The 60,948-nt window shown below is 44.2% G+C and overlaps 1 protein-coding gene and 1 non-coding gene across 2 annotated transcripts; one reads left to right on the top strand and one right to left on the bottom strand.

Annotated features, from left to right (window-relative positions):
* Positions 1–1,082: 1,082 nt before the first annotated feature.
* Trnat-ugu (transfer RNA threonine (anticodon UGU)) lies at positions 1,083–1,156 on the bottom strand. Its single transcript has one exon. It is a non-coding gene; the product is annotated as a tRNA-Thr (tRNA).
* Positions 1,157–7,972: 6,816 nt separating this feature from the next.
* LOC126481583 (UDP-glycosyltransferase UGT5-like) lies at positions 7,973–46,541 on the top strand. Its single transcript, XM_050105442.1, has 5 exons — positions 7,973–8,044; positions 9,081–9,896; positions 31,615–31,837; positions 39,779–39,998; positions 45,272–46,541. The coding sequence occupies exons 2-5, from the start codon at positions 9,081–9,083 to the stop codon at positions 45,573–45,575; spliced, it is 1,563 nt and encodes a 520-aa protein (XP_049961399.1). The 5' UTR covers positions 7,973–8,044; the 3' UTR covers positions 45,576–46,541.
* Positions 46,542–60,948: the final 14,407 nt, after the last annotated feature.

Raw genomic sequence — 60,948 nt, 5'->3', positions numbered from 1 at the left:
AACTTACTACACTTTGTCTCCTCAATGATGGTTTCCCTACACACTTCAGTGCCGCTCATGGCACCTTTACTTACATCAATCTCACGATCTCCTGCCCTGCATCATCCCATGATAATCTTTTAACAGTGGCCACTGTCCGGTGATTCTATCATTCCCCAAATTTGACATCCTGCAGGGGCCAAGTGGCCTTTATGTATTTCAGCTGTGCACTTAAACCTCTCTCTCTCTCTCTCTCTCTCTCTCTCTCTCTCTCTCTCTCTCGAATTCCATTGATGCGGTCGTGCAAAACGTCTCTGCCACTATTACTCATGCTGCTGGCACTCCTGCCCCCTATCCACTAGTCCCCCTCGTCATAGACTGGTACCATGGAGGACCAAGGATATAGCAGTCGCCGTCTAAGACTGCTGACAGGAACTGCAGGGATGTAAACGACACCCATCACAGACCAACTTCACGGCTCCATGCTTAGGCTCATAGAAACTAATGCTAGGAGCGCTATGTCTCCTCCCTGACGACGAATGCCTCTTCATCGCAGGTTTTGTCCGAGCTCTGTAGCCTTCTAGGCCACCAGCGACTGTAGACTGTCGAGGGTCTTAACTTCCTAATGCTCTGTGCACTGATCGACCAGCTTGCAGCACACCTTGTAGCACATTTAGCGATGGCATTGGCGTCCTCTTCATATCCCATTACCATTCTCTGGCACACACGGAGTTGCACATACCCACTCTTTCAGCTATCATCACGTTGAATCCTGTAATTAAGCCTTCTGTGAATGGGAATTCTTGCAGGCTCTTACCTCTTCATGGGACACAGCCCCAGGCCTGGACTCCGTCCACAACCAGATGATCAAACACTGGACATTACTGAGAGGCAACATCTCTTCAGGGTCTTCAACCACGATTTGCCCCCCAGGGGGTCCACAAATCTTTTGTGGGTACATGCGTAGCGAGCACGGGACCCCGAGCTAACAGTTACTGTTGATGACCGTGCAGCTTTTCCCTGGAATAAATGATGACTAATTGACAACCTCAGCTGCCGACAGGTGTTGTTGATATACCTCGGTGTGGACAGCTGAAAATGTGTGCCCCGACCGGGACTCGAACCCGGGATCTCCTGCTTACATGGCAGACGCTCTATCCATCTGAGCCACCGAGGACACGATGAATAGCTCGACTGCAGGGACTTATCCCTCGCACGCTTCCAAACTCTTAGTGCAGTAGCTGATATAAGCCAAATGGTTGTTGATGGGTCTCTCAAGTTCTGGAAGGGACAGCTGTAGTTGACAATGACACAACTGAAGATGTGATCCTTTCAAGTAATATCGATGACACTGGCTTCTAGGAAGAGGGCAATGAAATTGCTGACGGTGAAACGTTATTCCATAGTCACGAACTTCAGCCTTCATTTTGTGGTGAGCCAATCAGAAGATTGGCCCAAGAAAAAGGCAGAGAACATAAGGTTGTAGTGAAAAACAGGGAGTTGTTGGAAAAAAGACTAGCTTTATACGTAAAAATGCGTTTAATACGAGAGCAATATAATCAAAAATATTTTTAGTTGAGACAGAGAAATAATGAAAGAAGAGAATTACCTCAAAATGGAAGTTACAAGTTCAGGAACGAAATGGAGCAAATTCCAGTACTTCAGGCAAAGCGCACGGGAAATTTAGGTTTTTGTTAATGAGAGTATGTTTTATACAGGTAAAACATTTTATTTGCTTGATTCTTTTTCGAATGGTGGAATGTTCCTTCTTGTCATTCGACCTTATATTTATTATTTCAGCAACAATACATGAAATTTTTCTAATTACCAAGGTCTAATATTAATTTGTAAGAACAGTATTATAAAAGTAGATACCTTGTTTTTCTTGAAAAATAAACAAAACATCTTTATTGTACAACTTTGTGTACTGAAGTAAAAAATAAAATGAAAATGTGAATCCCTAATGGAAAAAGAAAGGATAACGAAAACAGAACGTAACTATAGAATTATACATAAATAAAATGGTCACATTTCACCGCAGTAGTGAAGATCCAGTCAATCATTTATTCATTCGAGAAGGAAAGGTCTTTATACTAGTTTGTCATTTTACTAGCGACTTAGATTATTTTCATTAAAAGTATAATAGACCTAACAGCTTGGCCTGCAGCATATGCTTCTGGCTGAAATGCATAATGGTCGATGTCATTCACCTCCACAATATCAGGGTGAAACATATCTCTAACTTTTATTACAAAGTTGTGCAGAACTGCACGAGCCGCAATAACATTCCCACAATGGTTTTGTTTATCTCGCATTGTTTTAGTGAGAATCTGGAAACGTTTCTTGCGGAAACCGAATTTACTCTTTTACGCATCTGGTAGCAATAAGGGCTTTATTGCAACGTCTTACGTGGGATCGAAACATAGGAGTCGTAAGATGTTCAGAGGGATCGTATCCACTATTTCTAACAGGAACACACATTACCCATTCAAATTTTGCAACAACTCTACTATAGTCCCAAATGAGTGCATCATGGGTCGAATTCGGCCAACGGGAAACAACGTTCAAACTGTTTATATTGGCGTCACAGATGATTTTTCCATTGATATGAAATTTTTCCGGTTTCTGTAGAACTCTGGTTGTGCTCGAAAAGGACACAGTCCACATCTGTGGCCTCTGAAATTCGGGATTCCACCAGTTAGATAGTATTCTCTTTTGTTCTGTGACATACGAGTAATACATCGATTCTATAGCATGGACACATACAGTGGCTTCAACGCATCTAAACTGTTTAATACACTATTAAAAGCTCGTCCAGCAGTAGTGCGATGGATGTTATCTTCTGTGCTATGACTTGATTAATACCGGTGCGAAATATTCGCAGTCCACAAGGAAGTTGAAGCCTGGAACACAAAGCACGGTGCCTGTCAGAACTACTGCAGTAACAGGTAAAGCACACGAAGCACTGACTACTTTTTTTAGTCATTAGTCTTGTTCCGGCGTAACATCAAGCGCCGGCATGTCGGCCCAAAACGTAATAGCAGAGAACGCTGTGAGAAGACGACAACCGATAGTACGCTGACTAGGACCGCACCACGACGGGAGTGGCCTCTTTGCGAAGAGAATATAAGCGCCGCTCCAGCGAGCGTCGATTGTACTAGAAGATGGAACGAGTCGTCATCCTAACTGTTTAGCTGACACTCGTGCCTTGTATCACTTACTTGAATGGAAATTGTATATCGAAGGACATTATTTGCAGGTCGCCAATTGCTTGTGACTTTTCATTATGAAAAGGACAAGTCAGTGCAATTACTGTAATAAACTCCATTAATATAATGTGCTTGTATGTTGTACAGCTATGCGAGAAAACCGCTTCTTAGACGCTCTATATTAAACGAATGGGCAGGATGCCACAAGTTTTCTGACTGATTTGATGCGGCCTGCCACGAATTTCTCTTTTGTGCCAACCTCTTCATCTCAGAGCAGCACTCCGCCTGCAAGTCCAGGGGTTAGAATAGGCCCGAGGTATTAGTGCCTGTCATAAGAGGCTACTAAAAGGAGTCTCTCACGTTTGTCTATATACGATGGTCCCCTGTAGGGTTTGGCATCCATTATTAAAAATTTTCCCGAAGAGCGAACCAATTGGGGAAGGGCGCCTCACATGGTACATAGTGTCCATCATGCACTGACACCACATGCATCCTTCGTCGATGTGGATCTACACTTCTGCTCATTCTCCAACTGTTGGGTGAGGACACCCTCCTGGGTTTTTTATTCCTCCACCCTCTGTGCAGTACTGCTTTCTGCACTGTCGATGATAACGGACTTATTAGCTCGTTTGCGCCTGATATTCAGCATGGTAGCCAGTCCGTTGTGGTGGGACCGCTATGTACCCTGTTGGTTGTAGCCCCCTGACCACACAGGAATCCATGTGCTGATGCCTGCGCCGTTAACTCCCCACGCATGACAAGTAGATGCCAGTCACCCAGGGGCATTGGGACTCCTGGCAATGGCAATCCTGCTAGGTGGCCTTTGCTGTGGCTTGGTGGCGCTATGGGCACGGCCCCTGGTCGGAGTGGGTGGCATCAAGGTGGATGACACGAATGAAGCTTAGTCAATCATCTCTTGCTGGTTTAAGAGCTCAATTCGTCACACAGGAATACAACCCCAAATCGTTCCCCTCCCTGGCCACACCATGGGAGGAACGTTACGCTAAGGATGGCAGCGGATCTTATTCGCCCCAGTACCTTGTATGTTAGAGAGCTGATGGGACTTTTCATGACGATGAAGGTCAGTTTTTTGTTGAACATTTAGAGGACAAGTTTGGGGAGGTGGAGGGAATGTCCAAAATGAGATCAGGGTCAGTCTTGATCAAAACAGCGTACTCTGTCCATTCACGGACGTTACTCGCTTCTGGCAAGCTGGGGATGTTTCTGAAACCATCATACCAATAAAAGCTCAAATATGGTCCAGGGTATCATATTTCACAGGGACTTTCTTTTGCAGTCTGACGATAAGCTGCGCGCCAATTTAGAGCGGCGAGGTGTACATTTCGTCCGGCGTGTCCACTGGGGTCCAAGGGATAATCAGGTTGCCACCCCGGTGCCATCATCTTGGCATTCGAGGGTGATACATTGCCAACAAGGTCAAGGTGATGGTCTACCACTGTGATGTAAAGCCCTATATCTCCCGTCCGATGTGATGCATTAAGTGCTGGAAGTTCGACCGTATGTCTTCCTGCTCTACTTCCAGTGTCACATGTCGAGACTGCAGATAGTCATCACATCCCAACACATGTGCCCCACCTCCCAGCTCTGTTATCTGCGGAAAGCACCATTCGCCTTGCTCCCCAGAGGGCAGGATTCTCCAGAAAGAAAGGAAAATCATTGAGTACAAGACCCTGGACCGACTGACCTACACTGAGGCTAAGAGAAAATTTGAGCGCCTGCATGTTTTACATAGGACATTGTCTTACGCGCCGCTAAAACAATTCTGGCACCATCAGCTCCGCCAACCCAGGTCACCCCTCAGAGCTGGAAGACTACACCTGCCCTCTTGATGGTGGGGGGCATTTCCTTCACTGTTGCTACCACACCATCTACTTCTGGAGCAACATCCCCTCTCTCCCCCAACCATCGAGGACGCCTGTCCCCACTTCTAAGCCGGAGAAGCGTAAGTCTTCTTCGGCTTCTCTCGCTAGGAGGGGGTCCCTTGGGTCACACCCTTCCCAGGTTTCTGCTAATGGGAAAGAAGACACCTACCAGTGGCTAAAGAGCTCAAAAGCAGTTGGTCATAGGCCTTCATGCTCATCCTCAGTCCCAGAGACTGAGCCAGTGAAGTCCTCCCAACCAGGGAAACTCAAGGAGCAGCAAGAGAAATCAAAAACGAAGACCGCTAAGACCAAGGAAATTGCAGTGGCATCCACACCACCGCTAGCTACAAGCTCTGCGTCTGAGGATGGGGTGGAGATTCTGATGCCCGTTGAGGACCTAGCTCTGAAAGACAGGAGTGAGCACAACCCCTATGAAGTGCAGGAGCTGCCGTTACGCCCAGCTGAGGCCAGCTGGAATGTTGGTTCAAATTTTAGTTCAGGGTTCTCCAGTTGGATCATCGTAATTTTTTGGTAGTGGGGACTTCCTGCATGTGTGTACATGGAAGTCTACTGCATTTTCTGAAACATACTGGAGATTTTCTGCCTCTGTCTCCATGACAAAGGAGAAATATACTTCATTGGTGAACCATGAAAAATTCTTTAAGAGTAGGAAATCAAGCTTTTTCCATTAAATTATTATTGGTTGGAACTCAAGAGTTGTACTGCAGTTGGCCAATGAGATTCTAACACTGGCAGCATCAGCCAAATTTTGGTAGAGGAAAGTTAGACCATTTCTCCAGTGCATTCGTCGCTGTGTGGTCGTCACACAGCTGGAGGGACATCACTTTAGAAGATACTCACTCTTGGTCATTGTAGAGAGCGTTATGACAATATCGTCTCCTACTTGCTGTAGAAAGGAGGCTGTCCTGAACTTAGGATTAACAGCCACCACTAAAGCCCTCTTCCACCCTCACACACCTTCGGACTGGTAAGCATGGGACGTCTTTGCATCGACGAAGGTGAGGCATTCGTGAAGCCAGTTAATTTGCATCATGGTTTTGTTTTGCTGAACTGATTTGCGCAGCCAGGTAGTTGCATCCTCCATGCACTTATGCGAGAGTATTTGTGGTTGTTCATGCTTCTCTGGGACCTGTCTTGGACTGATTAACCTTTCTTGCGATCATTGGTCTAATTCGTGACACAGCTTTATATAATTTTCATGTATCCACCCACCTGTGGCATTGCTCTTTGCAGTACCTTGTCTCGATATTAATTGCTTGTATTCTTGATTCAGTGGATAAAACGAATTTGATGTCTCTTGGCAAAAAACAGGCTGACTTTGATATCGGTTTTAGTCCAACTGAGTCTAGTTGTTGACAAATGCAAATGTGGAAATAACATTTTTTGCTTCAGTACGAAGTTCCAACTATTTTCTTAACAAGCATTTTAAGCTGTAAGTTAGATTAGCTGTAATGTCGATGTGCCTTTCTTAATGTTATAGAACAGATCTTCGCCATGTTGGTTTCATTAGCATGTAGTATAGAGATCAAGCAAAGGTCATCGCCAAACCTGAAAGTGTTGTCAGTAGTGCAAATAAGTGAGCCATGTGTATTTTGATAAATAATAAGATTAAGATGCGGAAAGACTTCGTTTGATGTTCCACTGTGCCTTGCAAAGTGTGGTACAGATTGAGCTTTAGTGAAGTGCTGCTTTAACTTAAAAGTTTTATCAATAGCGCTGTTATGAAAGACATGTGCATTTTTTAAAAACCTTGTAAAGCACATAAAACGGCAGTGCCACGTGTGTTCTGTACTTGAAATCATTACATGTTTTGCCAAATAATTTGTTTAATGCAGAGATCATACTCTCGAGATACCAAAATTTCATCTGTGTAGAAACTTTTCCATTTTCTTAGACTGTGTTGTATGTTCACATTTCGGTTGGGAGATACACTAGCTAGCTAATTATGGAAAGGTAGGAGAGTAGTCTCTAAATTTCTTAGAAAGCCTTGGCACCATCGTTCTGATTGCTAAAGGTTGCGATCTTCCTTCAAAGTTTGCTTCTGCACGTAGCCTCATTTAGGCCTAAGAATAAAGTATCAACTGTCTGCTCAGGGTATTTTTAGCCGCATGTTGTGTACTGTTACAGAAATTAATCAGTACACAGAGATAAATATTTGTTGACGAGGCCATATTGTATTTGACATTATTTTGAGGTATAAAACAGATGAAATTTACAGGTAACGCAGAAGTTTAGGTGCTTACGTAGGTTTCACGTTGGAAGCACTGTTATACTCAGTACATATTACATATTCTTTTGAAGCTATATTCCCACATGTGATGTGACAGGCATATTTTTGTGTTTTTTAGGTATAATACAGGTTGCTCAGATACTTTGACGTGGAATCCTCTTGGGTTGTGACATCAGAAGGGGAAGGGAGGGGATGGGGCTGTTACAAAGTACATCTGGGCTAATTCACTCATCTCGGAATTTTATAAAGTCCTACCACTACCATCTGGGATTTTTTAATTTCCCATTAGCGCTATGTTGAATTTTTCAGCGAATGCAGCACCTAGTGTATTAAGATGTCAGCAAACCCATACGACATTAATCTTGTAATATTTGAGACCAATTTAGAGCTACTAGCATTCTTGTTTACCAAGCCATTCAAAAATACTTCATAAATATTTACCTTAATAAAACTATTGACTAGATTTTCGCTAGTTCGTCTCCATTAGGTCTAGATCATAAGCCCCCCTACATGGAAGGCAAAATATGTGTGGTACATTTTGACAGTATTACGCTTTTGAATTACTGCATGTGCGTCCACTAAGTGCTACAGTGGTCTAAATTTTGCACTCTCTTTTTAGCAATTTTCTACAGGTACAAAGCATGCATAAAGCGATGGAAGTCTAGAAACACTAGAAAACGGCAGATGCTAGACAACTGTAGCAACCAGCGGACATCTGTGCAGTAAGTAATGAATATAACATAGCTAAAAAATTTATGTAACAGCATTTCATTTCCTTTCATATAGGGAGAAACTTTCTCAAGATAATGAACATCATGGCAACTCAACAAAATAGCTCTAATCTGGTTAATGGTCTTGGTAATTGACTATGTAACTTTTTCCAGAATGAGATTTTCACTCTGCAGCGAAGTGTGCGCTGATATGAAACTTCCTAGCAGATTAAAACTGTATGCCGGACCGAGACTCTAACTCGGGACCTTTGCCTTTCGCGGCCAAAGCCATGTCTCCGCAATATCCTTTCTTCCAGGAGTGCTACTTCTGTAAGGTTCGCAGCCGAGCTTCTGTGAAGTTTGGAAGGTGGGAGACATGATACTGGCAGAAATAAAGCTGTGAGGACGGGGCGTGAGTGGTGCTTGGGTAGCTCAGATAGTAGAGCACTTGCCAGCGAAAGGCAAAGGATCCGAGTTCGAGTCTCGGTCCTGCACATAGTTTTAATTTGCTAGGAAGTTTTATGTAACTGTTGATAAGCAGAAGAGGCCAGAGATGATTCTCAGATCTATGACTAAAGTAACGAGCGATATTGTCGAATACCATTTCTGGAGTTGTGTGGGCCAACACCTTCCTTAAAGTTAACGAGCGGTGTGGCAGCTGTTAGCACGTAGCACTCACATTCGGAGGACACTGGTTCGAATCTGTGTCTGGCCGTCAAGGTTTATGTTTCCTGTGATTTCCCAAAATCACTACAGACAAATGCCAGAATGGTTCCTTTGAAAGAGCATGTTCGATTTTGTTTCCTGTCCTTGAAACAGTCTGAGTTCGTATTCCATCTCTAATGACTTAAATGTCGACATGAAGTAAAACTCCAACGTTCCTTTCTTCTTTCCTTCCAGTTCTTGGAAAGATATGAATTAGTGGATAGCGGAATCATTATTTTGAGCAAATTGCAATTAGGAATATCCTTCAGCACTAGTTAAATTTTTACCGATGATTTTTTTGTCAAACATGTTCTTAATATAGCCATCGATTTTTCTCTTGCAGATGCACACTTTCCAGGTGGTTCTAATGGTAGTACTGGCTGGAGAATCGAATGCAGCTCGTATTCTGGGTCTGTTCGATTATCCGGGAAAAAGTCACTTCGTAATGTTCGAGGAGGTGATGAAGGCGCTCGCTGCCAGGGGCCACGAGGTGTTTGTCTACAGCCACTTCCCTCAAGCTAAGCCCGTACCAAACTACACAGACATCAGCCTGGTCGGTTCTATGCCTTCCGTGGTGAATGGAATTCCAGTGGACGATAGGTTTGGTAGAGATGATCCTTCGGTAACATTTAAATTACTCAAGAGCCTCACAGTGAGCGCATGTGATACGCTGCTGCAGTTCCCCGCAATGCAACAACTAATGAAGTCAAATGAAAAATACGACCTCATCTTCACCGAGCCATTCACGACTGACTGTATGCTGCCCTTCGTGTACAAATTTCAGGCACGCAACATTGCACTCATTTCTTCTGTCATTATGCCATGGAATCTAGATCGCTTTGGTTTACCTGAAAATCCGTCTTATTTGCCTCACATGTTTCTACAGAGCAGTGACCACATGAGCTTCTTTGAGCGTCTGAGGAACACGTGGTATGTAACCTACAGCAAGTTATTCTTTTACGAGTATATAAACAAACCTACAAATACGGTCGTCAGGAAGTACTTCGGCGACTCTCTCCCTTCTTTAGAGGAAATCGCTGAAAATACTAGTATGCTATTCGTAAATTCAAATCCAACTCTGAATCCTCCGCGGCCATTTGTACCAGCTGTTGTGGAGGTCGGCGGAATACACATCAAGCCTGCGCAGAAGCTCCCAAAGGTAAGTGCTTCAGCTTATTGTAAGTAGTCGTAAGTTAAACCTGGTGTAAGAAAGCACCCACTAAGCAGCCCCAGCGATTGGTCATCGGGAGCAGTACACATGTACCAGGCGTTCTAACGCCACGTTCAAAGTTTCCTTTCATAAATTATTTTCATTGGATTTGTACTCGGTTTGGTTGGTTGTAACTTTGCTGTTGTTCAGATTGGGGCGACTTTGTGCATTTCCAACTGCGAGAGAAACCAAATCTGTCCGAGAAAATAAAACAAGAATTTGGTCCTGTTGTATAACATCTCTAGTAACATGTACAAACTGATTAAATCCTGAACTTAAAATTAATCGCTTCCATTCAAAAACGAGGTCCCTCAGCGTTAATTATCTGCCTAATAATTCTTTTGACGAAATGGCCCCAATGTATTGATAATTTTAGTAGCAAACTGATCCAGAAATGAAAATACATTACCTCGAATTGGAGTGCTGAGAAACGAGGTGCTTTCTACTATGTGCGCCAGCTGCGAATTTCTTGCTGAGAGTTTAGTACAATGCTCCAGATAACAAACTATTTTATACCCATCATTGAGACACGCTTCAAATAAAATTGACTTGGACCGAGGATGTGGACATTACTCTTAGGTGAAATATTCCTTTAACAAACTGTTTTTTAAACTATCTCGTGTATTATTAATTGTATGAAATTCAGGTTACAACACTCATTAACATTGACAAAGGGCAACATTGATATCAAACTCTTGCTATCACAAATGTTTGACAAATCACTGATAAACATGAAAAATATCTTAGTGAAAATTACTGTCTTTAATTAAGAATCTTAACGTCCCTGATACGGATGTGTGTCAACAATGATTCTAACTACTCGCGACTGCAGTGCCAATAAAAGACATGTTAGCTACATTTCCCTTCATACTCTTTCCATTCTAAATCACTAATCAAATCCTTCATCTCTGTTTCACTTGGCTGTACGTCTACATTGCCACGAGTCCTCTGCTCGGCGTTTCTCACTACTACACTTACGATAGAACTCCTGCTCTCCACGCTGCTAAGCAGCGATAACAAAACACAATCTTCCAGCGACACAGCTACTTTGATCAAAGGCTACGAGCGAATAATACGCGATTCAAAGTTGTCGCTTAGCGTCTGAGACATCCAAAGTATGTAAAACTTCCAGAAATGCAAATAACAAACTCCCAATAGACCTGTTTCAACAGGAAGTAGACCCTACTTAAGGATGTTATTTCGTTGTTACTATAGCGTGAATTACGCAGATACAAGCTCAAGTAACTACTCTTCCCTGTTTTCGCCAATCACCGCGTAAAATGTTACACCGATAGAAATCTTGTTTCAAATCTCACTAGACGGTAGATTCTTGCTTTATTAGTCGTGCTGTTGCAGTCGTTCGTATGCACTGCAAAACTTCAAAAAGTTGCTTGTATTCTGTAGTGAAACGCAAGTGCAAAAAAGTTCAAAAGTAGTGAGAAATGTGGAGAATGTCTTACACACATGCTAAGGAAAAATCCTCTACCGATGGGGCAAACATCAGAAGTGAGTTTGCTGGAATCTGCTCTGAATGTATTAGGTGTGCGGAAAGAGAAACAGACTAACTGCAACTTATCTACTTTTCGCAAGACAAGAGAAGTCGTGTTTTAAGAAAATGATTTCTTGGAAAGTGCTAAAAGGCTGAAGGAGACCCCTACCGTAATACCCGGAGGCGACTACTCAGCAGGGTGTGATTTGCGTTCCGCGGGGAGCAATCCAAAGCGCAATGTTAGCTCCCATGTTAGAATTAAGATGGAAAGTGAATTATTAACTGAATATGCCCTGAATGTTTACATGTAGTTAGATGAAACTGACAAGTGTCTATAGCTTCAAATATTTGAATTCCGCAGCGCTAATGTCTGAGATCCACCATTGGATATTCAGTAAGGGAAGCCATGATCCCAACGTTCTTCTAAGAATAGTTGTCTCGCAAGTAGCCTGACAGTGGCCTGTGGAAATGAGATTTTGAGGTGCCTGGCCAAGGGGCAGTGCCTGCGCTCAACAATCTCCTTGAAGTAGCTTGATATTTCTCCGCTATGGCGCTCAATAATCCAGATCTCCCTGCTCCTGTCACCATTGTTACACTACTCATCCATCACTGTTGGCCAGATTGAGGCTGGTGTAATCTGTAAATACACTGGTCACCCGAGCGACGCAAACACTTGTCCCTAGTAGTAAAATAGCAGTGGACGTCGATGCAAGCACTTGCATCCCGCCAGTCCAGTCTCCAGCAGTGCTGTAGTGTCGGGTCGGCAATGTGGAGAAGTTGTACAGTCACTAACAGTCGTTTGTACAACGCATTGTACTCACGCCGTCATCACATTGCGTGAGCAGGCTACACTCATCGCTATGTATGACCCCCCCTGCGGGTTCGGGGGTTAGAATAGGCCCACGGTATTCCTGCCTGTCGTAAGAGGCGACTAAAAGGAGTCTCAAACGTTTCGGCCTTATGTGATGGTCCTCTCTCGGGTTTGACCTCCATCTATCTAAATTATTCCGAAGAGCGAGCCATTTGGGGAAGGGCACCTTACATGGTGCACTGTATCCTTCGTGCAATTAGACCTATAGCCGTCTTTCTCGTCGTTGCAATGGTGTCCCGCTCGTTTTCGATCTCTTGGGCGATTACCACGCTGCACTCTGCAGTGTTTCTTTTAACTGTGACGACGACCTTGGCCATTTTTGCACCTAAGATCCAGCACGGTAGCCAGTCCGTTGTGGTGGGGTCGCCATGTACCCTCTTGGTTGTAGCCCCCTGACAACACAGGGATCGCTCTACTGATGCCTGCGCCGTTCACTCCCCACGTATGCCCAGGAGTAGATGCCCATCTCCCTGGGGCATCGGGACTCCCGGCAATGGCCATCCTGCCAGGTGGCCTTTGCTGTGGCTGGGTGGCGCCCGTGGGGAGGGCCCTTGGTCGGAGTAGGTGGCATCAGGGCGGATGACCCGCAATGAAGCGTGGTACATCATCTCTTGCTGGCGGCCAGCCGTCAGCAGTCTCTAAGCGTTCCAAAGCTCAATTCAAGGCTAATGTGTATGACCCCAAATCGTTCCCCTCCCTGGCCACACCATGGGAGGTACGAAGGGCTATGAATGAGAGCGAAAGATACTCGCCCAGGTATCTCGTCTGTACCAGAGCTGACGGGGAATCTTTTATGTCCGTGAAGCCTCAGTTCTTTGTAGAGCATTTAGAGGACAAGTTTGGGGAGGTGGAGGGCTTGTCCAAGATGCGGTCCGGATCGGTGTTGATCAAAACGGCATCCTCCGCCCAGTCGCGGGCCTTGCTCGCTTGTACTAAGCTGGGGGATGTCTCTGTCACTATCACGCCCCATAAGAGTCTGAACATGGTCCACGGCATTATCTTTCACAGGGATCTGCTTTTACAGTCCGACGACGAGCTGCGCGCCAACTTGGAGCGCCGAGGTGTCCATTTCGTCCGGCGCGTCCACCGGGGTCCGAGGGATCGTAAAGTTGCCACCGGTGCCTTCATCTTGGCCTTCGAGGGTGACACGTTACCTGAGAAGGTCAAGGTGATGGTGTACTGTTGTGATGTGAAGCCGTATATCCCTCCCCCGATGCGGTGCTTCAAGTGTTGGAAGTTCGGCCACATGTCTTCACGCTGTGTGTCCGACCTCATCTGTCACGATTGCGGTCGACCTTCCCATCCTGATCATCCCTGTGCGCCGCCTCCAATCTGTGTGAACTGTGGTGCGCACCATCCGCCTTGCTCGCCAGACTGTCCGATTCTGCAGAAGGAGCGGAAGATCATGGAAATAAAGACTCTCGACCACCTGACGTACACTGAGGCGAAGCGGAAATATGATCGGCTTCATCCGGTGCGCATGACAACTTCTTATGCCACAACTGTCACTCCTTCTACAATTCCCTCCGCTCCAGGCAGTTCTCTGAGTCGAAGTCCCACACCTGCCCCCTTGATGGTGGGGGGCACTAAACCTCCTGTTGCTCCTGCTCCATCTACTTCAGGAGCAACACCCCCCCAACCATCGGGGACATCAGTCCCCCCTTCCCAGCCGGAGAAGCGTAAGACTTCTTCGGCTACTCTCGTAAGGAAGGGGTCCCTTGGGGACCTCCCTTCCCAAGTTCCGTCCGGTACAAAGGCCGACAGCCGCAAGTGGCTTAAACAACCGCCGGTCCATGGTCGTAGGGACACACGGTCGTCGTCTGTCCCTGAGACCGACCCAGTTGCGCCCTCCCGGTCTGCGCCACCAAAGGCGAAGCGCGAGAAGCAGCAGAAGAAGAAACTCCCCAAGGCTACCGACATTGCGGTGGCACCCATTCCACCGCTTCCTACAAGCTCTGCGTCTGAGCATGAGGTGGAGATTCTGGCGTCCGCTGAGGACATGGATCTCGCCAGTCCCTCGGATGCAGTAGATGGCTGTTGTCCAGGTGGTGACTCCGTAGCAGCAGGGGCCCCGGAGGCGTAATCTGCCTCCCCAGTCCCTTCACGCCTTTCCCATCCATGGCTAATAACATCCTCCAGTGGAACTGCAGCGGTTTCTTCCACCATCTAGCTGAGCTCCGCCATCTTATCAGCCTTCATCCTTTCCTTTGCATTGCTCTGCAGGAAACTTGGTTTCCAGCAATGCGAACCCCCGCCCTCCGTGGCTATCGGGGTTATTTTAAGAACCGGGCAGCTTATGCAAGGGTGTCTGGTGGCGTCTGCATATATGTCCTGAACTCTCTTCACAGCGAGTTTGTGCCTCTACAAACAGCTTTAGAGGCTGTCGCTGTTCGGGTGTGGACGCCCCAGGCCATTACCGTCTGCAGTATTTACCTTCCACCTGATGGTACTGTCGCGCAGCATGTCCTGGCTGCTCTGATAGCACAACTGCCGCCACCTTTTTTGCTGCTGGGCGATTTCAATGCCCACAACCCTCTATGGGGTGGGACTGTCTCCGATGATCGTGGTCGGGCCGTGGAGCATGTGTTGGCTGAGCTCGACCTTAGCCTCTTAAACACTGGTGCTCCCACGCATTTCAGTGTGGCCCATGGCTCGTTCTCGGCCATCGATCTCTCTATTTGCAGCCCTGGACTTGTCCCATCCCTCCACTGGAGGGTGCATCCTGACCTGTGTGGTAGTGACCATTTTCCCATCTATTTGTCACTGCCACAGTGTCATTCTTCTGGGCGCTTGCCCCGCTGGGCTCTCCACAGGGCTGACTGGCCAGCTTTTACTTCCGCTGTAACCATTGCGTCTCCCCCACAGGGTGACATTGACGAGGTGGTCTGTGTTTTAACCACGTCCATCATTTCAGCGGCCGAGGCTACCATCCCCCGTTCCTCTGGCCCCCCTCGGCGGAAGGCTGTCCCCTGGTGGTCGCCGGAGATTGCTGAGGCTATTCGCGACCGTAGGCGGGCTCTCCAGCGTCATAGGCGGCACCCGTCTCTGGAGACCCTCATCGCCTTTAAGAGGCTCCGTGCCTTCACCCGTCGACTTATTGCACGGCGTAAGCAGGAGTGCTGGGAGAGGTACGTCTCCTCCCTGGGCTCCCGTGTCTCGTCCTCGCACGTGTGGTCCCGTATCCGGCGGATTTATGGCTCCCAGACCCCTGTGGGTGTCCCTGGGCTCTCCTTGGACGGCGCTGTCTGCACGGACGCTGCCGCCATTGCTGAACGGCTAGCCGCGCACTTTGCTCAGAGCTCTGCGACTGCATCCTATCCCCCCGCCTTTCGCTCTCTAAAGGAGCGAGCCGAGCGGACGCCGTTCTCATTCCACACGCGTCATTATGAAACATACAATGCTCCTTTCAGCGAGAGGGAACTCCTCGCTGCCCTCGCCGATTGCCCTGATACAGCACCAGGACCGGACTGCATCCACGCGCAGATGCTGAAGCATCTCTCCAGGGACTGCCAGAGACACATCCTCACCATCTTTAACCGCATTTGGAGCGAGGGCGTGTTCCCGTCGCAATGGCGAGAGGGTCTTATTGTCCCCATCGTGAAGCCCGGTGCGGACCCACTGGCGGTGGACAGCTATCGTCCCATTACCCTCACCAACGTTTTGTGCAAATTGCTCGAACGTATGGTGGGGCGGCGTTTGTGCTGGGTCCTTGAGTCGCGCGGTCTCCTAGCTCCATCCCAGGGTGGCTTCCGTCGGGGCCGGTCTGCAGTGGACAATTTGGTGCGGCTGGAATCTGCTGTCCGTACGGCTTTTGCCCGACGTCAGCACCTTGTTGCTGTATTTTTCGATCTGCGGAAGGCGTATGACACCACATGGAGGCATCACATCCTCGCCACGTTGCATGGGTGGGGTCTTCGTGGTCGGCTCCCGGCTTTTCTTCAAAGCTTTTTATTGCGCCACTCTTTCCGGGTGCAAGTCGGTGCCACCTCTAGTTCCTCTTATATACAGGAAAATGGGGTCCCGCAGGGCTCGGTGTTGAGCGTCTCGTTATTTCTAGTGGCCATTAATGGTCTGGCTGCAGCAGTGGGGTCGTCGGTGTCTCCTTATTTGTATGCCGACGACTTATGCATCTCATTTAGCTCCACGACTACGGGAGTCGCCGAACGCAGGTTGCAAGTCGCCGTTCGCAAGGCAGCATCATGGGCTCTGGCTCATGGTTTTCAGTTCTCTGCTGCCAAGACTCGGGTTATGCACTTCTGCAGGCGTCGGACGGTCCACCCTCATCCTGACCTTTACCTCGACGGCCACCTGCTTGAAGTGGTGGACACTTGCCGCTTCTTGGGACTCGTGTTTGATGCCCGGCTCACATGGGTTCCTCATGTTACTCAGCTGAAGCAGAAATGCTGGCGGCACCTCAACGCCCTCCGCTGCCTTAGCCACACGTCTTGGGGTGCAGATCGCTGCACGCTACTGCAATTGTACAGAGCCCTTGTGCAGTCCCGGCTTGATTATGGGAGCCTGGCCTATGGGTCTGCGTCACCCTCAGTGTTGAAGTTGTTAGACCCCATACATCACTGTGGGGTTCGGCTTGCTACTGGCGCTTTTCGCACCAGCCCCGTGGATAGTCTACTGGTGGAGGCCGGGGTTCCCCCGCTGCGGATTCGCCGCCATCGTCTGCTCGCCGACTATGCTGTCCACGTACATTGCTCGCCAGGCCATCCCAATCGTCGCCTGCTTTTCCCTGCCTTGGTGCACCACCTGCCCGAACGGCGACCTAGGTCTGGGCTTTCCGTAGCTGTCCGTGTCCAGTCCCTGCTGTCAGAACTGGGGTCATTCCCTCTTCTGCCTCCCTTCCAGGTCCGTACACCTACGCCTCCCTGGTGTTTGTCCCGGCCGTCCGTCCATCTGGATTTGGCACAGGGACCTAAGGACTCGGTTCCGCCTGTGGCCCTCCGTCGCCGTTTTCTTGCTCTCCTCGCCTCATTTTCGGACTGTGAGACTGTCTACACTGATGGTTCCCTGGTTGATGGTCGCACTGCCTACTCTTTTGCTCATGGTGCCCATGTTGAGCAGCGCTCCTTGCCGGCTGGCAGCAGTATTTTTACTGCAGAGCTGGTGGTCATATTGCGCGCTCTTGAGCATATGCGTTTCTGCTCAGGTAGGTCCGTCGTCATCTGCAGTGACTCCCTGAGCAGCCTTCAGGCCATCGACCGCTGCTATCCCTCCTCTCCTCTGGTGTCCTCCATTCTGGAATCTGTTTCCGCCATTGCCCGTTCTGGTCGTTCGGTGGTCCTGGTTTGGACGCCCAGTCATGTTGGCATCCCAGGGAACGAACGTGTAGACAGGCTGGCCAAAGGGGCGATCGACGCCCTGGCTTTGGAGATCAGCCTTACGGCTCGCGACCAGCAGCTGGTGTTGCGCCGTAAGGTACTTGGGATGTGGGCTGCTGAGTGGCGTGGCATGACAGCCCCGAATAAACTGCGGGCTCTCAAGGAGACGACCGATGTGTGGCGTTCCTCCCTGCGGACTTCTCGCAGGGACTCGGTAGTCCTGTGTCGGCTGCGCATCGGCCATACATACCTGACGCACGGCCATCTGTTGCGTCAGGAGGATCCCCCCTTGTGTCGGTGTGGGTCCCGGCTGACGGTCGGCCACATTTTGCTGGAGTGTCCTCGACTGCGCACACTCCGGCAATCTTTTAATCTCGCGGGCACTTTGGCTTTGGTTTTATCCGACGATGCCTCCATGGCTGACACTGTTTTACATTTTATCCGTAGTAGTCCTTTTTATGGTTCGATTTAGGGAAATCCTGCGCCTTTCCCTTTCTGTGTCTTTTGTCCTTGTGTCTGTTGCCGTTCTGGTGTGCCGTCAGATGGTTGACTCTTTCCCTTTTTTTTTCTCATGGTCAGTCAACTGTCTCCGGCCATCCTCCTTTCTTCTGTTTCTTTCTGTCTGGTGTTCCTCTGTCCTGTTCTTGTCTGTAGTGTTTCTTGCTGCATTTGTGTTCTTTTAGCGCTTGGGGGGACGTCTCCTCCCCCTTTGGTTTTTATCTGCTCTGTCGATTTTCGGCTCGCCTGATTTTGGAATGGGGGACTGATGACCTTCGCTGTTTAGTCCCCCTTAAACATACCAACAACCACCACCACCTATGTATGACCTGTCAGCCGACTAATGATCCTCAAAAGTAACCACAGCTTGCTCTGTATGGGCCCAGGTTTCACTTTTTGGCACATTTTCCAAAAATCTCTCATTTGTTGTCCGAACTAGCTCATCATTTGACATTTTGCCCTCAGTCAACCATGCTTAGTGACTTTGTTTCACGTTTATATTTCTTTATCAACGTCCTTCGCTTTCTGAACATTAGTAATCCTTACAACTGCACATGAAGGCTGTGATGGGCCTTATTGTACGTCATAAATATTAATCATCTATTTCTGATACATTGCTGTACGTTTATCCAAATCTGAACTCACTTGGGCATTTTTTTCTGGGTGTATATTTTCAGAAACATTGACTTCGATGACTACAGTAACAGTCATGTGGAATATTTATCTTGAAATTGTACCTCATACCAGTGAGATTGAAAACTTATTGCTCACCTTCAGATTTCTCAAGATCCCAAAATATGCATTCCTACTTCCTGAGAAGCTCTTTATTCCAACAGGATTGTATATATTGTACGCTGGTCGGCCGCCAGGTGCTATGTAAACATCACATTTCAGACTACGCGATCTCCTGTGATAATTGCCTCACTGAAATTCTGCGCGCTCTGAAACATTATCAGCACTGTACAGTTCTTCATAGAACTATATCATCTGTTTTTTCAAGTTACGAGGCAAGCGTTAAGTTCATGGCTTTTCAACCAAATGTACAGTGTTCAGACATGATTTTCGTAATAGTCACTGTAAAATTATTTACGAATGTGAGCATTTGTTTGCAGAAGCGTCTAACACTAGCTGACGTTTGGGATATTTACATCGCGACCCTGTAATGCACCAGGCGAGAACTGTCACATAAGTCTTTTTCTTCAGGTCGCAGCAATTTTTCGGTCTCCCAGATTTGGTTTTGGTTACGGTATTGTCAGATTCAAAAATACGACAATTACAAGCACCAAGCAAAAATTAGTGCCGATAGAAATGAGCGTTCCACGTAAACAGCTCGCGGAAAGGGTCCAGCTAAGCTGGTCCGCGCCACACACTCCCTGCCCCCTTGGCAACAGGCCAAGCTGCAACTACCATTGCTTTCATTCGTTAGGGACCCTCTTACCTTCCTCACTTACAGCCGTAGCGGATGAAATAGACCAGTCAGAAAGCAAAACTTGTCACATTCATACCACACTGCTGCTCGTGCTGCTACTGCTGCTACTACTACCACTACTACACATCAATCTGAGCGCCCAACACAACGCTTTAGCCAAGATCGTAGAAGGCGACTCAGTTTCATAAAATCACCGAAGCACAACAAAGGCTTGAATAAAACGATCAGTGCTAATTTTGCTGAGATATTAATGCGGGAAAGCAATAATTATCTGCATTCCAACAGGAATTTGTGTCAGTGAATTAAGCAAAAATTAAAATGTTAGTACGTTGTTTGACATTATTCTATACACATTCATGTAGTCAGAAAACCCACTTAACTGTATTTTACACGAAGTACCAAGTTCGTAAACATGCCACACAGCTGTCTACCTCTTCTGATATCATTTCCCACTGAATTCTTTGGAAGAAAGTTCGCAGCGAGAGCAGTAAGTAAATTAGTGACCTACGACCTCATCAGTCCAAATATCTTCTATCAATGGTGTATTATCCACACACACAACAGCTGATGTAAGTGAAATACTCAAAAATTACTGCAGTGGTGAGACCACTTACATGCGCCCTCTACCCCCTCTTTTCATTAACAAATACATAATCCCCTTTGTTGGGTTTCACCTGAGACCACTTTTCCAAATTTTTCAGAAATGCGGATCATGCAGGGAAGGTCACCCAATGCGGTGTGTGTGTGTGTGTGTGTGTGTGTGTGTGTGTGTGTGTGTGTGTGTGTGTGTGTGTGTGAGTGAGAGAAAAGGGGGGGGGCCTGTGTGGAACTAGCCCCGTGCCCTGTGACTAAGCAGAGATCACACCGTTTGTGCCTGAACTGTCACTTCTATACGAAGGAGTATGTGTCAGTTGTGACTGGGGCACAGGGACTTCAGAGCAGTGGATTATTGGCCAGGCAGCCATTGTGAAGGGGTGGCACCCAGGGGGAGAGCCCCCATTTGGAGTGGATGACACTACAGCAGATGACTCGTATATGAAGTGGATGAAGCTTTCTCCCACTGGTCACGTGACCCCACCAGTCTCTTCCAAAGGATTGAAATCTTTCAATGCAGAGGCTCAGCCCCAAAATGTTTCCATCCCTGGCCAGCCTGAGGGCAGAATGTCAAAGTGACAAATGGGGAACTACTGCCCCAAATCACTAGTCTGTGCAAGGACAGATTGGGGTTCTTTTTTGGCCACAAAGCCTTTACTCTTTGGAGAGACTCCAACAAGCTTTGGGAATTTGGAACCATCTCCAAATTGAAGAGTGAGTCAGTTTTCATTAAAACAGCATCCCCTGCCAAGTCATAGGCATTACTTTCTTGTCAAGCAGGGTAACATTCCAGTGACTGTCACTCTGCATGATAGCCTAAACATGGTTTTCCATCAAGACCACCTCTCGCAGTCTGATGATGAGCTACATGCCACCTTGGAATGATGGGCTATACACTTTGTCATCTCCATAGCAAACCAAAGGACAATAGGGTTGCTACTGAGGCCTTCATCTTGGCCTTTGAGGGCGATTTGCTGCCTGAAAAGGTCAAGGTGATGGTATACCGATGTGACGTGAAACAATGTCTCCTCCCCCCCTGTCTGGTCAATTGTATGACATTTGGGCACGTATTAACATTGCAATGCCAGCCCTGTCTCTAAGGATTGCAGACGACTGTTGCAGGCGGACATTCCTTGTACTCCTCCCAGTCTGTGTCAACTGTAGAGAACAAACATTCTCCCTCCTCACACAGTACAGTTTTCAGATTTTGTATATATGAGAACGTGTTCTGACTGACATGCCAAGAGGCCAAGAAAGAGGAGTGCCTACGATGTTGCTTCTCTACTGACAGTATTCTCCTCCATTATGCATTCTACAGTGAGATCTCAGGGCCACTCAACTGTGCCTGCACCCCTGATGATTGTGGGGCTCTCCTGTGATTTTTTTTCCCCCAACCACCTTGGCAGTAATTCTCCCCAGTCAGTAGGGACGCCAGTTCACATCACCCAGCCACACACATTACCCTTGTCCTGCTTCTCATGCCAGGAAGGGGTCCCTTACGACACTCCCCTCAAAGGTTTCTGCCAGTCTGCAACCGGATACTAGCCAGCGGCTGAAGGAGTCACAGGCTGCTGCCTTCGAGGTGTTTGATCTCGAACTAATTCAGGGAAGTACTCCCAAACATCCAATCACCCCAAAGAAAATAAAGACAAAAGTAGTCTTCAAATACAAAGGAAATTTCCATGGCCCCCATCCCCCTGGCTCACAAGTTGTATTTCTGTGTATGTGGCAGAAACCCTGGTGTCTACAAAGGTTCCCTATCACAACTCAATCTCTCAGAACCTCTGTGTCTTGATACCATGTCCTCTCAAACAGTGGCAGAGAGTGACTTTCGGACATAACCTGCCTCCTTGGTATCTTCATTCCCTCACAGAATAACGACAGCACTGTTCTCCAGTGGAATTGTTGTTTTTCCGCCACCTGTGTGAGCTATATCATCTCTGAAGCTCCCCCTGCTTTCTGCACTGGTTTCCAGCAATGTGGATCCCTTCACTTTGTGGCTTTTAGGGATATTTTAAGTATCGTGCTGATTATGACAGGATGTCAGGTGGTGTTTGCCCATATGATCTAAATTCCTTATATAACAAATTTCTGCCTTTTGTTACAACTTTGGAGGCTGTGGCAATTCAGTTAAGGGCATCTCAGGATTTTAACATCCGTAATCTTCATCTCCCTGCTGATGGTGAAGTGCCTTAGAACTTATTGTCTGCATTAGTTTTTCAGCTCCAGCCTCTCCTAATCTTGGGCAACTTCAATTACGATCGCTGCTCATAGTAAAGATATCGAGGTCGACCTCTATCTCTTCATTGTTAGTTCCTTCACACACTTCAGTGTAGCACATGAAACTTACTCAGCCATTGGTCTTTCTATTTGCAACCCTGGTCTTCTCCCAACCATCCACTGGAGTATCCATGACAACCTGTGTGGTAGCGACATTTCCCAACTTTCCTGTCCCTCCCTCAGTCTCACTCACCTTTGTACCCACCTAGATGGGCCATCCACATTCCTGACTGGGATAATGTCATCTTCACTGTCGTTCTCAGCTCCCCATTAAATGGAGGCACTGACGAGGCTGTCCAGAAAGCAACAGTAAGCATTCTATCGGCACTTGAATTCTTTGGGACATCGGAAATTACTGAGACAATTAGAGTTCATAGGCAGGCTCTCCAAAGCTGTAAGCAGTATCCATCGATTGATCACCTCATAGACTTTAAGTGGCTCCATACCAGGGTCCATTACATAACAAAGCGACAGAACCAAGAATGCTAAGAACGGTATTTTCAACCATTGGAACTTGTATGCTTCCTTTGAAGGTTTGGACGAAGATCAGACACCTCTATGGTACCAGCGCTCTGCAGGTGTATTTGATATTTCCTTGAAAGGTGCTATTTTCAATGACCCAGATGCCAAAGCCAAGTATTTCGCTCTGCATTATGCTTGAGCCTCTGCATCTGAGAAGTTTCAAAATGCCTTTCATGTCCTTGAACAGCAAATTACACAATTGCACTCACCTTTCCCTTCTAGCCACCTGAAGCCCTATAATGCTCCATTCAGTGAGTGGGAATTCTTCATTGCTATAGCCCTTTGTCCTGATACAGGCCTAGGGCCAGACCACATCCACAACCAAATGCTCAATCACCTATCAGTGGACTGTCAGCATCATCTCCTTACCATCCTTAACCAAATCTGAGACTAAGGTGACCTACCATCTCAATGGGAGAGCTTCGTCGTCCTACTGCTGACTCTGAGTAAGCATTCGATAGAGATGGACTACTATTGCACAGTTAGTCTCAACAATGTTCTCAGTAAGTTGCTGAAATGCACAATGAGCCAGGAGTGCTTTCTAGCTCCATCCCATGGCACTTTTCGCCAACGCCGTCCTTGTTTGTCTGGAGCCTGCCATGTTGACGCCTTCTGGCCAAAGGCCATCTTTTTGTCTCCTTCGACCTACAAAAGGCTTAGGACATCACATGGTGACACCACATTCTTGCTAGCTTACATGTTTGGCGTCTCCAGGACCAACTCTAGATTTTCGTCCAGAACGTCTTGTCACAACATATTTTCCAGATTGGAGTTGGTGCTTCCCATAGTAGCCTCAGATATCAAAGAGAATTGGGTCTCTCAGGGCTCTGTATTAAGGACTGCTTTTTAGTGGCCATCAACACATTACCAGCAACTGTGGGGTATGTCTCCTTGTTTGCTTACTATTACTCCTGTATTACGGGTGCCGCTAAACGCCGACTGCAGGGCGCCATTCAAATGATGTAATCATGGGCTCTCATTCACAAGTTTTTTTTCTGCCCCCAAGACTCGCGCCATGCTCTTCTGTCACCTTGGTACTGTTAATTCACAATCAGAATCTAACCTCAGACCAATTAGTCGATTTGGTGGAGACTTAACGCTTTTTGGGACTTGTCTCCAATGACTGGCTGATGTGGCTTCCCCATCTTCGCCAACTTGTGGAAAGATGCTGGCTACGTCTTAATACACTTCGCTGCCTCAGTAACACCAGCTGGGATGCAGACTACACTACCCACCTACAGCTTTACATAGCCCTGATCGTGTCCCATCTTGATTGTGAGACTCTGGAATAAGGTTTGGCGTTGCCCCAGCATTGAGGTCGCTCGAACCGATACACCTCTGTGGGTTCAGAATCGCCACAGGAGCCTTTCGAACGTTCCCTGTGAACAGCGTTCTAGCAGTTAATCTACTATGCTGCAAATGTTCACAGCTGTCCTAAGCATCCAAACCACCATATCCTTTCTCCTAATTGGGACATCCGCCTCCCCCAACAGACCCAGCACTGGGATCACACTTGCAGTTCGCCTGTCGTGTTCCTGCTCTGAGTTCAAACTTCCCCATTGTCGCCTCTTGTGAGGGAGCAATCGCATATGCTCCCATGGCATGTATCCTTACCTCAGATCTGTCTCAATTTATTCTTTGTACTGAAAGAGTGTTATTCCATGGTGTTTCGCCACCTGTTTCTGGCTATCCTAATTTCCAGTTTTGGAAATAGTATACACTGATAGCGCAACAGCCGATGGATGAACCGTTTTGTGTACACCCATGCAAGGTACACTGAATTACACTCATTGCTGAATGGATGCAGCGTCTTCACTGCTGAATTGGTGGCCATCAAGCGAGCCCTTAGCTATGCTCGTTCTTGCACCGGAAAAATCCTTCTAATCTGCAGTGACTCGCTGAGCAACCTTCAGTTTATAGACCAGTGCTGTCCTCGTCACCCTTCAGTCGCAGCTGTCCAGAATCTTCTTCCTGACCTTCAACTTGGACGGCCAGTGATCTTTGTTTGGACCCCTGTTCATGTAGGGAACTGAGGGAATGAACACGTAAACCACTTGGCAAACCTGGCTATCAGGATGCCGATTTTGGAATCGGCAGCCCCGGAACTGGACCTTGGATGAGTCTACGCCATCAATTGTTGGATTCTGGAATCAGAATGATTCGCCCTGGACTCCCCAGATTGAGGGCAATAAAGGAAACAACCACATGGGAGTCTTCCCTTCGCTTTTCTCACAGAGAATCCACTGTCTTTTGTCAGCTATACATTCGCCACACTTGACTTACACGGGCTACATTCTCTGACATGAGGACCAATCTTCTGCGGATGTGGTTCCCACCTGATAGTGGCCCACATCCTACTAGACTGCCCAAATTGGGCTGCTTTGCGGCAGTACCACAAGCTTGATAACGCACTATCTCTGGTGCTAGTGGATGATTCCAAAGTATTGCCACGATTTTATGTTTCACACATGAAGTCAGTTTCTACTCCTCTGTGAGGTCAGCACTCATTGACTGCCTGAGGGGATGAAGGGTCACTCCTCGCCTGCTCTTGTCCACGAGGCTTACGGCGGCCTTGCTTGGCGGTCTGGCCTGGCATGGCCCAGCCCCTGGCCTTCCCTCCTTTTTTATTCTTATTGTTCTTTTACATTTGCGGTTTTTAATGTTTTATCTCCAGAAATGTTGTCTTTCCTGCTTTGCTCGAGTACTTGGGATAACAGACGGTGAGGTGGACCTACTGACATGCTGAGGGTGCCTCTCTCATCACATATCATGCTCTGGGGGCATCCAACTGCAGTCTGGCAGAGTGGGTGGCCCACCTTACTACCTCTGACTCTATCCTCCTACTTCCCCTTGATTTTTTTTCTGTCTTATTGTATCTTGCTTACAATTGGCTATCACGGGATTTGCTTCTTGTACCCTTGTTCTGAAAGTTATTGATTAGATATGTATAGAATCAAGGGAGAGATCACCTTGCAATTTGGTCCCATTAACTCCTTCAACCAACCGAAAACTTCCTTCCATCACGTCTTCGAACATATGGAGGCGTTTCAAAATACAATGACAGTTCCTTCTGATGTGACGCAATATATGTCAGCAACGTTCACTTCAGTGACCATTTGCCATCTAATTTTTAGGTCCTAGATATTACTGAATTAGCACATAATTCTGGTTAGGTTCTCCATGTCGACAGCCAGATGCGTCGTCTGCGACAGCCGTCTCAGCAGGGAGCGGACTTAAGCCACACTGTCAGTGACCTGCTGGCTGCTACCACCGGCATTTCTCCCCCAAACACAATGCCATTTTAAACAAATGTAATCGTGCCCTGTAACATCCTAGAAACTTCACAATATTCCTAAAATATTGAGAGTTGGCTGTTTGGCCTTCAGAGAAAAAAGCGTCCGGCAACTTTTTGACTTACAAAACTCTACCACCACCATCAGGAGACATTCTCCTCTACCCTGCTTTTCAATATCTGCGTAGCAGAGCAGTGCAAAAATTTAGAATTTATTCTATTCATTTAAAATAAATCATTAGTGTTGTTCAGTAATAAATCTATTAGAACAAGAGTTTACATAATATAGAAGTAGCGTTCTAATGTGCCTCTCGGATGTTCCACCAGTGACATACTTCGGGTTTGTGGTGACACTCGCCCCGCTAATCCTTTGTGCACTGCATAAAAAAATCTCTAAAGCATCCATCTATGTACCCTTCAACAGTATTGAGCTGTGCCTCATAACTTTTAAAAGCATTGTGAAGTATGGCACTACCGCTCAGCTGAATGCCGACTAAAAGCTTGCAGAAAATTTTGAGTGTGACAGGGAGGTTCAGACTTGCAGAGGAACCTAAAAATCACGTGGAGTCTGCAGGAGTCTTGCATTAAATTCTTTGTCCACAGAAGTTACTTTTCACTATCTTTTGCGCCCTCTGTACGTATACTGGCAGATTTTATTTTTTCTGCAGTGGTAAAACCTGAATAGTCTCCCCGCACCTGAAGAGTAAAAGCGTTTCTTGTAGAGTTGGCAAAATTCGTTTACGAGAATGAAAAATGTATAGTGGACACTTCATAAGAATTTAACATTTTTCACTTTTACAAAACTTATGTAGTGACACTCGCATTGATGATTAATATGTATGGCATGTTGTAATCTGAACTTCAAAGCGGTAAGATTTTCCGTCAGCATAAAATTCGGTAAGACAGTACGTGTGCCCCCTTAACAGAGTCCAAAATTAGTTTTGAAGATTTCTGCTGCACTAACGTCTTCCGAAACACAGCTTTCAAAAACCTTGAAACTTGCTTATGAATATCCTAACGAACGACTAAGGAAAACTTGATGCGACGTCTCTCTATAACAGGATTATTGAGGAACATTTCATAGCAGCCGTGGTTTGTCATATGAAGACATAAAAGTTAAATCAAGGACAGTTTTCACTCCTCGAATGGCAAAGAAATCCCAGTGGGTATTAAGTGGATGAGAGATATGAGGATGAAGGACTTTTAATGCAACGTACATGATTTCATCGCCACATGAGGATGTGCATTTCCACATTGCAGTAATGCTTCACGCAGACACCTTTATGTATCGCATCATCCGAATTATTAGCTCAATGCGTACTGTACCACCTCCCTGATCAGTTACTCCATAAAGTGAGGTGTCCACCCGCATAGTTTGTATTATTATTTCTTTCCTTTCTCAGACGTTATGTCTGGTTAAAAATGGAAAGTGACGCGGACCATGATCAAGCGTGTCTTCCTTTTAACTGTACAGTATATGTTACATTGTATTTAGGAACTTTCGGGTAATTGAACATGTATCAATAATTACAGATTTCTGTAGTTGTATATATGCGTTTGGATGTAGCTGTATTGCATTGATGTACTGGTGGATATTGTGTGGTATGACGCCTGTAGTTACTAGTATAATTGGTATGATGTCAACTTTATCCTGATGCCACATGTCCTTGACTTCCTCAGCCAGTTGGATGTATTTTTCAATTTTTTCTCCGGTTTTCTTCTGTATATTTGTTGTATTGGGTATGGATATTTCGATTTGTTGTGCTAATTTCTTCTTTTTATTGGTGAGTATGTCAGGTTTGTTATGTGGTGGTGTTTTATCTGTTACACTGGTTCTGTTCCAGTATAATTTGTATTCATCGTTCTCCAGTACGTTTTGTGGTGCATACATGTATGTGGGAACGTATTGTTTTATTAGTTTATGTTGTATGGCAAGTTGTTGTTGTATTATTTTTGCTACATTGTCATGTCTTCTGGGGTATTCTGTATTTGCTAGTATTGTACATCCGCTTGTGATGTGATGTGATCTACTGTTTCTATTTGTTGTTTGCAAAGTCTGCATTTATCTATTGTGCTATTGGGATCTTTAATAATATGCTTGCTGTAATATCTGGTGTTAATTGTTTGATCCTGTATTGTAATCATGAATCCTTCCGTCTTACTGTATATATTGCCTTTTCTTAGCCATGTGTTGGATGTGTCTTGATCGATGTATGGCTGTGTTAGATGATATGGGTGCTTGCCATGTAGTGTTTCCTTTTCCAATTTACTTTCTTCGCATCTGTTGATGTTATGTGATCTAAAGGGTTGTTGAAGTGGTTATGAAATTACAATGGTGTAGCCGATGTATTTATATGAGTGACTGCTTTGTGTATTTTGCTAGTTTCTGCTCGTTCTATAAAGAATTTTCTTAAATTGTCTACCTGTCCATAATGTAGGTTTTTTGTCGATAAATCCCCTTCCTCATTCCTTTCTGCTTAATGTGAATCTTTCTGTTGCTGAATGTATGTGATGTATTCTATATTTGTGGCATTGTGATCGTGTAAGTGTATTGACTGCTTCTAGGTCTGTGTCACTCCATTTCACTACTCCAAATGAGTAGGTCAATATTGGTATGGCATAAGTATTTATAGCTTTTGTCTTGTTTCTTGCTGTCAATTCTGTTTTCAGTATTTTTGTTAGTCTTTGTCTATATTTTCTTTTAGTTCTTCTTTAATATTTCTATTATCTATTCGTATTTTTTGTCTGTATCCTAGATATTTATAGACATCGGTTTTTTCCATCGCTTCTATGCAGTCGCTGTGATTATCCAATATGTAATCTTCTTGTTTAGTGTGTTTTCCCTTGACTATGCTATTTTTCTTACATTTGTCTGTTCCAAAAGCCATATTTATATCATTGCTGAATACTTCTGTTATCTTTAGTAATTGGTTGAGTTGTTGATTTGTTGCTGCCAGTAGTTTTAGCTAATCCATGTATAGCAAATGTGTGATTTTGTGTTGGCATGTTCCAGTAATATTATCCATAATTTGTATTATTTAGCATGTTGGATAGTGGGTTCAGAGCAAGGCAGAACCAGAAAGGACTTAATGAGTCTCCTTGGTATATTCCACGCTTAATCTGTATTGGCTGTGATGTGATATTATTTGAATTTGTTTGGATGTTAAGCGTGGTTTTCCAATTTTTCATTACTATGTTTAGAAACTATATCAATTTAGGGTATACTTAGTATATTTCCAATATTTGTAGTAACTGTGAGTGGGGTACGCTATCAAAAGCTTTTTGGTAATCAATGTATGTGTAGTGTAACGACCTTTTAGTGTTACCTTGGTATGTCCCCTCTGCTTCTATTATCAGTTGCTCTTTACATCCTCGTGCTCCTTTGCAACAGCCTTTTTGTTCTTCATTTATAATTTTGTTCTGTGTTGTATGTGTAATGATTGAAGTTAATATTTTTTATATTGTTGGTAGGCATGTTTGCTGTGTCTGCTTGATCTTTAGGTTTCAGATCAGTTATTCCTTGTGTAAGTGTATCAGGGAATGTGTATGGGTCTGCAATGTAACTGGTAAATAATTTAGTTAGATGTGAATGTGTTGAGGTGAACTTCTTTAGCCAGAAATTTGCTATTTTATCTTTTCCAGGGGCTTTCCAATTGTAGGTAGAATTAATTACTTGGGTGACTTCACATTGCAAAATTATCACTTCAGCCATTTGTGGTATCATCTTGTATCTGTTTCTGCTTGTATCCACCGTGCATGCCTGTTATGTTGTACCGGATTTGACCATATGTTGCTCCGGAAGTGTTCCATGTCTGTTACGTTTGGTGGATTGTCTATTTTAATGTGTGTGTTATCTATTGTTTGGTAAAATTTCTTTTGGTTTGTGTTGAATGTTTGGTTTTGTTTCCTTCTAATTTCACTTTTTTGTATCTTCTAAGTCGTTTGGCCAATGCTTGTAATTTCTGCTTCTTTTCATCTAGTTGCTCTATCGCATCTTGATGTGAGATTTTACCTAACCTTTTTCGTTCTTTGTCTGATATTTCATTTCTTATAAATTGTGTTAGTTGTCCAATGTCTTTTCTCAGTTTTTCTATTCTGATCTGTAGCCTGTGTTACCATGCTGGTTTTGTGGGTTTCTTCTGTGTGTTGGTTGGTTCTGATCTCTGCCTAGTGTGTATATTTAGTGTAGTGAGTGCTCCTATATAAACCAGTAGTTGTAACTCTTCCACGGTTGTATTTTCATTTATTTTGTTGTGTATGATTGTGTTGATAGTTATTGTTGTTTCGACTTGTGGGTTATTTGGTGGTCTATGCAAGAATGGTCTAATGTCTGTATTTGTGTCTTTGTATTCTATATCTGTCAGCTGAAATTTTTCTTCTATATCTAACATGTGTCACTTCGTGTACTATTTATGCTTGTTCTGGTGGCTGTCTTAAGATTTGGTTTTCCTCAGACTGTTTAATTGTTTGTTGTTTGTTTGTTTTGGGATGTATCAGTCCATTACTGTATTTTCTTCTTCTTCTGATTGCACATTATTTTGTTCCAGTATTTGTTGTACTTGTTTGATGTTTTCTAATTGTGTCTGGGGTATCGTTTTATTTTTTATTATTAGATGGATCTAATCAGCTAGTCGTTGTTCTGTTAAAAATTTTAATTCTGGGTATCTGGTAATAAATGTTGTGTATACTTGTGATCTGTATCCAGTTGTGTTGGTTCCTAGGTTTGTTGCTTGGTAATAACAGAGCATGAGGTGTCAGTTAACTTCATCTGACCATCTCATCCTCTGTCTTTGCTTTCCTTCTAGAGTGGCTGCAGGAAGCATATCCTGCAGAACACCTCTATTTGAATTTAAATCATTTTCCATGTGGCTAGCAGTGTCATTATCATTGTGGACGGGCATAGGGTTCAAGCGTCGTCCCCGACCATGACAGCACTTGTCCGAGGCTTCATTAGTTCTGTCCTGAACCAACTAATCACACTAAAAGGGGGGTTAGCCCTATTAGTGGTTTGTTCTTTTCGTCGCCTTTTACGACTGGCAGAACATACCGGAGCCCTATCCTTTTCTCAGGCCTCCACGGGTTGTATAATAATATTAATAATAACAATAATAATAATAACTATTATTATTATTATTATTATTATTATTATTATTATTATTATTATTAATCAGTGAGGGATGGTGGTTGAGGCTGCTTTATATGGTTCACAATCTTCAGCAAAATGGTATTTCTAGTAAAATATTTGTCTAGAAGTAGCAATGAGGCAATAACGAACCATATATATATATATATATATATATATATATATATATACAGTAGCTTTCGCCAGAACATTGTTTCTCATGGAAATGTTTATTCGCAGGACATCCAGGAGTTCATGGACGGAGCAGATCATGGAGTAATTTTCTTCACATTTGGTTCGACAGTCACTGCCAAGGATTTGAGTGAAGAGAAACGGAAGGCCATAGTGGAATCCTTCGCAGAACTACCTCAACGTGTGCTGTGGAAGTGGGAGGATGATGAATTGCCGGGAAAACCACCCAACGTGATGGGGCGCAAGTGGCTGCCTCAATATGACATACTAAGTAAATAAGGCTTCGTTTTGCAGATTCGTGAACTCGAAAATAATACTTTTGAAACTACTTACAACCTTCAGTATATAAAATGGACAATATATAGTCTCCAGAGTTTTTCACCACTGTTAAAGGTTCATGCTGAATAGGCAAGCAAAGATGCATGTAGCACAAAGGCTTCTCCTTAACCTGAAGCTGACCTGGCTGATAATAGTTTCATTCTGCTAGGTAGGGTTTGCTGGTAGATCCCGCCACTAATCAGAAACTGCCCCATTATTCTTATAGTACAATGCATCAACGCATAAAACCAACGCAGCACTACTGGACACGGTGTTATTTCAATCGAAGCTTGAAATAGACTGACAAAATACTGGGGACAAGATGTTTAACTTAAAAAGATTCAGGACTTGCGTTTCTAACCTGTATAGTGTCAACTTCGTTCTGATGCTGTCTGAATTTAACAGTTTGTCTACCTCAACCTCCGAATAGACCACTTTCTGTGACTGACTAGAATATACTAGTTAATCTGTCGCTATTGAATAGGTCTCACCTTTACTTTCATGATGTTTTGCTTTGCTAGAGGGACACAGTTGTAATGACTGGACTACTAGTAAATGTGCTCCAGACAGGGGAGGTGCGTGTCATTGAGAAAGATAATCGTCTAATTAGGGTCTTGAAAGCCGAAAACCGTTGATGAAATAAAGTATTATACACTCCTGGAAATTGAAATAAGAACACCGTGAATTCATTGTCCCAGGAAGGGGAAACTTTATTGACACATTCCTGGGGTCAGATACATCACATGATCACACTGACAGAACCACAGGCACATAGACACAGGCAACAGAGCATGCACAATGTCGGCACTAGTACAGTGTATATCCACCTTTCGCAGCAATGCAGGCTGCTATTCTCCCATGGAGACGATCGTAGAGATGCTGGATGTAGTCCTGTGGAACGGCTTGCCATGCCATTTCCACCTGGCGCCTCAGTTGGACCAGCGTTCGTGCTGGACGTGCAGGCCGCGTGAGACGACGCTTCATCCAGTCCCAAACATGCTCAATGGGGGACAGATCCGGAGATCTTGCTGGCCAGGGTAGTTGACTTACACCTTCTAGAGCACGTTGGGTGGCACGGGATACATGCGGACGTGCATTGTCCTGTTGGAACAGCAAGTTCCCTTGCCGGTCTAGGAATGGTAGAACGATGGGTTCGATGACGGTTTGGATGTAGTGTGCACTATTCAGTGTCCCCTCGACAATCACCAGTGGTGTACGGCCAGTGTAGGAGATCGCTCCCCACACCATGATGCCGGGTGTTGGCCCTGTGTGCCTCGGTCGTATGCAGTCCTGATTGTGGCGCTCACCTGCACGGCGCCAAACACGCATACGACCATCATTGGCACCAAGGCAGAAGCGACTCTCATCGCTGAAGACGACACGTCTCCATTCGTCCCTCCATTCACGCCTGTCGCGACACCACTGGAGGCGGGCTGCACGATGTTGGGGCGTGAGCGGAAGACGGCCTAAAGGTGTGCGGGACCGTAGCCCAGCTTCATGGAGACGGTTGCGAATGGTCCTCGCCGATACCCCAGGAGCAACAGTGTCCCTAATTTGCTGGGAAGTGGCGGTGCGGTCCCCTACGGCACTGCGTAGTATCCTACGGTCTTGGCGTGCATCCGTGCGTCGCTGCGGTCCGGTCCCAGGTCGACGGGCACGTGCACCTTCCGCCGACCACTGGCGACAACATCGATGTACTGCGGAGACCTCACGCCCCACGTGTTGAGCAATTCGGCGGTACGTCCACCCGGCCTCCCGCATGCCCACTATACGCCCTCGCTCAAAGTCCGTCAACTGCACATACGGTTCACGTCCACGCTGTCGCGGCATGCTACCAGTGTTAAAGACTGCGATGGAGCTCCGTATGCCACGGCAAACTGGCTGACACTGACGGCGGCGGTGCACAAATGCTGCGCAGCTAGCGCCATTCGACGGCCAACACCGCGGTTCCTGGTGTGTCCGCTGTGCCGTGCGTGTGATCATTGCTTGTACAGCCCTCTCGCAGTGTCCGGAGCAAGTATGGTGGGTCTGACACACCGGTGTCACTGTGTTCTTTTTTCCATTTCCAGGAGTGTAGTACATCCATAATTTATACTCGAGTCCATTATGCGTTAATTAACTGCTATTTCAGAATATCTTTCCTTGCCATTGCAAGTTTGCATTTTATCCTCTCTACTTTAGACAAAGTCGGTAATGTTGCTGCCTGAAAGTCAAAACATTAACTTCGTTTTATTTCACAATCTAATTACCTCAGCTTCTGATTTCATCAAACGCTTCATTACCCTAGTTTTCTTAGACGTGCCGATATTTCTCTCGGCCCTACATAGCGATTCCGTGTTATGCCCTTACTGTGAGAGTAATTCAGAGTGTTGCCAATACCTAAACTGATGTATGAATGTTAGCCTTCCCCAGTGCTGATTTTTGCCCGTCACCCATACCGCTTGTTGAATGAGACGGGCCCACAGCTGTTTCACGTGCTGAGGAATACTAGACTGGTAAGTCAACACATAGGCAATGTGTCGTTTTAGAAGTCACCTTGCAACAGTTGAGGGGAAGCAATGCCTTTCCGCTGGTGGTATGACCTTAGTCTTTGTATTGTGTGTGTCGCATGTAAACAGTGATTTATTACAGTCTTCAGGTGTAGAGATATCCATGTCTGCACCTTCCCCCTGCGGGTCTGAGGGTTAGAATAGGCCTGAGGTATTCCTACCTATCGTAAGAGGTGGCTTAAGAGTCTCACACTTTTAGGCATTAGGAGTTCAGGTTCCATTCTATAGTTTGACCTGCCACTTCCAAAATTCTACAGAAGTGTGGGCCATATGGGGAAGGACGCCTTATGTGGTGCATGAGTGAGTGCCCTTAGATTCGAGCTCCTGCATCTCTTGTCATGGCTTTGCATCAGCACCTGAGATTTAACTATTTCGGTGAGGTCACTTTCTGGGTCACTTTCTGTTGTCTCCTGTCCTCTTTCGCTCCCATGACAATATTAAATTTCTCTGCACCCAATATCCAGCACAGTAGCCAGTCCGTTGTGGTGGGGCCGTCATGTATCCATTTGGTGGTAGCCCCCCGACAACATAGGGATTGCACTGCTGATGCTTGAGCTGTAAACTTCCCACGTATGCCAAGGAGTAGATGCCTGTCTTCCTGGAGCATCAGGACTCCCAGCAACAGCCATCATGCCAGTTGGCACGTTCCTCCCATGGTTTAGCAAGGGAGGGAAAAGATTTAGGGTCATTGCTGTCGCCATTGTATTCTATCTTGCCCTTCTTAGAGACTGCTGGTGTCGTACCGTCACCAGCAAGAGACGACTTAGTCCGCTTCATTGCAGGTCATCTGCCCTGATGCCGCCCACTCCAATCAGGGGCTCTCCCCATGAGCATCAACTGTTAAGCTTTACATCTGCTATCTGCATTGCCCTCCAAGAAACCTGATTCCCGGCAATGCAGACCCCTGCCCTCCATGGCTATAGGGGATATTACAAGAACTCAAGTAACTATAATAGTGTCACGTTGAGTTTGTGTCTATGTCCTGAACTCAATATGCAGTGAACCTGTGCTCCTTCAAACCCCTCTTAAAGCTGTGGCTGTCAGGATAAGGAAGACACAGGAAATAACTGTCTGCAATGTATATCTTCCTCCACATTGTGCAGTACCCCTAAACGCATTGGCTGCACTGATTGACCAACTCTCTGAACTTTTCCTACTTTTGGGAGATTTTAACGACCATAACACCTTGTGGGGTGGCAAAGTTCTTACTGTCTCTTAAATACTGGGGCCGCCACACATTTCAGTGTGGCACATGACACATATTCAGACATTGATCTCTCGGATTGCAGTCCCGGCGTTCTCCCATCTATCCACTGGAGAGCACATGACTACCTGTATGGTAGTGACCACTTCCTCATCTTCCTGCCACTCCCCCCGCGTCATGTCCACGGACACCTGCCCAGATGGGCTTTAAAAAAGGCAGACTCAGAAACATTCATCTGTCTCCGTTGAATCTCCCCCACACGGTAGCATCGATGTGGTGGTTGAGAAGGAAAACGCGATCCCTCGTTCTTTAGGTTGCCCCCGGAGAAAGACAGTCCCTTAGTGGTCGCCAGAAGTCGCTACTGCAATTAAGGAGCGTCAGCGAGCTGTATAGCGGCATAAGTGGAACCCTTCCCTGGAGCACCTCATAGCCTTTAAACAGTTCCGTGCCCGCGCTCGCCAGCTTATCAAACGGCGGAAACAGGAGTGTTGGGAGAGGTACATATCGACCACTGGGTGCCATACGTCACCTTCCTAAGTCTGGGCAAAGATCAAACGAGTTTTTTTGTTAACAGACCCCCAACTGGTGTTCCTGGCGTTAACATAAATGGCGTGTTATCTACTGATGCAAACGCGATTGCCAAGCACTTTGCTGAGCACTATGCTCGCGCCTCTGCGTCAGAGAATTACCCCCAGCCTTTCGCACTCTCAAATGGCGGATGGAAGAGAAGTCCTCTCGTTCACTGCACGCCACAGTGAACCTTATAACTTCCCATTTACAGAGTGGGAGCTCCTCATTGCCCTTGCACATTGTCCTGACACAACTCCTGGCTCAGATCGGATCCACAGTCAGATGATTAAACATCTCTCATCTGATTACAAGCAACATTGCCTCGTAATCTTCAACCGGATTTGGTGCGATGGCGCCTTTCCATTGCAATGGCGGCAGAGCACCATCATACCAGTGCTCAAACTTGGCAAAAACCGGCTTCATGTGGATAGCTATCAGCCCATCAGCCTCACCAACGTTTCTGGTAAGCTGCTGGAACGTATGGTGTGTCGGCAGTTGGGTTGGGTCCTAGAGTCACATGGCCCACTCGCTCCATGTCAGGGTGGCTTCCACCAGGGTCGCTCTACCACTGATAATCTTGTGTCCCTCAAGTCTGCCATCCGAACAGCCTTTTCCAGACGCCATTAGTTGGTTGCCGTCTTTTTTGATTTACGAAAAGCATATGACACCACCTGGTGAAATTATATTCTTGCCACATTATACGAGTGGGGTCTCAAAGGCCCACTCCCTATTTTTATCCAAAATTTGCTGTCGCTTCGTACTTTCCGTGTCCACATTGGTGCCTCCCGTAATTCCCCCAATATTCGGGAGAATTGGGTCCCGCAGGGCTCTGTATTGAGTGTATCTCTATTTTTAGTGGCCATTAACGGTCTAGCAGCAGCTGTAGGGCCGTCCATCTCGCCCTCTGTATGCAGACGACTTCTGCATTTCGTACTGCTCCACCAGTACTGGTGTTGCTGAGGGGCGCCTACAGGGGGCCATCCACAAGGCGCAGTCATGGGCTCTAGGCCATGGATTTCAGTTTTCGGCCACAAAGTCGTGTATTATGCCCTTCTGTCGGTGTCGTCCCGCACATCCAGAACCGGAACTTTACCTTACTGATGATCCCCTCACTGTAGTGTAGACGTATCCATTTTTAGGACTGGTTTTTGACTCTCGATTGACTTGGGTTCCTCACCTTCATCAGCTTAAGCGGAAGTGCTGGCGGCACCTCAGTGTCCTCTGCTGCCTGAGAAACACCAACGGGGGTGAAAATAGCACTGCACTGTTGCAGCTATACAGAGCCCTTGTTCAATCCTGGCTTGACCATGGGAGTCTGGTTTGTGGCTCGGCGGCGCCCTCAGCATTGCGATTACTACTTTTAGGATGAGTGCAGTGACAAGAATTCATGCGGAGGCTGGAGTTCCTCCATTGCAGGTCAGGCATGCACAACTGCTTGCACACGTTCGTAGTTCTCCTGCGCATCCAGATTACCATCTTATTTTCCCACCCACGGCAGTTCATCTCCTGCGTCGGCGGCCTAGGTCAGGGCTTACAATTGCAGTTCGCGTCCGATAACTTCTATCTGAACTGGAGTCCTTGCCTTTACCACCTATACTCGAGGTCCACTCGCATGGCCCAAAGGACTCAGTTTACCCTGCGGCTCCCTGCTGTCATTTCATCTCGGTTCTTGAAATGTACCGATGCCATGACGTGATTTACACTGACGGCTCGATGGCTGATGGTCACATCAGCTTTGCGTGAGTCCGTGGAGGACATACTGAACAGCATTCCTTGCCTGATGGCTGCAGTGTTTTCACTCCAGCGTTGGTGGCTATATCTCGTGCTCTTGAGCACATCCGTTCATCGCCTGGGGAGCCGTTTCTTCTGTGTACCGACTCCTTGAGCAGCCTACAAGCTATCGACCAGTGCTACCGTCGTCATCCATTGGTAGCGATCATCCAGGAGTCCATCTATACCATTCCAATAACTGACCTGCATTTGTTTCTACGTCAGCAGGTTTTTCGGCTTTGGGATACGGGATGGCATAGCCTCAGTAAGCACAACAAACTGCGTGTAATTAAAGGAGACTACAAATGTGTGGCAGTCCTCCATGCGGACCTCTCACAGGGACTCTGTGGTTCTCTGCCTGCTCCACATTGACCACGCTTGGATGACACACGGTTACCTCCTGCGCCTCGAAGACCTGTCTCAGTGCCGATGCGGTGCCTGGTTGACAGTGGCCCATATTCTGGTGCACTGTCCCACTTTGACTGCCCTGTGACGAAATCTTTGATTACCAGACTTGTAGCCGCTAATTTTATCTGACAACGCCTCATAAGCTGATTTAGTTTTACGTTTTATTCGTGAGGGTGGGTTTTATCATTTGATCTAAATTTTAGCAAATGTCCTTTGTCCCACTGTGTCCTCCACCCTAGTGGCTGGTTTCTCCTTTTTATTCTCATGGTCAGCCAGCCATGGTAATTGTATTGTATTTTCTGTGGTTTTCTTCTCCCATATTTTCCATTTGTTTGTTGCCCTTCCGTTCTTGTGGTTTTCCTGTCTCTCCATTTTGTGTTGCCAGTCTTGCTTATTTTATTCTCACCCTTGTGGGATTGTTTTATTCAGAACAAAGGAGCAACGACCTAGCAGTTTGGTTCCTTCCCCCCTCTTTTAAACCAACTAACCAACCAAGTCTGCACCTGGGATGAAGAATTTGGAAACTGAGACAAGGCTGCTGTTCCAGGAGAAAAACTGATTAGGCTGGATTAAAAACAAAGAAAATCAGATATTTGTTTTCGTTTGTCTTGGTTGCTGTTGGCGTACTAGTGTCTCATTCTGATGGCGTCAACGCCCACCCGCAATGACTGCATCACATTCTTCTCTAATGATGTTGGGTTTACAGACTGTGGGCTACAGTGAACACCGATGAACTCGTGACTGTACCATTCCGGGTTTCAAGCTCTTACGTAATGCCGTCGTACGTGTTGGGTCTGCATGCATCTGAAGCACTGACAAAAAAAAATCGTATCTCGATCACTAAACCCCAACAAGAAATAACCTCACCATCCTACTAGTTCTGTCAGTTAATCTCCACTGGAGTTAACACTTGTCCAATTACAACTGGGACTTTAATAATTCAAAAAACAAAACTAATAAAATATGTCAAGGACAAGTCAAATGTGCAGTGGTATGTGTTGCAGCAGCATCATCCTCAAAGCTGAATGAGATCTTACTTCATACAAATTTGCATTAAAAATTGTCACCAAACTGATGCCTGCCATAAATATAATGTGCAAACATTCCACATAGAAAGAATTGTATTGGCTATGATGCACGAATTACCTAACCTATAGGCATCTCAATGCTTCCAACCATACATTTCCTTTAATGATGAGGATAGTCATACAAACAAGCTTTTAAGGATATTTCTAAGTAAATTCACATTGTGGATTGGTGTTTGTAGTAAAGATACTATTGTCCATAGTCTCTCCCATAAAAACAATTAAATCTTATGGAAACTTGTGAAGTGAGACAAAGCATCGAACGTTTTACACTTCATAATACAAGCTGTTATTTTTTTTTTACACAGGTCATCCCAAAATGCGACTGTATATTTCTCACGGAGGTCTGATGGGAACAATAGAAGCCATTTACAACGGGGTACCTATGATAGGCATTCCGCTGTTCGGGGACCAGCCTTCTAACGTAATGATGTGTGTGAGAAGGGGCGTCGGACGTCTGCTCCGCTTTCACGAAATATCGAAACAGTCGCTATTGCAGAACATAAGAGAGGTGATTAACGACCCTAGGTAAGTTAAGTTAATATTTTGCGTTTTTAAGGATGTGTGGCAGTTATTCTGCTTATTAGTAAGAGAGGAAACATAGGTGAACGAGAATACGCTTACAACATTAATATTTAGCTTAAGGCGCCAATTCAAGCGTAATATAATGGCTGGAAGGCTTTTTAGTCAGCTTCTTCGAAAGATGCGTTTTACGTTGTTAAACTGTTAGTAAATTCATAAATACTTGTTTTTTTAAGTCTCGTAGAAAAGACCTATAACAAATATCGGTGCCGGCCGCTGTGGCCGAGCGGTTCTAGGCGCTTCAGTCCGGAACCATGCTGCTGCTACAGTCGCAGGTTCAAATCCTGCCTCGGGCGTGGATGTGTGATGTCCTTAGGTTAGTTAGGTTTAAGTGACCTCAGATGTTGAGTCCCATAGTGCTTAGAGCCATTTGAACCAAATATCGGCAACAATCCTTAATAACAGGTTGATTAATTCAGTGAGATAAACTAACAAAGGATGTTATTACTATATGGCCGCCTATTAAGGCAGAATTCAGTTTTCCGTGATGTCCTGTTGTGATGACCTCAACCCACAGGAAAAATAATTATCAAAATCTGAACTGTGAAGTCATCCAAAATTCTAGTTGGAAAACCACACTCTTTGTTATACTTCTCAGTTGGTCACGATCCCACTTTATGAACTGAAAACTCTAATATTCACGAAAAACTACCCTGAAATTAACCTGAACCGAAAAATTGTGTATATATTCTCTGAAACTTCAAAGACATCTAAGACAATATCTGAAAGGAATTAGAAAAAGTGACAAAATTTCGTGAATCACACACAATACTGTTAATAATCGCATTAACACTGGGGGGTTTCACCATACATCTACCCACTTTCGAGTATACCCAGTCTCTCTTAATACTACGACTCGTAGCAACACAATATCAAAAACTTTTATTACTGGGTAAACAGTCCCTACGTGATTCGTCAGCTAACATTTGTAATTCCCGCTCACGTCAGGAAATGCACCAATATGGGAATAGCAGCTTTTACGTTATTGGTCAGAACGCAAGCAATTATGGCGGTAGCCGTAATTTTCGCCTGACGCCATATTTCGCGACAAAATACTCTTATTAGTCACTGTCATATATCTAGTCTCATAACAATACATAAAACTACTTAAAATAACTACAATAATTTTGACATGCAAGGAGAATTAGTTCTAATGTGAGGAAGTAGTTCATATTTACTGGTGTTTCAACAATGACTACCAGGCAACTTTTAATTCACTGATTGTAATTTTATTTTCGTTAGCAGAAAGCAAACATCAACTAAACAATTTATTTGAATAGAATCTGTAATTCTTACACTTTTAATAGAGAAAGTAAGTTTCTAGGTCAGGGGATACCGTTCCGCGAAATCTCTTAACTTTTTGTTGCATACGAAGAGTTGCGTTGGGCAGCACGATGTCAGCGGGTTACGATGATGAGAGCAATTCCGCTGGTTAATCTTCTCCGTCGAAAAGCAAATAAAGTTCCGGCACAGCTGTATCATTAACCCCGTGGTAATTAACAAACCACAAGACGCCAGTATACGACCGTTGTTGACATGTCCTCTTTTCCAAAGTACATTACGTAGACATTGCTCGTTTTTACACTTTATGCACTGTCCGTGACGCTATCGTCCATAATTGCACAGTTAGTCACATTCATATAGTCTTAGCCACAAATACACAGTTCATAGAATTGTTCTTGTGTGTGAAACACACCGTAAACAATGTCCACTGTGTTCACGCATTTCAAACTTCGACGTCACTGAAAGACATTTATATTGCACAGCTAATTAACGTCTTCACTTTCACGGCTTGATAGAATGTGATAGAAAACAGTTCCACTGCCCGAAACCAATACCAGCAAAGTTCATTCGCATAAAAGCACTGTTCGTGTCGGCCACAACAAAGTATTGTTAGCGGCACTTTCACAGTCCGGTTTATTTGCTCTTAAAGTTCGCTGGCGATGGCAATACATACCGCAGTGGTAAAGAGAATTAACAATCTGATAGTTCGGTATCACCGTCCATACAATTACGTATTCTTTTCATAAAACACAGTACTATTTTCCCGCGCACGATTCAGACACACCATCCACCAATCCCTCTACTACACAACCACCTTTCGACTATCGATATCACTATCGCTGTCCCCTGTCTATAGATGTTATATCGTTATCGTAAATTACATAAATCTTTACAAATGTTATTAACTGCATTTTTCACAATTAATAATATTCCAAAAGAGAACTTTACCACAGGTACAAAGCAAGAAACATATTTATCCATTGTCAAACGAAATAATCACAATTACATCTTTACATTTAAAAACCACAGTAGAATGTTACATAATCACAATTAGAAATGCCCATATGAACAAAAGAAAAAGAATAGAAATCTAAAGAAAATCACAAACGCAAAATTTTATATGCGTAATTAGCAATGCCTTCACACTGTGAAACTGTTTGTTCTTTGCGATTTCCTGTGACAACGTTTGCTCCTGCCAAACACCATATTTAGTTCTCTGCTCAACTACATTTTGACACAGAAATAATTTATTACCCAATATACATTGAAAAATTGTTCTTATGATTTAAACCTTCTTGAAACATAGTTTCTAATACATTGTTCATCCTGAATGTGTTTAAGTCTCTGTTCAGTAACGTTAGCGATCCTTAGTTTTTTATTGTTCGTTGTTGTAGAGATTGAATATTTGTCTCTTATCTACGATAATATTCGAAGCAGAAGAAATGAATTAATATTCGTGCTGCGGTCAGATGTTTATTCCTGTCTGCTAACAGAACCAGCATAATCACAATTAGTACAAGTGAATCATTGTTGCGCTTGGCATTTCAAGTTTAGTGTGTTGATTATGCGTAATTAACGTCCCACATCATTTCCCTGTCAAAGAGCGAGGAGTGGTGGAATTGTTACTGTGCAGAGACAATTGTTTTACTGGTTAAAATTGGAATCGGAGAGCAAAAATAAAAGTAAAATAAGAGATCATTCAAAAATAGTCTGGTATATTAAATTTGAACTACAGTTAAAGGTTTATAAATACTAGTACAAAACACATGAATATATCAGAACATTTTCAGATGTAGATAGCATGCAGGGTGACCGTTTCTCACATCAACTGGATAAGTTTGAACAGTGGAACAACTTCTGCGATGCGATTTCAGCAACGACAAACATATCTCTAATAAACACATGTTAAAAACTTGTTTTTGAAGCTAAATGTATGTACCACCGTGCAGTAATTTAGCGGATGACATTAGCTTTTGTAACACTCATATCTGGACTTACTCTAAACCTCATGCTATGGTGGTTACAGTCGATAACTACTATTTCAGTTTCAGTATATACATTGGGGATAATTGTGATTACTGCACAGGCAAAGTGTACTTGTTCCTTGGAAAACACAACCTCGCCTGCTTCAAAAAATTTAACGTTACGAAAGGGTTGTGTGTAAACTATATTAGTGCTGCAGCCCACAATTACTTCCTTGCATGCTGGATAGGATAATGCGGCCCAGTTATTTGGTCTGCTCTCTGAACCTTTCTTTAAAACTTCTTAAATTCCTTCGTTTTTGGTCTAACATTAATTAATCTTGAAACATCCTTACAAATTTTGCTACACCAGGACTCTAACCTGGGACCTTGATCTTTCGCAGGCAAGTTCTCCACCAACTGAGTTGCCCAAGCATGGCTCACCACCCAACCTCAGGGCTTTCAGTCAGCACCTTATCTCCTATCTTCTAAACTTCACATCCTATCTTCTGAAATACACAGTTCTCCTGCACTATTTGTTGGACCATCACTCCTGGAAGAAAGCATGTTGTGGTGTGTCATGGCTTAGCTACAGCCTGGACGATGGATTCCCACACTTGACAGTGAAAGGTAAAGGTCTCAGGTTAGAGGCCTGGTCCAGCACCCAGTTTTACCCCGTCACGAAGTTTCACGTCAGCACATACTACGCTCAGAGGGAAAATTATGGTTTAATAATCTTCTTTATTCCTTATATTGCAATGTACCCTCCCAATGTAACCATTCAAAATATTTGTTTGGTGCTGATGATTAGCTTTCATATACGTGTCCATAAATGATCTTCAGTAAGCAGTCTTTGTATTAATGAAATCCTCAATACCAACATAAGATTTAGCTCAAACAGTACGTCTGATCGAAAGTTTTCTCCCCAAATGCATCTCAGAATAATTCGATGACTAGACAAATTATCATGATTCTCAAACATTTTAATGTACACGACGCAAGCCATTGTGTATGGCGGAAGGTCTTTTGTAGCATGCTTGTGAACTTCCTATTCGATTTTATTCGCGTGTTGCGTTTAAGGGTGTGTGTGTGTGTGGGGGGGGGGGGGGGGGGGCGGCGGTGAAAATGCCTTTTCTTTCCCCTAGTGGGTACTGTCTTTCATGAAACCCTACGTGGTATATGATAGTGGCAGCGGAATGACAGCACAGTCCTCCTCAGATATAGGTTCCCTACCCAACAGACTTTCACAAGAACCACTAACACCTCTTCCCGAATTACCCGTTTAAATTCCCCAAGATTTTCTGTTGCTTTATGGGCTATTTCGACTCTTTACGATCTTACAAGGCCGTCTCAGAATTCAATCTGTGCCTGTCATGCACACATAATGACTCCAAAAGCCAGAGCAATGCTCTATAATAATTAGTCACAATAGTGGCTAGTGTAAAACTATGCAGATGCACTACATTTTCCCACATTTTTTTTTTTTCAAAGTGTCTTTAATTCGCTTCCTAATACTGATTTTACATGCTCACCGCCCTCCACACTGCGGGATGTTCCCCATCAATCTTTTAGTCGCATTATCTTTGTAATAAGCATTCTCACATTTACAGAGCTGTCAACATGACACAAAGTGGAAATTTTGTTAGAATGTCTGCTTTTCCTTAAAACTGCACTAAAACAATACCTCCCTGAGTCTTGTTAAGTTTACTTGTGGCACATCCAATGTTAGTTTAGTTTCTGCGGCACATTCGCTATCTAGTATCACACACTAATTGCAGTTAGCCATATATTCATCAAACCAATCTTATACTTGGGAATGTGCTCGATATATGCGTATCTTAGTAATACAATGTAGTATAGTGTTTGACTTCTCTAAAAGAAATATCAGTTAAACTACAGTAGAGATCATCCAATTGCCATACATGTACACAGAGAACCTTAATTATCAATCTGAAATTGTTTTATGTCTCACAGGTATAAGCAAAGGGCTGTAAAGCTGTCACAGGTGTACAAGGACAGGCCCATGAGTCCTCGGGAAGCTGTTGTCTACTGGTCAGAGTATGTCATCCGACACAAGGGAGCCAGGCACCTGCGCTCCGCTGCCCTCGATCTGCAGTGGTACCAACTGCTGCTACTGGATGTTCTGGCCGTCGTCTTCGTCGGTGTAGTGACAGTCGTAGTCGTGGGTGTTAGTCTTCTGCACCTAGTCTTGCGAAAATTTGGGCTACTGAGAAAGGAGTCGTTGGCAGATCCTTCACTGCAGAAGAAAGAGCAGTAGTTTCGGCTGCCCCTACTTGACGATTCAGTAGCTTCATCGTCTTCTAAACTGAAAGGAACTTGTTAACAGAATGACGGACTGGGATATTACGTTCTACTAGGATTAGCGTTTAAATATATTTTGGTAGATAACGTGGCTCAAATTTGTGAACAGCTTGGATTAGTGGAATGAGTGAGACAAAACACTGGGGTATACTCTAGCTATGAAAAACCACTTGACTCAACAGGTCTAGCATTTTGGGAAAAGTGGTAGCTTTCCAAAGACAATCAAATATCGCCGTTTCCTGTTTCATAAACGTACATAGCATTACCGTGTAGAATGTAAGATATATGATATCGAAAGGCAAAGATAAATCCAAAATTTCAAGTAGTTATATTCAAGAAACCGTTTATAAGTTACATGTGGATGACAGTCATTTGGGGGCATTGTATACTCTCATGTCTTCCACCTGCTAATGTGACAGTTACCGTTCTTGCTGCCATGTACATTACAGGTGTTTGTCGCAGTGGAGTGATGGGAGAAATAAAACATTTTTCTAAGAGGAGATAGTAATGGTGTAGACAGAACGAAGCTGACAGCTAAGTGAAAACGTTAAGTAACATTTCTCTCACAACTTTCAGCATGGTAACAACCGTCATGTGACGATTTTACACTCCCTTGATATTTTAGAAGAGACTCTAAATTTCAAGAGGAGAAGGTTTATGCAGGTATCTCCTCTTGGTGTTCAAAGACTTCCAGTTATGACCATACTGTCACTGTCATACAGCAAACTGCACTGTCATCGCTTTTTCGGAGGGTACTGAAGTAGTGTAATCAGTTGGCAAAGTATAGTACACTAACGCTGTACTTGCAAGATGCAGTTGTTGCACGTTATTAATAGTCACAACTCACTACTCGAGTCTAGTCTTTCCATTTAGTTCAGCTAAACTAGTAATTTACGATATTTATACTCGAAAAATGTTTCGAACCCACAGTCTGAAAATGTGTTGTAAATTTTCATAAATATGTAAGGTTTTCATAATTGTTTCAACGGTAATAAATTTTCGAATTTTTTGTTCATTCAGTTGCCCTTCTAATTAAAATCCTTGAATATCTTGTGACAAACTATATTCTTGTCAACTTAAACACATCCGCACTTTCTGGCTTCAAAATTTCACAAAATAGTAATTACCAAGAAATGGCACAGCGTTGCGCACGTCGATAGAGAATAAAAACGATCCTAAACTGCAATGTGTTAAATTATATTTCCGCTGATGCTGCGTCATTAGCACCCAGCACGCAGGTTGGCCAGCTTCACCACACTCCATTCAACGTCATCCCATCACAGCAGTCGTCTCAATCCAGGCCCTTATAGTGCTCCTTCCGTATCGCGAACACTTAAACAGCGCTGGGTGTCAGTTCCGTAGTCCAACTCATCAAACTTTAGAAGCACCTTGTATCTCGCCACTAGTTAGACGATCGAGCCGCATAGGAAGTCAACTGAACTGTGCACGATATCGTCTCGATGGAGCCAAATGTGTTGGTCACACATGCTGTCAACAAATCGAACTTCCTATCACAGCACCTTTTCCCATTCGACGGTCTTCACTCGGTTGCCCTCTTGAGATCCCCTGAAGCGAATCAAATATTTCGAATTCCAGTCTGTTAATTTTTATCTGATCGCCGGGCCGACCGTGCGCCTTTTAACATAAGGACAGAGGCGATGCCACCGGTGGACACAACAGAGTTTACCACTATGTTTAGTACAGCGTATCTTTGGATGGTGTGCTAAGCTGCAAAAATCAAAGTTCTCAAAGTTGAACAAGATATTGTACCCGATTATCTGTAAACCGGCATCATCTCGATCCAGAGACACAAATGAATACACAGTACGGCGATATACACTGTAATAAACATAGTTAAGTGTGTGGCCTCGAGGCAATTATTAACTGTAAAGTGGCTGGTGTACATCCTGCACATCAGCATGGAATACATGCTATTGTATATTGTGTTCGTGGGTTTTGGACACTCGACAAGGTTATCAGTGCCCAAACGCAATTAGTAACAAATGTGTTTAAAATGGAGAAAAAACGAAAATTGCCAACCATCTCTCTCCGCAAGGAAGAAGGCAACGAGGAACAGGGGCGAGTAACTGCTCCCTTATACTTCCCCTCTTGAAACAGATCATGAACATTACTTTGCAAACTTGTCTCCTGCCTCGTCACAAAGACTAATAAATTCAGTATCAATCTGAGGTCAGCCTAGGCTGTAATTGGATAGTTTACTAGAAAAGGTATCCCAAGACATTTATCGTGCACTCGCAGAACTGCCTTTCGCGGCCATTCGCTTTCCAACTGAAAATACCGAACAACTTTGGAGTGTAAAAGTACTCATGTTGTGCTTTCAATTCGCCGCTGTTTCTTCTCGTGTGACCAATCACGAAACTGCAGATTCGAAGCCCCGCGCCAGGCGGAACTCAGTTCTAGCGCTTCCGTAAAAATAAGTCATTTACATTGTCGTAAGTTAATCAATAAATGTGTGTATTAGTGAGTTCACTTCTCTTTGTCTATTAGTCCATAAAATTCTAAAAACAATCTGAGGTCGGGTTCCATTGGTGTGTTCGTTTACGTTTTGGGGCAGTTAACTTCCCGCTACGGTCGCAGGTTCGAATCCTGACTCGGGCATGGATGTGTGTGATGTTCTTAGGTTAGTTAGGTTTAAGTAGTTCAAAGTTCTAGAGGACTGATGACCTCAGATGATAAGTCCCACAGTGCTCAGAGCCATTTGAACCATCTTGAACAGTTAACTTCGAGAATCCCGCTTGATTCTGCTGTTTTGCTTTCGAACAATTTAAATAGGGATTGTCAATTCATTATCAAGTTCATATTTCCAGAAAGTTGCGTAAATCTATAGTAGTTTGACTTAGAAACTTCGGCACTAGTATTTTGTTTACAATTTGCTTACATTATAGTTAAATTCTATTGCAAGTTAAGAGTTACTGCAGCTGAGTAAGTGCAGAGTTCTTGCTGTAAGCGGGAATATATATTTTTTTTACGTTATATCAGACACCTGAAGCGCTAACCTATAGGCATAATTTTTGTGGCTCGTAAATAACTAACATTCGTGTAGTGCAAAGTGTGTTAAGGGATTGAATTCCATGTTGAAGTGTGTAAGCCGTGTTGCAGTGGGTGACAAGTGCGGATGTTACCGTAGGATAGGTCAAAGAGGGAGTGATATGTGTAGACTACGGGTTAGAATTTCACTGGAATGACTAGTGGAGAACTGAATGGGGAACTCAACAAGGTTCCTCCCAGGGCACTGTTGGCTCTGGAAAAAGACAAGAAAATTCCCGCGCAGGAGGCAAAGATTTGTGCCCTTTACTCTCAGTCGGAAATATGAACTAGATGCGTTGAAGGGGGAAAAGATCACGGTACAAAAAATTTGACTTGAAAGGCTGATGCCGTGTTCCTTGACTTCAGTAAGGCATTTGAAAACATCCCGCATTGCCGTTTAATGAAAAAAAAAAAGAGCTTACGGAGTATCGGAGCAGACCTGCGATTGGATTCAAGAATTTCTTGCAGATAGAAATCAAAACGTGGGTCTTAACGGAACTAAATCGACAGAGGTAAATGTAATAGCCGGAGTACCACCGGGAAGTGTATGTAAATGATATAGTACAAAGTGTCGTATGCTCTTTAAGGCTATTCGCAGATAATGCAATTGTTTATATCAAAGTAGCAAAGCCAGATGATGGTAAGAATTTGCAGAACAATCTGCAGAGAATTGATGAATGGTGCAGACTCTGGCAGTTGACCCTGAACGTAAATAAATGTAACATATTGCGCATACATAGGAAAAGAAATCCACTGCTGTACAGCTACACTGTTGATGGCAAACAGCTGGAGAGAGCGTCTGCAGTAAAATATCTATGCGTAACTGTCCAGAGCGACCTTAAGTGGAATGACCATATAAAACAGAGTGGGAAAAGCACACACAAGACTAAGATTCATGGGAAGAATCTTAAGGAAATGTAGCTCATCCACGAAAGAAGTGGCTTGTAAGGCGCTTGTTCGCCCTATTCTTGAGTATTGTTCATCTATCTGAGATCCCTATCAGGTAGGACTGATAGGGAAGCTAGAGAACATTCAACGAAGAGCGGCACGTTTCGTCACTGGATCGTTTCGCTGGCGAGAGAGCGTTATGGAGATGCTAAACAACTAAGACTGCTCAGCTGTAGATTGAACCTAATACACTGATCAGCCAAAACATTGCGACCACTGTCCAACGCGATGTTGGAAGCTGCCTGGTGGCGTTGCGGGCACATGAGGCGGTAACAAAGAGTGTGTAAGCGGAGCAGATACGGACATGGGTTCACCCTAGCCAAGATATAGGCTGCAAATGGCGAAATCCATTGAGATACGCGACTTTGACAAAGGCAGACTGTTATTACGCAGAGCCTGTGAATGAGTGCCTCGAAAACGGCGAAGGTGGTCGAATGTTCACGTGCTACCGTCGTGAGTTTTTACGGGAAGAGGTAGGACAGTGAAGCTACCACTAGGCACTAAGTGGTTGGACGACCACGACTCTTCACAGAATGTGGGGTTCGGAGGCTTGTTTGCTAGATGAAAAGTAGGATCAGATAGTGATCTGTGGCATCTGCCGAAAGAGCACAACGCTGGTGCAGTCGGAGCACAACATTCATCGCACATTTTTAAACACGGAGCTGGTAACGTGCGTGTGGAGCACAGCATTCTATGGTAGTGAAACGTGAACTGTAGGAAAACTGGAACACAAGATCTGTGGTGCTGCAGAAGAATGTTGAAAAGTAGGTGGAGTAATAAAGTAAGGAATCAGGAGGTCGTCCAGAGAATCGGCGAGGAAAGGAATGTGTGGAAAACGCAAGAAGAAAGGACAGGACGGTAGGACATCACAGAATAACTTCCATGATACTAGAGGGGGCTGTAGAGAGTAAAATCTGTAGAGGAAGAAAGATTGGAATACGTCCTGCAAATAACTGAGGAAGTAGGTTGCAAATGCTAATATGAAATTAAGATGTTGGCACAGGAGAGGAATTTGTGGTGGGCCGCATCAAATCAGTTAGAAAGCCTAGGACCCCTGCCCCCCCCCCCCCCCCCCACCCCCCACCCACCCAAAATAAAAATTGTGCCCAAGACCCTGCGACTATTTTGGTAGATCAGGTCCATCCCGTGGTACAACGTTAATTCCCCAATGATGCTGCCATGTTGCAAGATGACAGCGTCCTTTTCACACAGCTCGCATCGTCCACGACTGGTTTTGTGAGCGCAGAGATGAATTATCACCTGGCCGCCAGAATCACTGCATTTCAGTAATACTGAGCGTTTGTGGTCCACTTTGCAGAGAAGGGTGCGTAATCTACATCCACCTCCATCATCATTACCTGAATTTGCCACTATTTTGCAGGAACCATACAGGATAGTATCCGTATTTACCCATTCCGAGACGACTGGAAGGCAGGTGAAGTAAATATATCTAACACAGTTTATATGCGAAACACACCGGGCTTCGGAAACTCGGGTCGTGCGCTCCAGGATTAATACCATGGGAACTGGTGCACAAGAGATTCCTCCAACTGATATTCGGATAATCTGACGGGAGACATTGTTTGGTATCTAGACCGTATTAGGCATGATAATGTGCTGTGTTTTTGATGTTTCCATATTGTTATCCACTTTCGATGTTTAGCGCTGTGAAAGCAAAAGAACTGGTAGTAATGTATTATCTAGACTGGAACCCAACTGAATTTATGGCTTTCCCTGCAGGGTAACTGACGACATTCGAGTGTACATAATGTAGCATATTTTCGGAACTCTACTAACAATGTATACTGCTTGTATGCACTGCCACTGCCAATCTATATTTCTGTATACAATGCGGCTCTAGCAGTCTAGTGTTATGGATACTACCTCCATTATAACTTGTTCATCGCCGAGCGGTCTAAGGCGCTGCAGTTATGGTCTGTGCGACTGGTCCCGGCGGAGGTTCGAGTCCTCCCTCGGGCATGGATGTGTGTGTTTGTCCTTAGGATGATTTAGGTTAAGTACTGTGTAAGCTTAGGGACTGACGACCTTAGCTGTTAAGTCCCATACGATTTCACACACATTTGAACATAACTTGTTCATCGCGACATTTGGGAAGCAATTCTTCATTAATGACCATGTTTTCAGAATATCTGCATAGTCACCTGGTGTGTGAAAGGGCACAGTCCCATAGCGATATTAATTTTAAGGTTAATTTTTGACTGATCGGAAGTGTGTGCTTCTCATGTTCGCGCGATCGATTCTTCTATCCCGATGTCGGACTCTTAATGATTAGTTTCACTGCTTTACGGAAATGGTGAATAGAAGACTGGTGTCCATTCTAGGCGATTATATGATCTTTCGTAATAAGCTCTTGGTGAATTTGGTCTGTTTCATGTAGATACCAAACAATGTCTCCCGTCAGATTATCCGAATATCAGTTGGAGGAATCTCTTGTGCACCAGTTCCCATGGTATTAATCCTGGAGCGCACGACCCGAGTTTCCGAAGCCCGGTGTGTTTCGCATATAAACTGTGTAAGAAATATTTAATTCACCTTCTTGATCATCGAAGTATTCTCCTCGTAATCACTGTCGAATACAACACAGTAAATTTTTACTGATCATTATTTAACAATAATCCCAGATTGCTCAAATACATTTAGACGACGCGATTCTTGCAAGCTTCGTGTTACATTAGCAGGACACATTAATTTTAGATGGTGGCAAAGATCATTGCTATTAACACACTTTCGTAAGACTCTAATATTGGGTGAGACTAATATTGGTTATGTATAAAAAGTATCAACAATAACATTTTCTTTCAGTTACTAACAGTAATGCGTGACACGGCGAGATGGTTACAGCTTCTGAGACAAAGGTATAAACACCACCTTTCTCACATAGTAAACCCACTACATCCACACTTTGTGCTCTTTACTATGCATCTACGACAACTAAAGCGAAATAAATAGAAAAGTAACAAATGCTAACCATCTCTTGAAAATGTGTTCTCCAAAGTGCAGACAGTTCCTGCAGTTAACCACAAATTGCTTCATTACTGCCTGCGAAACAGGTAAATGGACTGAGTGATAGCATGACACAATAGTAACTGCATAAGGGCACTATAGTCATACACATTTTTGGCGGCTGCGGCGAGACACAAACCATTGTTAACCTGAAGTTTTTCCATTCTGCAAGTTCGGAAAGGAGTCCAACAATCAGGACTTCTATTAGTATTAAGTATAGAAAACACATTTGAACTTGGTTGAGTTTAAATGGCTGGGCAGGGGAAACGTGTTTTGTAACAAATGTTTACCCTCACTATCACTGTACATCTCTACATCTCCCTCCCCTCCCCTCCCCCCCCCCCCCCCTCACCGGTAGCCGAATGGTCAGCGTGACGGATTGTCAATCCTCTGGGCCCAGGTCCGATTCCCAGCTTTCTAGTGGAATTTTATCCGCTCAGGGACTGGATGTTATGCTGTCGTCGTCATCATCATCCTATCATCGTCATCGACTGCAGGTCGCCGATGGCGTCACATTGAAAGACCGACACCCGCCGAACGGTCTGCCCGATGGGGGGGCCCTAGACATACGATTAAATAAATAAATCGCTATGGATAGGTAGCCTTCTCTTCTGAGGAGTAATTGTAAGTAGCACTCATGATGCACCAGAAATTGCTTAATCACTCCGTCAGAACACACCCCATAGAAAAATGGCATTTCAGATATGTAGATGAAAAGTAGATTTTTGACTAAAAGAGCAGTGAAAATAAAAACAAGATCTTGACTTGGAGCATGATTATGATGTGCGCTGACTGAAGAAAAATATAAAAAAAAGTGTTACAAACAAGCTGCACCTATTGCCTGATTGAGTCAATAGTTCTTGATTTAATGAAACATCTACGAAAATTAAATGTCATTCACTATTTCAAAAGTAGGTGTTCAAAGAAAATTGTTTTTCATTCTAGTGCTTAATTAGGCTCTAATACTAGTTATGGTGGAGAAGGGGCTGTAAATGAGGGGAGGGGGAGTACTAGCTAATATCTAGTTGCTCTCAGGCGTAATAGGTGCTTAGTATGGTACCAAATGCTAGTATTTGAGTATCCCACTTGCAAAAGCACCTATGTGCGTGATAAGCAGCTACCCAAAAATCACGAAGGACGAATATAGCGAAATGGAATGTATTTCTTTATGTAAGAAATAGGTCTAAATTATTGTAATGTGTGTCCCAAAGGTCTGAAACATCTGATAAGTAGAAAACAAATTATTTGTATATTTTACTTGTATTTAACAGATTCTGCAACTGTGTTGCTTACATAGCAGGTTTTGCAACTCCCGTGGCAGCCAAAATGAATGTGTCTTACTTTGAAAAACTAGCTACAGTTGTAGCGGTAGGGATGAAATAATCACACTCTTGATGGATAGAATTAAGTATGTCACAATGTACTATACATGCACATGTAATGGAAGATCATACTGAGCAGAGTGTAGTATATAACAACATGAAACTTTGTGTTCTGTGTGTGTTAAAATACTATCGAAGAACAAAAAAATAACGGGTTTGCACTATGTTTCATGAGCTTTCATTACTTCAAAGTGTCATTATCATCACGATCATCCGCTTCTTCATCCAGAATACAAGTATCAGGCTCCCGTTCTGCAAATACATTGACATAGAATAGCAAATCTGGAAAAATTTACCGTGTTGCCCCAAAGTTAACGCTAAGAAGCCTTTTAACATCCTTGATTTTAGCAGTTTCACAGCAACACTCCTTGGGATATCAGGAATGTGAGCAATCTGAAAATTCTTAACCTTCACGCACAAACTTTTTGCTTCACCAAAGCCGTAATTGTAGAATAATCTCCTCGAACTGGAAGAGGTTTATGGTTTTTGATTCTTAGGAGTACTAATCTCTCTATCTGAAATTGGAAATGCCATTGTCCATGATTTACAAGAATTCCATCTGAATATGGTTTCCAGTCCTTAACAGGTGCGACGTGCAACTATTTTGTTCCTACTGATAACGTTCAGATACTCTTCCGGATTTATAATGAAACAGTGTTAAATTCTCTCTTGATGTCCAAGTACTCAATCAGGCGGGATGAATGAATGTCCTACCATAGGGAACGTAAGTTAAATTTTTCAATATAATGAGGCGCTTCAAGAAGAAACCACTGTAATAATATCCCTATCGGTGTTTTATTCTTATTTTGGCCACCACAGCTATCAGAGAGTCATCTGACTGTAGTGACAGTTTTCAAGCCTGTATTCGCCAATCGGTGCTAAAAATCAGATACTATCTGATTAGAGACTTTTGGGAATTCATTTTCAGATCATATGTAAGAAACGATGTTGACTGTTCTTTGAGTATATTTGGAGTGATTTCTACAAATCGTCAAGTTGCAAAGATAGCGTTGCCTTGCATAATATGCAGCCTGGTCAGATACTTTTGATTACAAAAAGTTGTTTTGATAGTAGTAATTGACAGTCAGTTAATTCTCGTTCTCTTGACGTAATTTTTCATAGAAAACATCAGCTCGTTTCTTGTGAGCGTTGAGCTGCGGTTTCCATTACTTTCGCCTGGGCTTACTCTTCTCAGCTATATCCTGTTCTCAAGAAGACAAGACGCCGAACATTTGTCAACACTAAGGGCGCCGGACCCGATATCGGAATATTCATTGAAAGTGGATCTTTAATAGTTATATATATATAACCACCCCCGCACCCATGAACCAAGGACGTTGCCGATGGTGGAGAGGCTAGCGTGCCTCAGCGATACAGATAACCGCACCGTAGGTGCAACCACAACGGAGGGGTATCTGTTGAGAGGCCAGACAAACGTGTGGTTCCTGAAGAGGGCAGCAGCCTTTTCAGTAGTTGAAGGGGCAACAGTCTGAATGATTGACTGATCTGGCGTTGTAACACTAACCAAAACGGCCTTGCTGTGCTGGTACTGCGAACGACTGAAAGTAAGGGGTAACTACAGCCGTAATTTTTCCCAAGGGCATGCAGCTTTACGATGATGGCGTCCTCTTGAGTAAAATATTCCGGAGGTAAAATAGTCCCCCATTCGGATCTCCAGGCGGGGACTATTCAGGAGGACGTTGTTATCAGGAGAAAGAAAACTGGCGTTCTACGGATCGGAGCGTGGAATGTCAGATCCCTTTATAGGGCAGGTGGGTTAGAAAATTTAAAATTTAGATATAGTGGGAATTAGTGAAGTTGGGGGCAGGAGGAACAAGACTTCTGGTCAGGTGAATACAGGGTTATAAATACAAAATCAAATAGGGGTAATGCAGATGTAGGTTTAATAATGAATAAAAATTAGGAATGCGGGTAAGCTACTACAAACAGCTTGGTGAACGCATTATTGCGGCCATGATAGATACGAAGACCACGCCTACCACAGTAGTAAAAGTTTATATGCCAACTAGCTCCGCAGATGACGAAGAGATTGATGAAATGTATCATGAGATAAAAGAAATTATACAGATAGTGAAGGGAGATGAAAATTTAATAGCCATGGGTGACTGGAATTTGATAGTGGGAAAAGGAAGAGAGGGAAACGTAGTAGGTGAATATGAAATGGGGGTAAGGAATGAAAGAGGAAGCCGCCTGGTAGAATTTTGCACAGAGCATAACTTAATCATAGCTAACACTTGGTTCAAGAATCATAAAAGAAGGTTGTATACATGGAAGAAGCCTGGAGGTACTGAAAGGTTTCAGATAGATTATATAATGGTAAGACTGAGATTCAGGAACCAGGTTTTAAATTGAAAGACATTTCCAGGGGCTGATGTGGACTCTGACCATAATCTATTGGTTATGAACTGTAGGTTAAAACTGAAGAAACTGTAAAAAGGTGGGAATGTAAGGAGATGGGACCTGAATAAACTGACTAAACCACAGGTTGTACAGAGTTTCAGGGAGAGCGTTAGGGAACGATTGACAAGAATGTGGGAAAGAAATACAGTAAAAGAAAAATGGGTAGCTTTGAGAGATGAAATAGTGAAGGCAGCAGAGAATGAAATGGATAAAAAGACGAGGGATAATAGTAATCATTGAGTAACAGAAGAGATATTGCATTTGATTGATGAAATGAGAAAATACAAAAATGTAGTAAATGAAGCACGCAAAAAGAAATACAAACGTCTCAAAAATAAGATCGACAGGAAGTGCAAAATGGCTAAGCAGGGATGGTTAGAGGACAAATTTAATGATGTAGAGGCGCATATCACCAGGGGTAAGATAGATACTGCCTACAGGAAAATTAAGAGACGTTTGGAGAAAACAGAACCACTTGCATGAATATCAAGAGCTCAGATGGAAACTCAGTTCTAAGCAAAGAAGGGAAAGCAGAAGGGTGGAATGAGTATGTATAGGGTCTACACAAGTGCTATGTTCTTGAGGACAATATTATGGAAATGGAAGAGGCTGTAGATGAAGATGAAATGGGAAATATAATACTGCATGAAGAATTTGGCAGAGCACTGAAAGACCTAAGTCGAAGAAAGGCCTCGGAGTAGACAACATTCCATTGGAACTACTGATAGCCTTGGGAGAGCCAGCCCTGACAAAACTCTACCAGCTGGTGAGCAAGATGTATGAGACAGGCGAAATACCCTCAGACTTCAAGAAGAATATTATAATTCCAGTCCCAAAGAAATCAGGTGTTGACAGATGTGAAAATTACCGAACTATCAGTTTAACACGAATACTAACACGAATTCTTTACTGACGAATGGAAAAACTGGTAGAAGCCGACCTCGGGGAAGACCAGTTTGGGTTCCGTAGAAGTAATGGAACATGTGAGGCAATAGTGACCGTATGACGTATCTTAGAAAATAGATTAAGAAAAGGAAAGCCTACGTTTCTAGCATTTGTAGACTTAGAGAAAGCTTTTGACAATGTTGCCTGGAATGCTCTCTTTAAAATTCTGAAGGTGGCAGGGGTAAAATGCAGGGAGCGAGCCGGCCGAGGTGGCTGAGCGGTTCTAGGCGCTACAGTCTGGATCCGTGCGACCGCCACGTCGCAGGTTCTAATCCTTCCTCGGGCATGGATGGTTGTGGTGTCCTTAGGTTAGTTAGGATTAAGTAGTTCTAAGTTCTAGGGGACTGATGACCTCAGCAGTTAAGTCCCATAGTGCTCAGAGCCATTTGAACTATTTGAACAGGGAGCGAAAGGCTATTTGCAATTTGTACAGAAACCAGATGGCAGTTATAAGAGTCGAGGGGCATGAAAGGGAAGCAGTGGTTGGGAAGGGAGTGAGGCAGGGTTGTAGCCTGTCCCCGATGTTATTCAATCTGTATATTGAGCAAGCAGTAAAGGAAACAAAAGAAAAATTCGGAGTAGGTATTAAAATCCATGGAAAAGAAATAAAAATTTTGAGGTTCGCCGATGACATTGTAATTCTGTCAGAGACAGCAAAGGATTCGGAAGAGCAGTTGAATGGAATGGACAGTGTCTTGAAAGGAGGATATAAGATGAACATCAACAAAAGCAAAACGAGGATAATGGAATGTAGTCGAATTAAGTTGGGTGATACTGAGGGAATTAGATTAGGAAATGAGACACTTAAAGTAGTAAAGGAGTTTTGGTATTTGGGGAGCAAAATAACTGATGATGGCTGAAGTAGAGAGGATATAAAATGTAGACTGTCAATAGCAAGGAAAGCGTTTCTGAGGAAGAGAAATTTGTAAACATTGAGTATAGATTTAAGTGTCAGGAAGTAGTTTCTGAAAGTATTTGTATCGAGGGTAGCCATGTATGGAAGCGAAACATGGACGATAAATATTTTGAACAAGAAGAGAATAGAATCTTTCGAAATGTGGTGCTACAGGAGAATGCTGAAGATTAGATGGGTAGATCACATAACTAATGAGGAAGTGTTGAATAGCATTGGGGAGAAGAGAAGTTTGTGGTACAACTTGACTAGAAGAAGGGATCGGTTGGTAGGACATATTCTGAGGCACCAAGAGGTCACCGATTTAGTATTGAAGGGCAGCGTGGAGGTTAAAAATCGTAGAGGGAGACCAAGAGATGAATTCACTAAACAGCTCAGAAGGATGTAGGTTGCAGTAGGTACTGGGAGATGAAGCTTGCACAGGATAGAGTAGCCTGGAGAGCTGCAACAAACCAGTCTCTGGACTGAAGAGCACAACAACAACAATAGTCATATTGTACACAAAGGTCTTCACCACGTTATTGCTCATTGTACATAGCCCACAACTGTTTTGGATACTGAGGTCACTACGCAGTCATTGTCGATGTATATCTTTGCCACGATAATTTGCAGAGGTCTGAACGATTGTATGTGATTTTTCACAGCTTTTCGCTTCTATTCGTATTTCTGTGATCTGTCATCGTCTCGAGTCTCAGGTGGCGTTGTACGTTGGACAGGGATCGTTTGGCATAATCTTTACCGCCGATCCATACCTGTTTTTAGGATGTCAAGAACTGCTGCCGTACAAACTCTTACATTACTCACTGAAACAGAAACTTGTTCAAGGGTGAAATTGTTCTGCCATTCTTTCTCTGGATGCTGATAGAATATATGGTGAAACCTTTCATCATCTTGAAAAGACAATTCTTTGCACTGACATCTACCCGACTAATGTCCACAAGTTGGCATGCTTGGAAACCCTTCGGGTCGATGTCTGAAATAATGGGAAATGGCAAACAAGAGAAACGTGCCAATAATCGACATTTAACTCTACTATGAATGTTGCACATACAGGAAAATAAACCTGCTATTTCCTTGAACTAATGTTTATTTCAAAATTCCGTTAGATATATTCATGCCCCTTTCTGTGAGGAAATGAAAGTCTGTACGATACCCACTCATTCGCCTGTTCTTAAAGCTGAACAAAACCTTTTTTTCATACGAAAACATTAAAAGCCGACAGCTGGTATCGAAGAAAGTTAAACACAGACTATAATTCTTATAGGCGCGTATAGCATTATTGGTTAGGCGGCAGAATAGCGCCGGAATGTAAATTCCAGTAAAATGCTACAAACATACCATGAAACTTAAGATACGTTGTTTTTCGATGCCCAAGGACTTCTCTTCCTCGATCTTCGTGATTCCTTCTGTATCGCTGTCACTACCGGTAACATATTTTCTTCCTTTATTTTAAACAAATGTCATTGAAAACTTTTGCATCTCGCCTGGGAGGCGGCGCGTGGGTAAGGAACAGGAAAAGGTACTAATCTCTCGGTACTGCAGATATAGTTAAGGCATCTTTACTAGCGGATAACATATGCAAACATATTACATAACTTGTAAGGTGGTGCGAAGTTGAAGCGAAGTGTCCTGGCTGTGTGCACCTGATGAAATGGGGTGAAGCAGTCGCGTCGCTCGCCGACCTCGATAGCACCAGCTAGAGGGCGCTGTCGTCGGTGTGTCTCGTAGTACCAACCTAGCAGAGCGGAACTACGTTGTGGCATCTTTGCTACAGATACCACAAAAACCTCTTTAGGAGTGAGACTGCAGCTTGTAGGCTGCATCAACATGAATAAACTCAGAGAAATTTGCACGTAAGTGAAGCAATTGCAAGAGAATTTCCCTGCTGAATCCCCGCACTATGCAGTTCAGCCAACCTATCAACGTCAGAAATAAATGTTTTATGATTATTTGGTTTGACAAAGAGGAGTGCAGTATTGTTCCTGTGGAAAGGTTAATAGCTGGTTTTCCAACGCCACCCTTGGTACGACGTTATTAGTTAATAAGTATAGCATGTTTGAGTTCGTATGACATGCATGTACCAGATTTGCCGTTTTTGAGTTCAAATTTAAAGCTACACCTTGTTTAAGAATCTGAAACACAGATAAATTAGTAGTTAGTGTCATAAAGCAACATGGTATCCCATTATATCATTTTCTTAATTTTATGTTCATAGCTGGTTTTGCAAATGGGTCACTCAATCCTTCCCGTTTAATTTACGTGTGGAGTGTGGAATTATTACCATCTGGAAGTCTATCAATTGAGGATTTTCAACATTTCCGTGTCGCCCTCCCATGAGTCATCAGACCTGTGACCATTAGTGTCGCCCTTATTTGTGGAAGTTCCATATCCCCTGTTAGTCTCATCTAGTATGATTGACAGGCACTTGAATTTTGTATATGAAAGCAATGTTCTAAGACAAGATGAACATGTGATTTGTAAGCAGTCTTCATTTCAGACTGATTGGATTTTTCCAGTGGCCTGCCAATGAACCGAAGATTGACCACCTACTTCACCTACCACTGAGTCCATGAAATCATCCCATATCACATCCCTACAAAGTGTTACACCGCCGGGTATCTGTGTGAGATTTCGTGTAAAGTACTGGC

Source organism: Schistocerca serialis, chromosome 5 (genome assembly GCF_023864345.2).
Source record: "Schistocerca serialis cubense isolate TAMUIC-IGC-003099 chromosome 5, iqSchSeri2.2, whole genome shotgun sequence".
In the NCBI taxonomy this organism is placed as follows: domain Eukaryota; kingdom Metazoa; phylum Arthropoda; class Insecta; order Orthoptera; family Acrididae; genus Schistocerca; species Schistocerca serialis.
This window is presented reverse-complemented; position numbering and strand designations above follow the sequence as displayed.

Bases quoted from the DNA above. Each gene is read 5' to 3' on its own strand.
- LOC126481583 (XM_050105442.1), top strand. From the start codon at position 9,081: ATGCACACTTTCCAGGTGGTTCTAATGGTAGTACTGGCTGGAGAATCG. The intron at 31,838-39,778 runs GTAAATAAGGCT...TTTTTTACACAG, and splicing joins GCCTCAATATGACATACTAA to GTCATCCCAAAATGCGACTG. The intron at 39,999-45,271 runs GTAAGTTAAGTT...TATGTCTCACAG, and splicing joins GAGGTGATTAACGACCCTAG to GTATAAGCAAAGGGCTGTAA.